Source organism: Phaseolus vulgaris, chromosome 8, assembly GCF_051622355.1.
Source record: "Phaseolus vulgaris cultivar YP4 chromosome 8, ASM5162235v1, whole genome shotgun sequence".
NCBI classification, from domain to species: domain Eukaryota; kingdom Viridiplantae; phylum Streptophyta; class Magnoliopsida; order Fabales; family Fabaceae; genus Phaseolus; species Phaseolus vulgaris.
In genome coordinates, this window is record NC_143505.1 from 60,242,836 (window position 1) to 60,299,443 (window position 56,608).

General features: G+C 29.9%; 3 protein-coding genes and 10 non-coding genes across 13 annotated transcripts; 1 reads left to right on the forward strand and 12 right to left on the reverse strand.

Moving 5' to 3' along the window:
* Window positions 1-10,247: 10,247 nt before the first annotated feature.
* LOC137826411 (mitogen-activated protein kinase kinase kinase 18) lies at window positions 10,248-12,231 on the reverse strand. Its single transcript, XM_068632370.2, has one exon. It carries the CDS (start codon window positions 11,818-11,820, stop codon window positions 10,477-10,479), a length of 1,344 nt encoding a protein of 447 aa, XP_068488471.1. The 5' UTR covers window positions 11,821-12,231; the 3' UTR covers window positions 10,248-10,476.
* A 9,946-nt stretch (window positions 12,232-22,177) lies between these two features.
* On the reverse strand, window positions 22,178-24,554 carry LOC137823822 (putative protein phosphatase 2C 25). The gene is made up of 4 exons (XM_068629107.1): window positions 23,841-24,554; window positions 23,038-23,376; window positions 22,756-22,935; window positions 22,178-22,641 (listed from the first exon to the last, which is right to left on the reverse strand). The coding sequence occupies exons 1-4, from the start codon at window positions 24,318-24,320 to the stop codon at window positions 22,480-22,482; spliced, it is 1,161 nt and encodes a 386-aa protein (XP_068485208.1). The 5' UTR covers window positions 24,321-24,554; the 3' UTR covers window positions 22,178-22,479.
* Window positions 24,555-28,971: 4,417 nt separating this feature from the next.
* Window positions 28,972-29,112, reverse strand: LOC137827341 (small nucleolar RNA snoR135). Its single transcript, XR_011083731.1, has one exon. It is a non-coding gene; the product is annotated as a small nucleolar RNA snoR135 (small nucleolar RNA).
* A 613-nt stretch (window positions 29,113-29,725) lies between these two features.
* LOC137827324 (small nucleolar RNA snoR31/Z110/Z27) lies at window positions 29,726-29,821 on the reverse strand. Its single transcript, XR_011083713.1, has one exon. It is a non-coding gene; the product is annotated as a small nucleolar RNA snoR31/Z110/Z27 (small nucleolar RNA).
* A 236-nt stretch (window positions 29,822-30,057) lies between these two features.
* On the reverse strand, window positions 30,058-30,201 carry LOC137827347 (small nucleolar RNA snoR136). Its single transcript, XR_011083738.1, has one exon. It is a non-coding gene; the product is annotated as a small nucleolar RNA snoR136 (small nucleolar RNA).
* A 65-nt stretch (window positions 30,202-30,266) lies between these two features.
* LOC137827354 (small nucleolar RNA SNORD25) lies at window positions 30,267-30,351 on the reverse strand. Its single transcript, XR_011083742.1, has one exon. It is a non-coding gene; the product is annotated as a small nucleolar RNA SNORD25 (small nucleolar RNA).
* A 631-nt stretch (window positions 30,352-30,982) lies between these two features.
* Window positions 30,983-31,078, reverse strand: LOC137827326 (small nucleolar RNA snoR31/Z110/Z27). The gene has a single exon (XR_011083715.1). It is a non-coding gene; the product is annotated as a small nucleolar RNA snoR31/Z110/Z27 (small nucleolar RNA).
* A 202-nt stretch (window positions 31,079-31,280) lies between these two features.
* Window positions 31,281-31,364, reverse strand: LOC137827353 (small nucleolar RNA SNORD25). Its single transcript, XR_011083741.1, has one exon. It is a non-coding gene; the product is annotated as a small nucleolar RNA SNORD25 (small nucleolar RNA).
* Window positions 31,365-36,433: 5,069 nt separating this feature from the next.
* LOC137827323 (small nucleolar RNA snoR31/Z110/Z27) lies at window positions 36,434-36,529 on the reverse strand. Its single transcript, XR_011083712.1, has one exon. It is a non-coding gene; the product is annotated as a small nucleolar RNA snoR31/Z110/Z27 (small nucleolar RNA).
* A 255-nt stretch (window positions 36,530-36,784) lies between these two features.
* Window positions 36,785-36,874, reverse strand: LOC137827332 (small nucleolar RNA snoR31). The gene has a single exon (XR_011083723.1). It is a non-coding gene; the product is annotated as a small nucleolar RNA snoR31 (small nucleolar RNA).
* A 105-nt stretch (window positions 36,875-36,979) lies between these two features.
* LOC137827348 (small nucleolar RNA snoR136) lies at window positions 36,980-37,121 on the reverse strand. Its single transcript, XR_011083739.1, has one exon. It is a non-coding gene; the product is annotated as a small nucleolar RNA snoR136 (small nucleolar RNA).
* Window positions 37,122-37,251: 130 nt separating this feature from the next.
* Window positions 37,252-37,335, reverse strand: LOC137827352 (small nucleolar RNA SNORD25). Its single transcript, XR_011083740.1, has one exon. It is a non-coding gene; the product is annotated as a small nucleolar RNA SNORD25 (small nucleolar RNA).
* A 13,129-nt stretch (window positions 37,336-50,464) lies between these two features.
* LOC137823716 (asparagine synthetase [glutamine-hydrolyzing] 1) lies at window positions 50,465-55,930 on the forward strand. Its single transcript, XM_068628952.2, has 13 exons — window positions 50,465-50,647; window positions 52,042-52,180; window positions 52,432-52,527; window positions 53,076-53,217; window positions 53,339-53,529; window positions 53,945-54,106; window positions 54,212-54,292; window positions 54,400-54,621; window positions 54,712-54,846; window positions 54,936-55,016; window positions 55,094-55,180; window positions 55,275-55,382; window positions 55,497-55,930. Exons 1-13 carry the CDS (start codon window positions 50,568-50,570, stop codon window positions 55,725-55,727), a joined length of 1,755 nt encoding a protein of 584 aa, XP_068485053.1. The 5' UTR covers window positions 50,465-50,567; the 3' UTR covers window positions 55,728-55,930.
* Window positions 55,931-56,608: the final 678 nt, after the last annotated feature.

A 56,608-nucleotide genomic window follows, 5' to 3' on the forward strand; every position in this document is an offset into this window, starting at 1 on the left:
CACGTGGACCACTCGCAGGGTGACACGTGGACCAGGTGGCAGAGAGGTCGGGGGACGATCGCCAAGAGAGGTGATCGGTGGTCAGTAACCAAGTTACCACCGACAGATCAGGCGGCAGAGAGGTCGGGGGATAGATCACCCAGAATGGTGATCGGTGGTCAGTAGCCAAGTGACCACCAGCAGATCAGTTCCTAGACTCGCGCCTGGAGGCAGAGCGCGATAAGCGAATAAACACTGATCAGTCATCGGGTGTACTGTCGTCGGGGTCTCGTGTTACACGCAGTTAAACGGGGACTAAGGTTCCCAGCGAGAGCGTTACGCATGGACCTCGCATGAGCACACCTCAAGGAATCGTGCACGAGAGTGGCCTGAGGGAACTAGTAAGCCAGTCGGTGATTGGTGATTCCCTCAACCCATTACGTGCGTGGCATCGTGAAGGGTAAGTCGCCTACGCGGAGAGTAACGTTTGGTGAGTGTGCCTAGACCAGCCACACCCGACGTTCTCCTAAGAGTATGCAATTTACCCAGATAAGAGAAGCATCCTAAGTTATTCCGCAAGGGCGTAACTTAGGCAGACAAAGAGAGGCGCTAAAGCCCTTCCAGTAAGTGACACGTGTGTGGTTAGATGTGAGTTGCAGGCCTCCACGTGTCATCATCTGAGAGGGGTGCGGTCCAGACAAAAGAGCACTCCGTACCGCTAAAGGTACAGACAGGCGCAGCCAAGCGCAGACATGCGCAGACTCTCACGCTCCCCATTGCTGATTCTGAAGGTACGCTTTCTCTGAAAAGCATAACAGGGTTCTGACACATGCCAGAAAAGCATAACAGAATTCTGTTATGCCCAGAAGCAGGGAAAGAGAGATAAAAGGGAGAATCAGAGTGAGAGTGGAGGAGGAGAAAAAAGATAGACGAAAAACAGAGTGCAAGTTTTTTCTCACACACACATTACTAGTTTCCAGTTTCTGGTGGTTCTGTTGGACTAACTTGATCGTCGGAGCGCAAACGGCCGCTAGAGGCGCCGTCTGTGTGTTTTGCAGGTCACATTTGAAGACATCTGAGAGAAAGTTCGGGGAGTGATTCCGCAGAAGACGCAGTCGCGTAGACGGGGCAGAGAGTGCCACGAAGCGATTCCTCCACGTTCGAGTTGCCGGCAGGATCAAAAGCAAAGTAAAATAACCTTAAAACATTGTTTATGAATTATTTTATGTTTTGTAACAGGATTTGTTCCCAAAGTTTTTCAGTGAATAGTGAATGCAATGAGAAGTTGTGTACAAGTTGTTGCAGAGGACAATATGCCACTAAAGACATTCAAAAGAAATGTTAAAATTGAGAAGTGAGATCATCTTTATATGTTATCTGTTGACATTTCACATTTTCAGGAGAGTACATTGTTTAATCATGTAATATTTAAGTACAGTTTAAATATGATGCAAAAACTATGTCTTTATTTTTTTATTGTACTGATATGAATCCTTTATGTGGTTTATTGATTACTCTTATATATGAGTTGTTCTGTATTGTATTTTATACCTGTGTAAACCCTAAACAAAATATAGTTCATAGTTGGTTGAAAATTGGGAAAGGATGTAGAAAGAATATCAGTGCTAGGTAAGTAACAGAGATCAACTAGAATGTTCCCATGTAGAGCACCAATCCAATCAATATCCAATTTCTGTCAAGACATTGTTATAAGTTTAAAGAATCTGCAAATGTAATATTGGGAAAAGTGCCTCATGGAATGATTTTGTTGTACTACCAAACATTATCAGTTTTGTTTTCAATCAAATTCTATTTATCCAGTTTATTTTAAATGATTTCAGTATTATTTATTTTATAAATTTGATGGTGTGCTCTCAATGTTACACTGAATCATAGTAAACAGAAGAATAAACATAGAATCTAAAGCAATCAATTGCTTAAACATCTATAATCCATTAGTGGAGTGAAAAACACTGAATCTAAATTAAAAATACAAAAATAAATTTATATGATGATTGTGAACGACTTAATAACCTGTCTAACAGCAGTCCACATTCTGGTACTGTTCTTGGTTTCTGTCACATGGATGCTGCAGTGCATTTCTGTAACCAGTGAATTTTAATTTGAAACAATCATTTAATACACTATAAAATTAAAGTTGAAGGAGAGTATTTGATTTCAGGAAAAATATGACATGTTCATGACAGTATCAGCAATACACTGCCCAAGTATGAATCTGATACAGAGGTATAATCCATTAATCATTGATCAACATTGTATCTTAAGTACAAATACACAAAGTAATTTCAACTCTTATTGTCAATGAATGAATACACTGTCTAAGACCATTCTAGACATTCCTACTGTTATTAAGAGTAATTTAATTCAGTATAAAATAAAAGTGCAAGCATAGTTTTGAATTTGAGGAACCACGTGACACTTTCAATATCCACTTTGGGAGCCTACCAATGTGAAGACAAAATGTTTTATAACTTTGCATAAATGTGCTTTTTAAATCTATTTCACTAATGTTTGTAAGTATCACATGGTTTTATAACTTTGTCAGTTCCATGAGTTACAAACCAATCCGATCACTCCTTCTTCAAAACTCTGAAAGGTGGTCGATGTTTGAACAGTACTCATTAAGTTCATGATGAGAAAACAAAATAAGTTGTATCGGTAGTTTTTCTCTTCTGGGAAATTGTCTTTTGGCAATAAGCATGAGCAAGAGGAAAATGTACCCAAAATATTATCTTTTCCCTTCAAACATAACTCTAGGAGTTATTTCAGTTATTAGTTTAAGAAGATAATCTCACATTCTTATATCAAAATTTTGTCTTTAGTTTGAGATCATAAGCTTTCATTTTTTTAATAATTATATTATAATGTCATTTTTACCTGTACCACTAAACTTTTACCATTACAAGCTAAATAACTTTGTATAAAATTTGGATTTTATTGATTTAACCATTAAATTACAAATTCTTGTCATCTTAATTGTTTCTGTCAATTTTTTTAAAATTAAATAACAATAACAAATTACTCAAATAATTCATATTTCAATTATACAATCAACTCATTAAAATTATTTAAATCTTAATTTCTTAACCAATTAAACCTAAACTGATTTATTATAATATTAATACCTTGACAAATACAATAAGTTAATCAACATCAAAAGTTTCAAAGATACCTAACTATAACTAATATATTTCTAATGTTAATTCCAATTAAGTATTTTTCCCAACATTTTAGATTAAAATCATTTTTTAATATCAAATAAATCTCAAATGAATAAGTATAAGGTGATCAATTTTTGTGCACCATCCATTTTACAATCATTTAAAAGAAAGAAGGTTTTGAAGTCAAAATCAAACAGGATTGCATTATAATTATTAGAAAGCAGTGAATCGAAAGGGTGATGATAAATTGTGTGTTGCAGTTGCATTAATTGATGTGTTTATACAGATGTTTGTGGTACATGGATGAAGATAAGTTTGGCAGCTGAAGTGATGGGTTATGAAGTAGCAGCAGCCTTAATTCATGGCAAAAATATCATGATGCAAGTTGTAGCACTCACTAAGCTCCAAACATGCAAATCCATTTTGTTATCAACCTTCTCCACTCCTTTTTTTCTCTCTCAACATTAACCTCACCAATTGGATTTCCTTATCCATTTCCCACATGCAAGTGTTGTTCCAAAGCAAAAAGTGTTGCTGCATGAGCCATGCTTCAGATCTTGTTCTGACCTTCTTCTGCCTAACATGTGGGTTGCCCAACTGTTGCTAAATTGAAGAAAGAAGAAACACTCAGCACCACTTCCATTTTCCATCTCCTGCTAATACTCCTAATCCTTATCTCTCATATCAGCCGCAATTCAAACACCCTACTTTACATCTCTCTTTCACTCAATAACCATACCACACCAAATCGCCATCTTTCATTTTCATTACTTTTTATATCATGTCTATAATATTGTATTACAAAATAATATTTCTTTTTAAGGAATTTTTAAATATATAGATTATAAGACAAGAAGGTATTTCAAAATTTTATGATTAAGATCCATCACATGTAGCTTTTGTTGTCATATAACATTCAATCACCATAGATTATAAAAATAAACACAATTATGAAAGTAGGGTAAGGTAGTATTTTTAATATAATTTTATAGCAGCTAATCATTCAAGAATTTTCTCAATGTCGTATAATTTACATTACAACATATTACTTAACAATCAAGTGTTTATTCTCAATTCTCATAGAACATTTACTATTCATGTCAGAAATTTACTAATAATAAATAGTTGACTCTACTTTTGGAAGACTCGTGGATTGAAATTAGACTCAGAGATTTGCACTTGTCATATCACTAAGTTGTCCCCACAACAAAGTCTCAATATACTGAAAATTCATCATACAGAGTAAATTCCTTATAACTTATATGATATAGTTCTTTTTCACACTACAGGATAGGTCACAGAAACCTCCTTCAATTCTTAATGCTTGAACATTTTTATTTATGTGATTACAGTGTATCAAGATACTTAAGATTATCTCTTTCATAGAATCTCAAAATCAATACACCCTTCTAACATCTCAACACGGTATTCCCTTCTTGAAAATGATTGGGTCCACATCATAACATATATTATGCACCCGTCAAATTACATAAGTATTTTCATCTCAAACAATGAAATTTCTCATCACAATGTTCATATATATATAAAATCATCAATTTATAAAAGATTCAATCAGTACATGTATCATGACAACACCCAATTACGAGGAAGATCTCTCAAAAGCTTTAAAATTCAATTAAACATAAAAATTTAAAAATGTAGAAGATGCATTTTGTTCTCAATGAGTAACAGGATTGCCTAACGAGGCATTCACAGGATCCCTATCTCACCCATCGAGGTTCTCTTGCCCGACTTCCAAACTCTTGGGTTTTTAGATAAAAAAAGTTCACCCCAAGAGTGACTCACTCAGTGACTAATGCTCTTAGATTTTTAATTCCCCAACTTCAGTGAGAACTTTGCACGCCCATTGGTCAATGCTCTTGAGTTTTCTAATTTACGAATTTCGCCTAATGAGCTTATGGCTTGCCCAACAAGTCTATAATGTAAAACTAGTTCATGTGAATCAAATTGGATTTTTTTTTATCCTTTCTTACTAGTTTAGGAAACTAGAATCTCAACTTAAGTCACTTGATCATATTCATAATTCTACAATTTATCAAGTAACCTTAAAATCAATTTACAAAGTTTAAAACACAAAGTTTAAGAGAGAGCGTGATGAAGAAAGAAAACGCAGAGAACGAAAGCGTAAGTGGCGCGGGCTTCGAATTAGGGTAATAACGAGGGTTTAGACAACGGTTCTAACCCAACAACCATTGTCTATTCCCTATATGATTTAACTAGAAAGCGATTCCTATTACAATCGATATCTATCTACCCGTTTTAATTTAAAAAATGTCACCGCATTTTGATAGACAGTGTTTATCGTAATACACTAGTATAAATAATTGATTTTTCTATTTATATAATTTTTTTTACTTTAATAATAAAATATTCCGATATCATTTTAATTATACTATTTGTTATTTTAAACTTATTTTCAAAGGCATTATATAAACAAACATCTTTCTATTTTATAAGCACATTAAACCTAAATATCCTTATATGATAGTAGACATTAGAATACAAATTTTAAAGCTGGATTGAAATACTACAAGAAAAAGGAATTATTAATATTTCATGCCTTCAAAATAATAATTGTTTTACTGTTATGGAAAGGCAAAAGGAATATATGAAAAATAGAAAGAAAAAATAGAAGAATATTTTAAATATGATTACCTTCTATTTTAAATAGAAGAGTTTTGATCCAAACACTTATTTTCATCCTTTTTCGTCTTTATCGTAACTTATCTCTTCTTTATCATAACTTATGATGTGTCAAATAAGAAGCCTTTTGTTTTTAAAAAGTTTGTTTAGACAACCAGTTTCATGGATGATGCCAGTTGAAGATTGCTTTACACAAACTCTTTATAATTATTTTAGCCAATAAAATAAAATGTTCTTTTAGTTTATAAAAAATAAAATGTTCTTTTAGTTTATAAAAAATAATTTCATTTTAGCACACGGAACAAATAGTATGTTATTGAAATAAGTAGATAATATATTTATTTTTGTTTTAGTTTTTAAAACTTTTTATTAAGTTTTTTAATTCTTAATTACGCCAATATATTTATGTATACTTTTGATCATTTATTTAATTATCTTTAATATATACTGAAACAATTGTATCTTCTTCAAATGATTTTTTTTTAATATTATAAAAATACTAATGAGAAGTGGAATATAATTTTTTTAATATTTTATCGTTAACTTTTTATTTAAAAGTATATTATAAGTATTTTAAAATTGTCTTTAATATTAATTTTTATCTATTTTTTAAACTATATATTATAATATTTTTATGTATTTATGGTGGTATTGTTAAAATAAGTTTATGTTAATAAAATTAATTTAACATAATATAAGACTTTAATTTGAATTTGAATAAAATTTAATTGTTTGAAAACTTGTATCCCAACTATTACACATTTACATTATAATACAAATCCTTAGATTGCAATGTCATGCAAATACACATTTAAAAATAATAAAATATTTTCAGTAATTAAAATAATTTAATTGGACTAAAAAGTAATAAGGGGTTTAAACTTAAAATTTATTCAATAAATGATGTTATTTGCACTCTTTAAAATTTAGAAAACTGCATTACCCAATGAGTGAGAAATAGGGTTTGAATTGAAGAGTTGTTTTTTATGCCCTCAAAGGGGCATTATCAACTTCTTTCACACAGATCTTGTCAAGTGAAACAAATCTCAAATTTATAGTTCTAATAAATATTACAATCAAACTCCAATTTCCTTAGATTTTTTTGGCAAGGAATATATTAAAATATTTTATATTAAAAAAAATTCTTTTAATATAAATTATGAAAAATGTAAAATGACAAAAAGATTTAAAAATATAAATATAAATTTACTAAGTGGATTTACATCAATTGGATAACAAAGAGTAAAATTGTTGTAAATCTTTCTAATCAACTAAGACAAATTAAAATAACATTGGCCATTTTCCCTTTATTCAAATTAACTCTTGCATCTAAAATTGTAACGTATATTTTATTTTATTACAACTTTTTTTTATCTCTTTTTCTCCCTTCATTTTCTACTTCCTCTCTTTGATATCTTGATCTCTTTAATCTCTTACATATAGGGGTTTTAAAACTAATCAAATTCGAAAACCAACAAAATAATCGATAGAAAGCCAAAAATTGATTAAACTTATATATTTTTATTTTTTTTGGATCTATTTTTCTTAATCAATGATTTGGTTAAAAAAAATTAAGAATCAAACCAAAATATATACTGTATTTAAATGTAATTTTATATATTTAAAATTAATTAACAAGTATCTCTTGAAAAATATTTTACAGTTTAATATTTATAAGATATTTATATTACCAAAATATGATATTAAATATAAGATTTGTTTTTTTAAACTATTTGTCCTAATTGATTGCAAGAGAAAGCAACAAAATTGATGAACAAAAATATAGAGTATATGAATAGAAGCTGCAAAAAGACCAAATCTCCATATTTGGTTGTTGTTCAACACCGTCATCGCCATTGACGAGTTTAAGGACCTTGAAACAATCTATTCTCCATATGAATAGATTGATTTTTTTCATAGCCAACTTATTTCAATTTCTTTGTAAAATTATCAAATAATTAATTCTAACAAAATAATTCTCAAAAGCACAACTAATGGTTGAAAATTTTCAAAATTCTTGTTCTTTTTGCAACTTTTCACAACTCTTAAACTTCTCCAACTTTTCCTTGGAATTAAACACAAACTTTTTACAATGTTTGATAAACCTTCTAATAATCTTATAGTTCATAAATTCCTTTCAAATGATACTAAAACACAATCTTCACAATTTTCTACTTAATTGGGCTAGAAAATATCACACAACAAAGGGTAAAATTTATACAAATAAAAATAAAATTTACCTTTTAGTTAAATATACTCATCTTATTTGTTTTTTACTTAATGTCTCATTTAATCCATTTGTCGATAGGACATTAAATCAAGTGAAATTCTAATGGTAAATAAATTTTGTTGTTTAGAGGTTCAAGGATCATAGCAAGAAAGTTGTTGATTTGAAGAAAAATAGTTGCATAGAGGACAATATAATTATTATCATTTAGAAGGAAGAAAATAATTCTAAATTTACTTTGGAACATGAATGGTGACTATAAAAAATATAATAAATGATTTTATCAATAAAAAAATCACTTAAAAAAGAATAAATATTTCTATTAACGATGAATATTTTTAACTGATACAAAGACATCAACTTAGATTTTAGAAAGTGACACCATTATGAATCACAATTTTAACCAGCATTTGACTTGAAAAACATGGAAGCTCTAATCAGGAAAAAAATTTGTGAACAAAAGAAATCTAGCTACAAGAGATAAAAAAAAACTTAATGTCATTGTATGAAATTATGATGAAAGGCACATAATAAATGTGTGAAGATCAAGCAACAATAAACATGAAGTATGTGTAATTACATTATATACAACTTTAATATGTAATTTTATTATATGCAAATTTAGTTGATATTTATTATGTTTTAAGTTGGTTGTAGTAGTCAATGTTAGAGCAGTTATTGCAAATCTTAATGTTGTAAAAATAACAATGGTAAAACTAATTGTTGGTTCTAACGTTTTAATTCCAAAAGACATACACATTTCTACATTTTATCCCCCATTTACTTGTCAAATGGATTTATTGGAATATAATTTCTCAAGAAATACTTGAAGACAACACTTGAGAAAATTTTTTTCTTTTGACATACTTTTTGCTATAAATTATGAAGATGAACACACTCACTTCATTATTATTTCTTTCTAAAAAAAATTAGATGCTCTCAATAATCACAATTCATATTTTTTAATGAGATTTGATGCAATTGGTAGGAGAGGTTTATATTTACTACCAAAATGCACTACATTAATTCGCATGTTATCATATATATTACCTATTGATAACTTCGATGAATATGTTTGAATTGATGAATTGATTCTAACTTGATGCTTAAAGCTTTTGAAAAATGGTGTGAAAAAAATATTTTGGAATAAGTACTCAAGAAGGCCAAAAGATAACAACATCAATTATCTAAAACAAATTAGATAGGATTGTAGGTCTCGAAGCATATTGAGCTCAATGAATTCTACGTATTAAGAATGAAATTTTCTTTTTCCAATTGCATGACATATCGATAAATGTGATTATCCCAAATCTAAAGTTCACGTTTCAAAAAACTTTTGAATTTAGGTTCAATGTGTTAAATCTATTATATGCATTTAATGACAGTTAGCAAAATTCAACTTCTTCTATGCAATTCATAATATATGAAACCTCATATAATGTTAGGACATTATTTAAAGAATTGTATTTATACTGATTGAGGACATTTGTCAAGACCATCTCAATGTCATCAATAAAAAAAGAGAAATTATTTATGGAATATCATGAAAAGACAAAAAAAATATTAAAAAAAATAAAAATAAATAAATATATATATATATATATATTATATGCTAAAATATTAATGTGTACTTATATGTGATGTATGCATAATGACACATAGATAGATATGATGAATAATCATGTTACATTGACAAGTATCATCATTAAAGATAAAAAAGATATATATTAATAATTTTAATATTTTATAATAATATTATGTATCATGTTATGTTCCATTGACTTGTTATTATGTATTGTATGTATTAGGTTGAATATCATAATTCTTAAAGATAAAAGAAATATATTGATAATTTTAATGTTTTATAATAATATTAGTAAAGAAGGGAAGAGATTTCACCTATTCACATATTTAAAAGGTAATCCTACAAACTTTGGTGATTCTACAACCTTCACTAAATACCACTTTTGTCAACAACTTCAAACAAATTCGGTAGTAATCAAAATAACTAATTTCTTTTTATTTTTCAACTAATGATACGAATTAATGTTTGTGATTAAAACAAAAAAAAAACATTGATATTTTAAATGTTAATAATTAAATTTAATCAGTGGATATGTAAAAGTAATTTTTAAGTAAAGATTAGATTGTAGATTCTTCATTGGACTTACAAAATGAAGATCTCTCTCCCCATGTTTTTAAAGAATTAAAGGAATGAATTAATCAAATTTAACCTGATAGTGTGAACATGATTATATGATTATGTAATCACATCATTGTATTTTGGTTTTAGTTAACCCTTTCTTGGTTTTCATTTTGAATTTGTTATCTGAAAACCCCATCCCAGTTCAGATCTCTCCCATATCTTCATCATGTGTTCAACTGCATAATTTCTCTCTTCACAGTTCACACCACCCAACCTAATCAATTTCTTCTACAATCCACCCAATTTATTGGTGCAGTAAAGAGATAAACACCATAAATAACCCAAAACCATAATATATTTAAATAAATTAACAACAACAAATAACACCTCATCAAAGTTTTACAACTGTAAATGCTCAATATTCCCATTACCCAACCCACCTTTTCCAACCCATGCCCATCACAGATCCAATCTCCACCTCTGTTACGCTCCTCATCAAACTTTTCTATTTCCCGATTTACCCCTCCACAGTGCCAACATTCCGAATATCTCCCCACATTGCTAAATTCCCAATTTACCCCATCTTCACTTTCACTTCTTCTTGTTGATGCCCATGATTCTTCGTTTAGCTCAACTTCCCTCACCGCTACCCAACCCTGTGTTTCCCAATTCACCCTCGATACTGTTGCTAATTTACTAATTCTATTTCTAACTGAATTTTCCTCGCGGTTAAATTCTAACCACCCTCTTTCTTGTTCGCGGTCGTTATATTCTGATTCCGCGAACTCCGACTCAACCCAGTCCAGAACGCAACGTGGCGAAGATTCAACTACGGCGTAGGGAACCAAAAATGGATGCTGCAGTAGCTGATCGCAGCTCCACCGTTCACTCCAATTTCTTCTCAGACACTTCTCGAGAAAATCTTTTCCCACCTCCGACAGTTTGCTAGGAAACTCCGGCAACTCGTCCGAGTAACCGATTCGACTCAGCGTGTCGACGCCGCGATCCTCCCACGCCGGTTTCCCGTTGACAATCTCGATCACCGTGCAACCGAGCGACCACACGTCGGACTCCCGCCCCTGCCGCTCCCGGCGCACGACCTCCGGCGCCATCCACATCGGACTCCCGCGGGGCAACAACTCCGGCGAGGCTCCGACTTCCACCGCCGCGCCGAAGTCGGCGAGTTTCGCGGCGGCGCGGTTGCCGGAGAGGAGCACGTTCCTCCCCTTAACGTCGCAGTGCACGAAGCCGCGGGCGTGGACGTCACGCAGGGCGCTCACGAGGCACCACGCGTAGCGCCTCACTGAACGCTCGTCCAAGTCAGCGCGGTCCAAATCAGCGACGGTGCCACCTGGCATGTACTCCAAATGAAGGTTCCTAAACGACGCCGTTCCGCCGAGCTCGCACGTGACGTCGTCGCCAAGATAAGCGACGACGTGCGGCGACGCCACGTTCTTCAGAATCCGAATCTCGTTCTCCAACGCCTCCAGCTGGCGAGGGAGCCCCGCTCCACGATCCACGGACTTCACCGCGAAAACGCGACCATCAGCTTTGGAAACCGCGGCGTTGACAACGCCAAACGCGCCCTTCCCGAGGCACTTGCCTCTCACCCACGAAGTCATAACTAAATTTTCTTCTTTGCGTTCAGTTGGAAGTGTAAAGTGTGGTAATTGACATTTGGGTGTGAGTTCCCTGTGGGGGTATATATAAGCAACGAAGTGGGTAGTGAGGTGGTGTTTGGATGTTTGTTAGTTCTAATAACATAACATAACATTCGGTGTTGGTTTGGTTGTACAGCGTGGCATTTATGAAAGTGGATAATTAAGAAAAAGCGGTGGTGACGTTGAGATGGACATCTGAAAGGTTTGGGCGGTAATGTTTTTGATTGTGGGAATGAAGCACTGGACACTGTTCTTTTCTTATTCTGATGGATTGGTTTTTTAATCCTTATCCACACCACTTCATCATTCATTTTCTTTTCCACTTGTCACTCTAACTCCCCCTTTTTACTTTCTTTATCTGTTCAATTTACACAATAAGCGGTTATTTGATGTGATTTTATAACTTGGGTGAGAAGAGAAGAGAAGAGAAGAGGTGTTCGGTTTTTGTTATTATTATTATTATTACGACATGGCAGGGTTGATTTTGTGGTTGTGTTTTGTCGTGTTGCGTGGGAATATTAATTGGAACATGTGGTTGTGGAGGGGAAGGGAAGGGTTTCTGGTTGAGAAGTAGATGTTAATAGTTGGCAAAGGGGAACAGAACAGAACATAACATAACACGGTGGTGGTGGTGGTAAAATGGAAGTGGATGGAGGAGCCCCCACGTGGCGCAAATGTGTTGGTCCACGGAGTTGTGGAGACAACGCTAGAGACTCGTAAAGAAAATGAATTGGGAAATGTCTGGATGGAGATGCCATGAATGATGCTTGTGTGTGGCTTTAGTCTCTGCAAGGTTTAGTTTAACCACAACACTGTGACGTGCACCATCCCAATTCCATTCGATTTTTTTTTATTTGTTTATTCGCATTTTTATTTGGATGTGCAGTTTTGGAAATTTTGTTTGCATGTGAAGAGTTTGGACTTTGGTAAGGTCCCCAAAACTCTGATACTATCTCTCAGAAGATGTTTGTGGGGTGTTCTTTCTTTTGTAGAGAAATTGATGGAAAAATTGGGCACGCGGTTCCTTATTAAGTATGTGGCACCTGGTGTCATCATATACTTCATTTCTCATCATACAATATCTCAGTTTTTGGTTTGCCTAATTCAGCCTAAATTATAGAGAGAAAACCCACCAAAACCCTACTCAATATCAATGCAATACTTCACCTTAAACAGCAAAATCAGTGCTCTATTCCCCAACTTTTATTAGATGCAAAAAATTAGAATAAGATGTGGTTAGAGGTGTTTGTGGCGCGCCACTTGTGAGCGCGTAATTGCTTGGGAGGGGCTTAGAAATTAGTTGAACTTGACCGAATGAGGTTTTAAAATTGGAGAAAACGTTACGGAAAGGAAATGAATGTAGAATTTGATTGTCCACGTAAACATGACTTTTGTCATTGAAAAAATAAATAGTTTGAAAGGGAAACTAGGGATTGAATTTCAACATCCATTCCTTGATTATTTTAGAACCCTTTTAAAGTAGCTACTAGAATTCTAGAACCTTGCCATTTGGCTTGTGAATGGGTCCATGAATATGTGGCAAGATTGGGAGGAAGGAAAAAGTGACGCGTAGGAACATAGTTTCTTAGGAGTTTCAATTTAGATCCTTTGACACGAAGACACGAAGAAGAAGAAGAAGAAAAAGAGTGAAATATATAAATAATATAATAATAATAATAGTGTGGTTACTGGGTGAAGTACTTGGTTTGGATAAGGTGGTGGTTATGAGGATTAAGCAACGTGGTTCATGACTTGAGTAGCATATTGCCTCAACGCTTCATCTACTTATGTGACACGGTGTGTGCTGTCCACATCTTTTCAAAACTACATTCACCAATACCAACTATATTGCAATTCTTCCATTTCGGATTCAAATATTTATAAGGATTTTAGCTAATAGATATGTTTCTCAACTTACAATATAAAAAATCTTTCTTATTTGGACTTGTATTTATTCTCTTTTTTCAACTTTTATTTCATCATTATTCTATATTTCACGTATCTAGTCAATTATCTTCATTAACGTTCTCACTTCTTTAAGATGAGATAAATAAATGAGATCATTTTTATTAACTTTATAGATCGACATTCAAACTGTTTCCTTCTGTTAACGAGATCGACCCTTAATCTTACAATAACATAAATCATTATACCTCTTACACTACAAGAAAAATCATGAAATAGAAACCAATTTTTAGAGACCAGAATAATTAGTTACAATGTGAACTAAAATACAGACCATTTTAGAAACTAAAAGAAATGGTTTCTAAATTAATTTCTATTATTGTTAAATAGTTTCTAAATTGGTATCTAATTAGCAATTAAGGTTTTAACTACCAATTATTTAGTTTCTAAATTTGGTAGCAAAAACCTTGGTTGTTAATTAAATATCAATTTAGAAACTATTTAACAATAATAAAAAATAATATAAACTAATTTAAAAATCAAATTTCTTTTTAGTTTCTAAAATGGTCTCTAATTTAGTTACTATTGCAACTAATTATTTTGTTTTCTACAAAATGGTTCCTGTGTCATGATTTTCTTGTAGTATTAATAATAAAATCAATTTTGTTTCAATCAAATTCAAAAAAAATTTAATTAACTTGAATTTGTATGATTTAAGTATAACACTTCAAAATCAAACAAAAGTTTAATGATTGCAAAAAGTATATGCAAAAGTAAGTTCAATGTAGAATTAAGTCTTGTCAACTACAAGAACATTGGATTCATGGATAACTTTTTAAAAGGAAAATATGTTTTTTTTTTCTAAAAAAAAGTTTAATTTTAGTTTTAAAAAAGTTATTCGTTTTTCCTTTTGCTAACTTTGAAAAACAACACTTTTGGCCTTTAAAATGATTTAACAGCTACAAACCAAAATTGTTATAAACAAGTAATTTTTTGAAGGTAACTTCTAAGGTGATATTAGTTTGTGTGGTGTATGATGAGCGACAGTTTTGAGCTTATGCAAGAGAATGTGAAAAATTGGTGGTGAAAATGGAAGAGAAGAGAACATTTTGGTAACGTTAGCTGAGGCATTTGCTTTATGCGTCCACTATGAGTCAAATTGAAACTAAAAACAAAGCATTGAATCCTTTTTTCCTTTTTCCTTTTTTGATGTTTAAAAGGAGGAGATAAAAGACAATTAATAATCAGAAGCAAAGACGTGTAATGCATATTGCTTATCTACAAAGGATCAGAAACCCCAATATGGTGCTTTCTAGCATTGGCATGAAAAATACTAGTTCTAAATTTTTGACTTCAAAATTGAGATATGCATAAAAAATGGGTTTGTTGCAAATTGCAATGGGGCGGAAGTTTGTCTGGAAAGAGAGGGACAAAAGAGAGGTCATTCATGGTTTATGATGAACCCATCTTCTGCAAATGCAAACAAAACATTCCATATTTTCTGCTCACCATGCAAACATCACGTTAATCATTCCCTTTTTTTTCTATCTCTCTTATTTAAACACTTAAATTACACCCACGCAAATTATGATTTATTTTTTTTATTATTTTGTTTGTGTCAACTTCGTCGATGTATACTGACTTTTTTTTTGTGTTGATTTGATCGACAATTTTTCATCTTCATTTACATTATCAGGTTGACGATATTCACATTTGTCTCACGTCGGCTTGATCTACACCATTTATGTTATTTTCGTTGACTGACACAAATTAATTTTGTTTCCACATTTTTCTCGTCGACTTTTGGTTGACGCATAGTCAACATTTATTCATCGGTTTTCTTTTATTTGCATCCATTTTTTTATCGAAGTAAAATATTTTTTTTTTAGTATGATCGGTATTTCATAACATAAAAAAAGGTTTTCATATGATAAACAAATAAAATATCTTAAATATCATTAGAGTTTTTCTTGAATATGGAATTTTACTTTTATCACTAATAGAAAATCATTAAATAAAAACTAATTTTAAAAATAAAGAATAATTAGTTAATATATTGATTAAATTATATATTATTTTATAAACTAAAAAGTTATTGGTATATAAAGTAATTTATATTATTAATAAAATTTATAAATTAATTTTTATTTGATATTTAATTAATTACAAAGATTTTAGTTATCAACTACTTTCGATTCTAAAATTGGTAACTAAAATCTTGAATTTAGTTTTAATAATTTTCTTGTAATGTATAATTTGTATTGTATTGCATAAAACATCATCCATGTACATTTTGATATAGTAAGTAAGTTTTTTTTTTCTTTTTTAGAGAGTTATTATTTTGAGGTGATTTTTTTTCTCTTAATAAAGCATTGTAGTTTCCTAACTTTTTTGGGTTCAAATATTTTAGATTAACCTTCTTATAGATAATTGAAAATTTTGACTAAGATTTGCTTAGCTATGTCATGCCTAGCATAATGAACCTTCTAGCATTGGTATTTTCATATCACTCATATACCTACTCTTCTTTAGTCTAAAATTGCTCCACGTTTTATCATGTATCTTAATATGCGTCACATTAGTTAGAAATACTATTAAAAAATTTGTTTATAAGATTTGGGTGATCTTTTTCTTAGATTAGTATATTGATTGAGATAGGGTATAGTATTAAAATATGCCTTGTCTTGTATAAGAGGAACACATTGTTAGCATATGTACACTCTTGTGGTATCCACTATTCTTTCAGAGTTAGTACTCTTAATTTCACATTTTTCTCTAATTATAATATAAAAAAAATAGGGATCTTATGATTTTTTTTTATTTTAAATTGATCTTAGAAACAGTTAGATAATGAAGAGAGTAAAGAGTTTTTAATCGGTTATAAAAGGATCAATGTAAAAAATGTCCTTTTCAATATTGATTTTACAAAAGCTAAAATGAACCATATATGAGAGATGAATTAGATCTAGAACAATGATTATTTATAAATTTGATTTTTATTTAACGATTATTAGATTGAACAATGTAAAATATTATATTTATACAAGTGAAAATGCATTCATCAAGATTTTAATTAATGAATTAAATCAAATTTGATAATGACTCTTGTTTTTAAGACGGATATGCCCTCTAAACAAAACACTAATATGGTCCAAAGTAAATTTGATATAGAATAAAATTACGAAGACTAATGCGTAATTTAGACAAAAAAAATGGAAAAGTAGGCTGATTTTGAAATGCAAAAATGTCTATAATAAAAACAAATTTCAATAATTTGACATTACATAAAGCAGCAAAAAGTAAAGTGGTGAACATTTAAAGTTAAAATAAATTTAAAATGTAAAAATTATTTGAAGTATAAGAACAAGCAAGTAGGAGAAAGAAAAGTATGCAATCAGAATTTCGCGAATCAGGTTTAATTTAATCTTTGAAAATAGAATCACTATTAAAATATTTTTAAAAGTAAAAAATCATCTTAATTAGTTTTATGGTTAAATTCAATATGTTAAAGCTAGCACTTCTATTATATAATATATATTGTTTATTTAGGTGATGATTAACATTTTTAAAAGATTTATTCCCAACCATATAAGAGATATATTTATATATTTGTATCTATTTTAAACTAGCTAAACCATTTAATCAATATATTTTTATCCACTTTATAATACAATGGACCAAAACTTGCATATGATATAATACTGGATCATTTTATAATTACAATATAAATTTTTATCATGTTTTGATAATTATAATTGCATGGTACTTATACAGTATAATTAAATTGTAAAATAATCTTTAAGAGATACATTGGTACATGTTTCTTAATTATTTATTAACTCTATTTCATATAATATTACATTTAAATACAATAATATTACATTTAAAAATATTGAGTTTTGATTGATTTTTTTATTGGTTCCGTTTATTAATCAATTTTTTTACATTGTTGGACTTGTTGCTAAAACCCATGTCATAACTTGGGTCCAGCTAGCTTCACCATGTTCAAGCTAATGCTTCTCATTCAATTTTGTTAAGAAAGTAAACTAATAAAAATACTAAAATACTCATTAAATCATTGTATCAAACTTTCATCTGTTTTATATAAACTTTAATATTTTATTTTAACAAAGGCTATTTATAAAGTTATAGTTGGTTATTTTAAGTTATATTTTATCCTTTTTGAGTTATATGAATATGATGGGTTAAATGGTACATTTTGTTATCTCTACGTAAAAACAACAGGTTTGTATTTAAATTTCAGAACTCAATCGTTATTAATTCATGCAATGAATCGAGTGTATTCATTGAATTGGATTCATTTTTATACCTTTAAATGTGATTAAGATAAATAAAATAAATTCAAATTTAATCTTAGAAGTGTTTTATGAAATTAGAAATACCTTAGATCAAAAAGTGATAAAATATTCATTTATTTAATGACTTAACATTATATTTCCATTTCATGTGATATTTAATTATTTTATCAAGGAGTTGATGTGTTGAAACATGACCTAAGAAACAAGATATTCCAATAAACTACACCTCAAATTTAACCTATCATTTTGAAAGAAAATTACAATGAAATAATGAATATTTTTCATATATTTGTGTGTATTATACATGAAAGACATTTTATCTTCAATATGTTTTTGTGAGGATTGGTACTTTTTGAAGTATATAAATAGGAATTAGGAGTCATATCCTTCCAAATTCGTTTAAAGTAGTATTACGTACGCATTGTTTGTATACAGGTGATTATTGTTCATCCAAAAAGAAAAACAAATAGTTTTCCTATTTGAATCTTCTAATTAGGGAAGAGTGGTTGGCATAGAAAGACAAAGAAATATGTTTTAGGCTTTTTGGGTGAAGAGATACATTCAATCAAAGATTGCTTTTACCATCTTAACCTTTACTTTTTCACTCAAGTACACAAACAAAATCATAAATTAGATATTCTTATACTCAATTTTTTGGAGAATGGATATTTGAGTATACCATAATCGGTTTTACATATTTAATGTGAGGGATAATCAACATGTAAAATCGATTATCCTTATATTTTTAAATAATTATTTATTTATTTTTTTATTTTATTTTGATGTATGTAATTTTGTGATTTGATTTATGTATATATGTAATGTTTTTATTTATTTATTGAGTGAATAATTATTTAATTTGTTTTTATTTTTATTTTTATTTTGATGTACGTATATAAAATATATAGTGATAATTAAATAGAGTTAATTATCAAATTAAAATTTGTTCATATTTAACTTGTAAAATTGATTTTCATAAATATAATATAAATAAGGATATTATTGAAAAAAGTTTATAAATATTATTTTGAATTTATAAAATAATTATAAGTATAAAGAATATTTAAATATTTAAAAATACTACTTTACTGATACTTTACATATAATATTTAATTTTAAAAAATCAAGTAAAAAAACTTTATAAATATTATTTTGAATTTAAAAATAATTATAAGTATAAACAATATTTAAAAATTTAAAAATATTATGTTTTCAGATAATATTTGGAAAATACTACTTTACATATAATATTAAATTTTAAAAAAATAAAGTAAAAATCTACTCCATCATAGTATGAAAAAATAATTGCTCCAACACAAAAAATAATCTTTTAATTACATAAACTATAATTTCATAAATAAATAATCCACAATTACAATTTTTTTTCTAAATAAGATTTTTGAAACATGATTCAAAAAATTTTTTTTTTTTCGAAATTAACTCTAACAGAGTACCGGAAATATTGTTTCAATATCGAAAATAATATTTTAATTTAAAACAATTATAATTCATAAATAATCAAATCAAAATAATTTTTCTATAATTTTTAAATACAGGGACAAATGTGTAAACTTACATTTTTATCAATTAAAAAAATATAATTTTAATCACACCATCCCTTACAACTTTCATAAAAAAATTTGCTACATTTTCTCTTTATTTACCTTAATTAAAACAATCTTATTTTTTTCACACTTTTCTTTTAAATCATCTTAAATTTACTCTCACAAATTCACTACCTAATCCAAATAATCCAATCAAAACCAAGAAAAATTGATAGATTTTGAATTTATAGAAGGAGAAGAGATAAATAATTGACATAAGTACTATACAGAAATAAGAAGCAACATGTAAATTAAGTTGGAATGGTAAGATATCATTACTCATTAATGTAACTTGACTTTATTAAACTGTTTTCTTACAATAATACTTTTACTCTCTCTGGTTTCTGCTCTGAGATTTAATTAAACACTCACAAAATTACTTATATATATATCCTAATCATTGCTTCAGTTCTCTCTCACAGGCTTAACAGGGGAAGGCTTTTCTTCAGACTTCACCCAAAATCTTGTTATGAACGCAAGTTATATTCCAACATGAACATCAAGTTTTTACACGGTTGAATGGGTCACCTTCATATATTAGACTCATATGTGCTTCATTTCACACTAGTTCATATTCCTAATATTTTTTCTTCATTTTACTTTCGCAAACATCTACCTACATATATAGTATAATGAGTCTGCAACACCTAGTTGCTTGCAGTGGTTCATTCATAAAAAAAAAAAAAAAACTTAGTAATCATTTTTCTTACCATCTTCTTATATACCATTTTCTTATAAATAAATGATACACCATGAGCATTATAATAAAGCAGGTTCTTCCAAAACTACTAATAATAATCCAAATAAAACACAACGTGCATGTTTCACAACAATTAATATATGATCATAAGATGACTGATTCTCCTCTGAAACAATCAAAATGATGAAAGGGTTTAGTATTCGCCGTATGACAGGGGATACATACATGCACAGTGTTGGTTGGTGTTGGACTTTGGGGTTTGGTTGCATGCACATTCCCCTTTTCTCAAACCATTCTGACATCTCTAATATACGAGGATCATCGAACAAAAGGTCATTTGTTTTGTTTGGACTTGGAGAGTGCCCAAGATAACAGACACAACACTTCACAAACAAACACGTTGTTGTGCCTTCCGCGAAGGATCCCCCAACAACAACGTGTCATGTGCTGTGCATGTAAGTCAATCTCAAGTCAAGCCACAATAAATTTCTTATTGTCACCATCATCTCTTCATTATTGTCAACATCCCCATATTAATGTGACTCGATTCTCCTATTATTTTTTATGTTGTATGCTTGTAATAGAAAAACACTTAGCCATTGCTGTTACATTACATCAGCTGTCGTTTTTTTTTTCAATTCGGTGGTCGGCACAACGCGTGGTCAGTGGTCGCAATGGACAAGAAACTTGGTCGGTCCACTTCTGCTAACGGTGCTGCTTGTAAGTTGTTACAGATTAATAATAACGTTCACATTAGTTTTCACGAGAAATTTATATAAAATAATTTAATTTTTCTTATGCTAAATTAATTAAGCAACCAAACCAAGCAACCACCGTCCCAAGCTTTTTTACGGAGTCAAACATTTGAGAAACGAAAAACAATCTAGGAAATTGGTGAACAAAACTCTTACTTCAAGTTCGAGATATGTAATAGGGTCGATCACCGTATTTAGAGTATTATTTGTTTTTTACGAACCCGAGAGATAGATTGTTAGATCAATTATTACATCTAAAATATTATTTGTTTTAAATATCAGTGTTCTGTCACGATTTTGTTATTAAAATATGTCTCAACATGTTTGAGAAAGAAAGAGTATATAAACTATATTGATGGTATTATAAAAAAAAAATTGAAAGAATAACGGTTCTGGTAAAGAAAACCCTTATAACAAAAGTGTGTTACTTCCTGAGTGTTTTTTTTTTCAATTTTAAGGGGTTTTTAAACAGTTAATAAACTACTCACGAGTCAAGGTCCAAAAAGTATTAGAAAATTAATCTAACGTGTAGTGATAAGAAAAGTGAACAGGGTTTAATAACAATCATGCTTTTCACATGAATCAAGAGTCTGTTTTATGAATAAAATAATAGAACAGTGAAGGTCTTTCCGTGACTCAAGTATGAGCTTATTAAAGTATCTGTATGCAGAAGTAAGCCTTTTCATTAACTAATTGGACACAGTATGGAAAGAAATCTGTATAATACAAAGCACACGATTCATGAACATCTACCTAACTCAATTTTACCTTATTAACTTCACAAATGAAATAAAATAGTTTGCATGAATCTCAACATAACGATAGCAGTTGTAAATGGAATCATATTCACGTTTTGGAAGCAACATTGGTAACAAATTAAGGCCCAAAACTATTGATAGGAATAACTCTCAAATGCTGAAAAACTCTCAAATTCGCAAGTCAGAAGCTCACTATTCAACATCTAACTAGATTAGGCTGACAAAGTCATAGAAAGAAGACTAATTTGGCCACCTAATAAATTATAAGACAGGTTCATTGATTGAATCATTCCACAATTTGCATTCATGTGATCATCGCAAATTTAGTTTAATAAATGAATTGCCAAAACAATAATGATAATAATAATGTATGGTTATTACATTAATCATTCTATGGTAAAAAAAATTACTAAATGTTGTTGTTAATATCCCTCCCTATTCAGGTACAAAAAATTTCAATAATGTCGTCAGATTTATATGTACAGAAAAAAATTGGTTACTCTATCAGGCACCTCCTCCAACCTCAATGGGTAAAAAACCTGATGCACTACCTCCTTCTTCTGTTGCACAAACGAAACTCTAAACATAGTGTTCTAATTTGATTAGCATAACGCTTGTATCATCCATAGAGCCTCGTGAAACAGACAAATCTACAAGCTTTTTACAAGCCACCAATGGTTGTGATTTGTTGTTGCCCACAAGAAAAGAACGAGCAATGTCCACAGCTTCTTGATTACTAACCTGAAAGGATGAGAAAGATAAACTTGTTCAGTGAGTTAATCACTCAATACATGAGAAACAAAATTGAACAATACTTTTCATGAAGAAACTGTGAACATATATCAAGTTCTATACCTTATCCCATAGTCCATCTGAAGCTAAGATTAACAAGTCATGTTCAGGTTCAATTCTGAGAACTTTGGTCTCAGGTTCTGCTGTCACCCATTGTTTCAGGTGTCTATCTCCAATTCCCCTAGACACTGCAAGAGATCCCTGGATCCTCCAAACTCCGCGGCATAAATCCACATAACCACCCTACAAGAAAAATTCCCATACTTAAGAACCAAACATCCAAATCCAAATTCAAACATTTTGATGTTCATAACAGAGAAATAACTATCACACTCAGAAGCTTACCAGGTTCTCAATTCTGTCCCTTTCATCTTCCCTTGAGGGCCTGTGATCGGATGTTAGGGCTTCCGCAACACCCCCTCTGCTAATGACAGCACGGCAATCACCGGCGTTGGACACAACAAGGTTGCCGTTCCTGATCAATGCTGTCACACAGCAAGAGCCACCATGGAGATCCTTCTTCAGGAAATCTGAGTCTGTGTTGAGGTACCCACGCTTCACTGCCTCCTCAACATCATCTTCATCTCTCACAATCACCTCATCTAAGATATTCTTTTCTAAGTTATTTGCAGCAAATTCCGCAGCCTTTGCACCTCCGTGCCCATCAAATATGCCAAAAAAAGCCTGTCAGGATCACAAAACAAAATCTCTGGTTAGATTTAATTCCACTCACATCAAGTATAATCATCATCATGAGCATATTAATCAATCCTCAATTAACCTCACACTCACTGTAATTTTTTTCCCTGTGAAAGAACTTCTTAACTTCAAAACATCAAATTCTAGGCTTTATCTCTTTATTACCTTTACCAATTTCCAATAGAAGGATCATTAAAAACTGAGTAAGTAAATCACAATTCTCCATTACAAATTCATAAAACCAACAAAAACAAAAAGAAAAGCTCTCGGTCATTCAAATTCTTTAACAAGTCAAGTCAATCAGACCCAGACCAAATTCAGATAAAAAGTTTCAAACTTTCCACAACCCCAGTTCCTGAAAACACCTCATAATCATAACCAGACGATCTCGATCCCAACCCACATACCCCAGCCCCAAAGCTTCTTTGAAAAAAAGAAAAATTTCTTACCAGTTTGTGTTGACCGCGTAGATTATCCCCAGCGGTGTAACGATCCTCCATGTACTCCCTCCTCCCTCTCTTGCAGTAGACCCCAAAGCCATCCTCCTCCGACTCGACGACGTCACGCGCCGCAGCGGAGGGCGTGGGCGGAACCCCGAAGGTGAGAGAGGAAACGGGTATGTCGAGCCTGGCGGGTCGCTTCCTCTTCAAAATGGTGCCGTTGGGGGAGGTGGAGGAGGCAGAGGAGGCAGAGAAGACAGAGGGAGGCTTGGGAAGGCGAAGGCGAAAGGGGGAAGAAGGAGAGGAGGAAGCAGGCGCAGCAGAAGGAGAAGAGCAAGAGGAGGCGGTGTTAGTGTTGGAAGGCTTGAGGTGGGAGAGGGAGAGCGAAAGGGATTCGGGCGAAGAAGAGATGATGGAAGGCTTAGAGCAGAAGAGAGAAGAGGAGGGAGAGAAGACCGGCGAATTGGAAACCGCGACGGAGCAAGACATGGCCGTGTTGAGTCAAAATTCAAACGTTGGAATTGGTCTTTTGTGTGTGTTTGTGTGTTGTGATTTTGTTTGGGTTTTGTGTGTTGTTGTTGTTGTTGATGATGAGAGAGGTTGATAAGGGAGGGTGAGATGTATATATAGGGAAAAGAATAGAATGTTGTTTCTGGGTCAGATTGGAGTCAGTGTGGGACCACCTCTTTTTTGCGTGTTATTTGCGAGTTATATTACACACACAACACAACACAGCTATCACACTCAATTTTAAAACGTTCTTTGACCATCTTCTTTCACTTGTGCAAACTCCATTTTGCCCCTCCCTTTTTTTCTCCCTCACCTTTTTCTTTTTCTTTTATGTTCTTGCCTCTCTTCAAAAAAACTCTAATAGTAATAGGTCAAGACTCTTCAAAAAAATATCATCATCAAAATTCAAAAATAAATCAGTATCTATTTTTAAAATGTGTTTTAGTAATTCAGAAAAAAATAGTATTTTGTAATTTAGATCAATCTATTCAATTAAATGAGAATTGAGATAAATTCATCTAACAATTTGGTTATCTCAAATACTATCTCTTACATTACTTTATTATAAACTAAATTATGTGACAATAATCATTAATTTATATATTGATCCTATTTTGTTATAAATAGAGACACCTTAACTTCTTCTTCATACCTTATAGTTACTTCTGATTAATATTTTATTTTTTATTTTTTTATTTTCATTCACAATAAAAGAAACATCAACCAAAGTAAATAATTTCACTTCAAGAAAAATTCCATTTTTTTTGTTTAAATTTGAATTAGATTATATTGATATTGTAAAACTTTATTCCATAAATTATTAAATACATGTACGAATTTTTACATTGATAATATATACCAACTAATTTACTTTATTTGTTGAGAAACAAGGCGTAATTTTAAGTAAAATAAGTGCGTAATTTTTTTTTCACAACTAATGACGGGATTTTGCAAATAATTATAGAATTGGGTTGAATTGAGTTAAATTTTTTTTTATATGAAGTGCTAAAGTTCAAATATAGTGGAAAAAATATAATCAAGGGAATTTTTTTTATTAAAGTGAGACTAGTAATAAGGTGGTTAAATATTTTGTATAAGTAATAATATAATGATAAAGGAAAATGAAAGTATTGAAATTTAAGATTTTTTAAAGTTATTTAAATTAACTTTTTCTTGATATTTATTGTATGCATTCAACAAAGGAAAAGGTAAATAGAACAAAAGTCTAATTTGAATGTTGACTTTAAGGTGTGTGTATTGAAGACATTTTATCTTTAAGCAAAGAAAAAAAAAGGGTAGGAATGTAATTTGGAGAAGTGGAAGTGGGGTGAACTAGGCAAGTAAAAGGTGGATTCAAAGAATAAAAATGAATTAAAAAAAAAATTGTAATAGGAATGTTGAAAGAGTGTGTTTTGTTTTGATTTGAGGTTTGACTTAACCACTGTTACAACACTGTTTCTAACCCTAATCTCCTTCATTCTCTTTCTTCATTGCATCATTCATTAGGCTTTGTTTGGGGGTGTGGGGCCAGAGAGAGAAGCACGTTCGAAGAAGTTACCGTTGGAGAGAGGACACCACAGAAACAGAATCAGAAACAGACACCATTTATTATTGTTGTTATTTGCTTCTTTGGCTTCATGACCGTTGTCATCTTCATCACTTCTCAACCAACTCATTTCCCAACGTTAACAAGTTTTCTTCACACAGTTTTCTTAAAACGTTTCTTAAGCTTCCAATGGTTGGAACTCCAACATGCAACGTTTTTGTTCTTTTTTTAAGAATTCAACTTGCATTTAATACTAATTATCTCTTATTATATATTAAAATATATATGCTACAAAAATATAACTTTGAAATGATCATTAAGTTTAAGAACTTGTTTGATATCTCATGCTAAACTTCATGGGAGGAGTATTATTAACATATGTCATTTTAACAATTAACTAGTTAATTAACATAAATCACTAGTTAGAGATGAGGAGATATAGCAAGTTTCAATCCTCTTGTTGTTACTCCATATATCCATATAAAAGAAAGTAATGCATTATTAAAATTTATTAGAAATTATAAAACTATAAATACCAAAAGTAATATAAATATACAAGAACAAAATCGATAAATTTTATTATATCTTAATCAACTTTTTATCTTAATTAAGAATAGTTACGAGTCGAAATTATACGTGTTGTAACTTACTATTAGTCAACATAATAGAACTCAATTTGTTTATTAAGAACATGATATAATTTTCTCTATTAGAAGAACCAATATAAAAATCACTAAGTATTTTTCTCTTTCCTTATCTTCCTTATCTTGTTAAAATTACATGTTATTATCTTTGTACTAACTTAAGAAAGAGGAGCTTTTGACCCTAATTTTTTGAGAAGTTTTTTAATTGATTATCCATCAAGTATAACATTATGACCCGCACACATATTATTAGACTATATTTGTGAAAAATGCAGAAAAAAAAATTTAAAACATAATTCAACCATTTCTTCTTAAATTTTACAAGTTTTTCACCCATTTGAAAAAACCTTTTATTGTAAAAAAAAATCTTCATTATTTTTCTCAATTGTTTGACTCATTCAATATCCATTAAGTTCATGGTATTTTATCTCTCAACATAACCAAAATTACACATTTTTTTTTGTACAAGTTGTTTAAAGATGGCAATAAGGCATGACAAGTGTGGGTTTCACTATCCTTAGCCCCAAAATAAAAATTCATCATCATTAAGTAACATGTATATCTACTCACTAATCTTTAATCTCCATAGGTATTATCTGAATTTGTCCTCATTTTGAAGAAAAATCTCCAACTAATTGGGTGGACATTACCCAAAAAAATTTAAATTAGGTATGAGGATGACAATGAGTATGTGCATATTCGCTTCATCCCCGTCCTCGTCCTCATACTAGTCCTCATTTTAAATCACTAAAATACATTTAATTTATTAGATAACCTAAAAACTTTATATTAATTTTTATTTTGTCCTTAGTAGTTTATTTTTATACATTTGATAATTTTCACTCTTTTCTATAATTATTTGACATTTACTCCATTATCATTTGATACTTTGATTTGAAATTTATGCAATTATAATTTCTTTGTTGATATTTAAGTAAAGAAAAAGTGTATTGTTTTGAAATTGAGTATTTGATAATATCATGTTTCCTCTTATATTTGAGTATTTCATCTTTTTTATTAACAAATTTTAAATATAAAATTTTACTTAAAACTAAATTTAATGTCCCTCTTAAAAATAAAAGAAAATAAAGATCATATTACAATAATGGATAAGTGGGGTATGATTATTTTTTGCAGAAAAAATAAAATAATTATTTTTCATTCAGTATCCCGCTCTATGAGATGGAACTAAGCGGTTAGATTACTGAGTCCGTCCCGCACATTTTGGTAGCAGAGCATTTTGGTAACAGACACGCATGACCCATCTTGCATTGTCATCCCTAAGCATACTTGAGGGTGGGGATTAGAAAGAAAAGCATGTATCAACCTCACTTTATTGTCATTCCTAATCCACATTCCTACAAGTCCCCTTATTATTCCAATTATTAATTAAATATTTATAAAAAGAATAAAATTTATAACAAAGAAAACATATTATTATTGATTCAATGTTAAAATGAAACATTTTCTTTTCTTTAAAGTAAAATATCAATATAGGAAATTTTTTATATTGAAACAAATGTTCTTCAAATGAAATTAAATTAAAAGTAAAAGAGAGTAAATATAAGTAAGAGTTTATGGAGAAACAAATATTCACATGTAAAAAAATAAATAATGAAATGTTTATCTATTAAACTATTTCAATCAATAAAATTGGATTTTTGTTTCGTGAAAAGCAATATATTATTCGAACAAGATCACGCAAAAAAAATGTGTAATAAAGGATGGGACAAAGGGGAAAAGTATCATATATTTGAGTGAAATTTGTGGATAAAAAACAAGTTAAATAGTTAAGAAAGAGAATGAAAAATTATCTAGATAAAAAAAGAGGGATTTTGAAACAAAAATTGAAGACTAAAGAAAAAACTAAACATAAATTTTTTAGTTTACAAAATAAGTTATTAGTATCTTAATAATTTAAAATAAAGATAGGTATGAGGACTAGAATGAGTACAAAACATTGTATAATTTTGTTAAAATTTATCTAGTTATAATTTTGTTCTTACAATTTGATAATGTGTATCATAGATAATATCTTATTTTTTATTTTCACTTAATTTTTCATTAGAAAAATATTTAAATAACATTTGAGATTATGATTGTTATGAACATCTTGGCAGATTGGTAATTTGTGAACTTTTTCCCCTAAATGTCATTATACGGAAAATGTCATCTAATCATGTTGATAAGGGATATTTTTTAACTTGATATTTTCTTCTGAAGTTGAAAAGAGAAATAGAAACTCTTTTTCAATACTTTTACTCTAGCTTTTTCATCTTCTCGATTAAATACAGAAGTAGATCTTTATTTTATCTTTTTATTTTATTTTTTTAGGGAAAATGATTGTGGTGATTTTCAATTTAAAAATAAAACAAAGATCTAAAGAAAAACATAATAAGATTTTGAGTAAAATTTATGAAAAAGAAAAGTAGAGATGGGAAGATGTAGGGAAAATGATTGTTGTGATTTTCAATAAAGGATGAAATACAACTGCCCACTTTGTCAAAACCATGTTGCAGAGAACTCTTTCGGAAGAGTGCATTAAACATAGCACAACACCGATACACACTATCCCTGCTGTTTAGAAAACATATAAACAAACTCTGTTCTTCAAAGGGTTACACAAAAACAAAAACAAAAAACAATCATTAGTTTATATTTTCAAATTAGAAATACGAGAAGAAAATTTGACTTAAAACTATGAAATTTCATCAATAAATCATTATTTTCTGTCCAGACCCTGATTTCATATAACATCAATTTCAACATGTAATGGAAACATTTTTGTGAAGTACAGGTTCAAATAAACGTGTTGCAATAAGAATATACCAAAGGTTCTATCAGATGAATTAGTCAAAAAAGTTCCTTATGAATGTCGTTGTTACGTAGTCACATAGTAACAGAAGGAAAGGACCGAAAGAAAGGAATAGACAAAAAGAAGATACCTTGTTGACCTAGTTTACAAATAAAGTTCAGACCAAATTAAATTACTAGGAATAAACTAAAAGTAAATTAAAGCACTCCTTTAAAATTAACTTACATCCAAACACCCTCCAACAAATTATGTTGAACAAAACTCTATAACTGGTATCAAATTCTCGAGAATAATTTTACAAATTATGTATCTAACTTCATATTTAGAATTCTTTATCAACGGACTAAAATAGTGATATTTTGCTCTAACAGAAAGCAGGTACATCATCAGCACGGAAAATTCATTCTCATCCACAGCAGTTTTCTGCTGTGTAGGAAGGTGTCCTAAGATTCTTCCAATTTCATCACATGATGTAACAAACACACAAAGAGATCTTCAAAGCCACAAACAAATTCTTAAGCATTTATGCATTGCCTATGTCAAATAACATATGAAAATAAGTGCACAAACGAAAATCAATTCGCATCAATGATTATGAAATTATATGAAGACTCAGATAAAGTGTAGGATTATATATTTTGCTTCATCCAAATCTAACAAAGTTCAAACCACGATACACATCAAAGTGAAGGTTTTCTGAACGCAAATCTCTAATTTTGTTTCCCGACGTCCAATTGCAGCATCAAAATTGCCACATTGGATAGCGAGGGGAACGCACATCTCGGCTTCAGTTTAAGATTGCCAAACACATACAAAAACGTGCAAGCAAAAATCTCATAAGAAAACAGAAGCCTTTCAAATGAACAAAAAAAATAATGCACAAAACAAAATTATCAAATGGAAATCTAGGAGAAACACAAGATAACTCAGTCCCTTAGATGTTCAAATAATGTTTACGATCATACCCGCAAATCATTACAGGTCTGTAGGCTCATCACAGTTAAAAATAGCATAAACCCAATTACAGAACCGACCAGAAAACAAAAACTAAAATAACAGGGAAAATATAATTTCAGAATGAAATTTAATTTAGTTGATCCAATGTCCTCCCACAACCAAGGGATTATGGAACAGATAAAAAAGAACAACACATACACTATTGCTTCTAGGGAACGAGTCCAAAGGGAATTGAATTAATCCACATTGACCAGATAAAGAAGCTATTTTGAAATGCTAACTCCAAAGTGAAAACCAACTAAATGATGAAAATGCTAAATAATTGATAATTGTACGAGAAGTATCTCTACCTGGCTACCTGTATAGTATTCTCAGTCCCAAAGTCAAAAAAAAAATAAAAAATCATCATTACTAACTTAACATCATCATTTAACCTTTTCAACATTTTAGAAATAAATAATTGTTTGCTTTGAAAGTACTGCCCAATGTATACCAAATAACAAAATAAAAGCATTAATTTCGAAAAAACTTCAACCCACGGACTCAAATAAGAATGAAGTGTTAACAAGAAAAAATTATTCAAATTCTACCATAAATCCTAAATTTCTGCATTCAAACATCCGTAATTATTTCTAATTTTAATGGCTAAAAAAAATCTTCTATTCACATAAGAACTGAGTACATCATCAGTATGGAAAATGCATTCTCATCCACAGCAGTTATTTGCTGTGTAGGAAGGTGTCCTAAGATTTATCCAATTTCATCACATGATGTCACCAACACAAATAAAGAGATCTGTAAGGCCACAAACAATAGAGAAATTTTCGCATATGAATACAAAAGGATCCAATCTGTTTGTAACAAAAACAAAAAATCAATAACAAAATTGCAACAATGCATAGCGAAGGTAACACAGATCTCGATATCAAATAAACAACACAAAAAATTTAAAACAAGTGCAAAATCGAACGAAAATTGACAACTCAGTCCCTTAGATGTTCAATTGTGTTTGCGATCATAGCCGCAAATCATTACAGGTCTGTAGGCTCATCACAGTTGAAAATAGCACTGCCAAAGTTATCCAATCGACGAAAAACAGACAACACAAACCAAAATTTTAGTAGAAAAATGAATTTAGCTGCTCCAGTATGCTCCCAAAACCAAAGTATTGTGGAAAAGATATTAAAGAACAACACAAATGACTATTGCTTCAAGGGAACGAGTCGAATGGGAATGGAAGTAATCCGCACCGACCAGATAGAGAAGCGTACGGTGAATTGAAAATAGAAAAGTGGAAGAGAGGCAGAGAAATTAGAAACCCTAATTTCATAGGCAGAGGCTACGAAGAAGAGATGGAACACAGTGCAAGGAAAAAGTGAGGTTTATATAGTGTGGATTGAAGTGGGAGGCGCCCTCTTATTCAGGTGTGATTTGCGATGACCCAGCCAATTTTAAGGCAATAAATTAGAATTTAACTTTAATTTAATATTATATAACTGGTTTGGTAATATCAGATAACTGATTTTAGTGAGATAAGGTTTTATTTATTTATATATCATAATTTATTTTTATATTGATTTAATACTATTTTTAAAAATGTACAAGCTTTTAATATTATTTTATTTTATTTTTAATTAATGTGTGATTTTCAATATATACATTAATTCAAATACATATAATATAAGAATAAAGAGAAACTCTACTATGGATGACATAATAAATTCTATATGCTTAGAAGGATTTTGATATCATATCTAAATTGTAAAATTTAATTAATTTTAACATCACAATGTCTAAAATAGATTTTTTATATATCACAATATAACTTTATTTTTAATTGATATTAAATCTTCAATCCAACATATTACATTTTAAGACATAAACAAAACTTATATTAGCATGTAGAACACTTTTTCATTTTCTTTGTAAGAAAGTTATTGTTCAGATTCTTAGATGAATCTCTACGTTCAAACTTTTAATTAACGAATATAATAACTTTGAATTGAACCTATTATTTAAATTTGCAATTAATGAATATAACTTTGAATTCATTGTTCAAATTCAAGAGGGAAAAAATACAAACAAATCAAAAAAAATTGCAGCTTTAAATCAATGGAGAAATGTTATAATCGAAAGCAATAAACTAAAGTAAATTAGTTAGCATAATATGGATTTGTTTTGCATTTTTCTATTCAAATCTTATCATTTGTTTTATATCTTTTTTCATTCAATATGGTAGTTGTTTTGAAATTTAATATTCACAGTTTTTGTTTTTATTCTTCTGAAGATAGTGAATTATTGATTGTGTATCTCTCTTTCATACATATTCTATTTTTTTCCTTGGATGTTAGTATTTTATCAACTAAGAACAGTGTAATAAAAATAAAAAATAAAAAATAAAAGTTGCTCATTATTTTCAATATGACTCAATAGTATAAATAGTATACTACTAAAATGTTGTTTGTATCTTAAATGGTTTGTTGTAATGTCAACACTAATTGCCATTAGAATTTTATTCACTCTAGTTTCGTATAGTAAAATAGTATGTAAAGATGCATTTCACTATATAAAAAAAAAGAGTAAGATGAATAATATTTATGATTTTTTTTTTAAATCATGAAATCCTTCACACTGTGTTTGGATGATGAATTTTAAAAACAACTTTTTTTATAGAAAAGTTTAAATGTTTTATGAAAAAATAATTGGTTTGAATATACAGTCTTAAAAAATTAAACAAAAATTGTAGGATTTTTTAAAAAAGTAACCCAATTATTTAAAATTAGACATTTTTAAATTCCACTTAAAAATTAAGAAGTTAAAATTCACCATTTCTCAAATTTGTCCCTTTTTTATATTTTCTCTTTTATTATGTTATGATTAATATATATGATCACTATTTTGAACATGTACATAATATCTATAGTTATAGAGCAATGAATTGTATTTATAATGAAACTAATATCATTAGTGTTTTCACATATAGGAGGAATGTTGTCCAAATTCAAATCATATTTCACTTAGTTGTTTTTTATTTAACAAATTTCACTATAACAACTTTTATTTGTTAAGTATTCTACTAAATGCAAATATTGATACCAATTAAGAGGTTGGGTTTTCACGAAACACCTAAGGTAAGATTTTAATCATTGATTAAGCACTTCTGTTTGGCCATCCATTTGGGAATGATATGACGAACTGAACTTGAATGTAGTGCCTTGTGTTATGAACATGTGTCTCCAAAAAGTTTTGACGAACAAAGGGTCATATTAGATACAATTTTTTTTGGTACGCCATGGAGGTAATCCATGAGGTTTTTGGAAGATCTTATGGTAGTGTTGGAGAAGAGATGAGATGGGTGCGAGAAGAATGTATAGTAGGGATGATGGGTTATGTTTTTCGGTCTCTACGGATGGAGGTGACATGGGATGGGGTTCCATAGATAAAAGGTGTAAGGAAGCAATAAAGTTGGTGGGTAGGTATTGGCAAAATTGGTAATACGTAGTAGCTGATGGTGGGATGAAGTGTGGGCTTGTAATTTGATTTGGTGGTTGTTGTGAGTAAAAGCGATACTCGTTACTGAGAAATCTACCTTAAAGGAAATTTCCAAAATAACATTTGCACCTTCAATGGGGAGAAGGTAGAAGGAAATAGTAATTATGGATATTGATGTCCACTTGTGGGTAAATTCCTTGCCATTTAATGAAAGTGCCATTTCCAATCATTACAGATAGGGGTGGACTAGGTGAGATGGGTAGGTTTAAATGGTGAGCAATGCGAGGCTGGAGAAAGTTGTGAGAGCTGCTTGAGTCAATCAAAACTGTAACTGGAAGGTTCTGAATTAAGCCTGTGAATTTGAGAGTTTTAGGTGAAATGGTTAATGTGAGGGCTTGAGGAGAAAGGTGAAAGTGGATAGTGTTAATGTAATTAGTAGAGGAGGGGATATCATCTGTGGGTTTAGTTGTGGTTTCAGGGTCATCCAATAGCAGAAAAAACGAGTTGTAATGTATTTGTGTCCCGAAATAAATTTTTTATCACAATTGTAGCATAATCTCAAGGGCCTTCTTTCTTGCATTTGAGATGTGGGTAAGCGTTAGATGGGTATAATACCTGTTGGTGGGGGAACAAGATGGGGTTTAGATATGTTGGTTGTGGAAGTGCTATTGGAAGGATGTGTGTGGTAAAGTAAGGGAAAACAATTATGTTTAGGTTTTGAATCCCTAATTTTGTCTTCAATTAGCTTGGCTATATAGAATATGAGTTCAAGATGGTTAGCTTTATGCATATCTCAATATGCAAACTGGAAATGAGACCCACAATACAATTGCATAACTGTTCAAAATAACATTGATATTCAGTAACTGATGTTGTTGTGTATGTTGATGGGTCAAAACGAAGCTCCAAGGATCGTGTGAATGATTGTCAAACAGGTTGTTATTGTGCAACCATTTGAACCAGGAAAGAGCTTCTCCATGCATGTGAAACGCAACCATGGATACACGTGTTCTGGTGGTATGGTATCTGATAGAAGGAGAAATACTGGTCTACTTGAAAGAGCCAATTCAATGGGTTGTTGCGATCAAAGAAGAGTAGGTTGAGTATGGTTTGAGTGTAGGGGGTGGAGGGTGTTGATGCTAGAAGTGGGATTGATTTGAATGAGTGTTGGTTTGGTGGTTGACGGGTGGTAGCTTATTCTCATAATGTGAAAGAGACACAACCTGATTAAGGAGAGATGTGAAATTAGAATGAAGATAATCATTCCTCGCCTCTAGTGGAAATTGCCGATTGTTGTTTTCATCAAGTTGGATTTGAATCACTATGAGGTGTTCTTGGATGTTGTGCAAGACCTCTTACAAATTTCTAGAAGGTGGTTTGGGAGGCATGGAAAACAATGAAAGCACAAAATCAATTAGGTTTTTGCTATAGTTACTAATAAAACTATGGTTTACCAAATCCTTCTTTGTCTTTCTCATATCTAATAATACCCTTTAAAAGAGTGTATGTGGGCTATGAGTTTTACAAACTTAAAAGATACATTAAAGACTTCTTCCTGCACCCTAAGTTTCTCTTCCTGCACTCTCACAATTTTCTAAATCCCACAATTTTCTAAATCCAAAACCTGACCTTGACCTTTTATTTGAAAAAGGACACCATGGTTATCATAAATTGGGATTTAGGATTTAGGAGTGTGCTACGGATTTAGAGGTATTCTAAAAACAAATTTTGCATTGCGGAATTCAATAGCCTAATTCGATTACAGATTGGTGAATCTGAAATGTTTTTTTTTTAATTATGGATTTCTGAATGCTTCCAATTTCATAATAGAGAACGCAAACAAATAAATACAGTTGATGCGCATTTTATGATTTTTAAAAAAATAATAGGAATAATTTGGTTTTTGATATAATTTTTGGGATTGCAGGAAAAAAAAATAGAGATTTATGAAGAAATTGCCTCCATTAAAATGTCTTTGGACTATCCCAAAAAAAACTCCTTTATCCATTTAGGTTGTGACAGACATCTAGTGCATCCCACGTTTGTTTAATGCATTTGAAGGCTTGTAATTTTGCATTCTAAACCTTAGAGATGGCACACATGAAAGCATCGAGTTCTTTAACATACACAGTTATAAATATCTATTGGGCTCTTTTTAGCAAGAATGGTGATTTCTTGACAAGATACACAAAAATAAACATGTCCTTGACAACTAAATAAATTAATTTTAATTATATTTAATTTATTTTTTAATCTAAAATATTATTATATTAGTATAATGATTTGTTAATTATATGTATTTTACGTTTTGTGTCAACAGAATGTTTTCCTATCGCCAAAAACTTCATTAGATATGTTTCTATTCTTCAGTCCAGGAATGAAGACTAATTTGATTTCATTTTTTTAATAGATATTTTTAATTTGAGTTCATTTTAAATAATGATAATATTCTCAAATTTACTTCAATATTCTATTAGTCAAATATAAAATATTAAAAATTAAATTATTTCATTAAAAATTAAAGATTTAATAAATAATGAATATTAAATTTGAATTAAAAATGTGAACAAAATACCGTGAATTTAACTTCCTAGGGTTAATTCAATCTTGGTGATTAAAAAAAGATCCTCAGTTTCGATATATCATCAGTATGGAAAAGTCATTCTCATCCACAGCAGTGTTCTGCTGTGTAGGAAGGTGTCCTAAGATTATTCCAATTTCATCACATGATATAACTAAAACCACAGAACAGAGTTTAAAAGTCAATAATTATAATGCCATTAACGGCACTACAAGGGATCTTACGAACCATCGCATACTATGCCAATTATCAAAATGTAGCAATAAAAATGTGTTGAAACACGGGCATAAAACATAATGAAACCTAGTTCTAAAACGTAATGAAAACTTATTCATGGTCAGAATAAAAAAGAAGGAAAAGGTTGTAAAACCTATGCAATTTACCAGCTTGATTGCTTCAAAAAAATACCGAGATTCAGAAGCATAGAATCATTTTTACCATCACTAGTAATAACTCAGATCAAGTGTTGGATTATATATTTAGCTTCATCCCAATCTGCAAACATTCAAACCTTAAACCAAAAAACAAAAGATCTCAAAAAAACTAAAACAAAAAAAAAAGTACAAAAAATAATAAATCTCACGTTCTGAATACCAAAATGGGGGATTTTGTTCCCCGACGTCCAATTGCAGCATCAAATTGCAACAACGGATAGCGAGGGGAACACACATTTCGGCTTCAATTAAACAACACTAAACACCTTCGAACAAGTGCAAGCGAAGATCTAAAAGAAAATTGAGGCCTTTAAAAAATGAACACGTAATTGAAGAACAAAAACAGAGCAATAAAAATAAACAACTAAACACAATGACTTCACATGCCATAAACTTTAACAAAACAAAAAATCACTAAATGAAAAACGGGGAGCAATAATAAACAACTCAGTCCCTTAGATGTTCAATTATGTTTGCGATCATAGCCGCAAATCATTACAGGTCTGTAGACTCATCACAGTTGAAAATAGCAATTCCCAAATTATGCAATCGATGAAAAAACTAAAACCTAAACCAGAAAAACAAAACTTTGGTAGAAAATTGGATTTAGTTGCTCCATTATGTTCCCAAAACCAAGGGATTGTGGAAAAGATACTACAGAACAACACAAAAGACTATAGCTTCAAGGGAACGAGTCGAATGGGAATGGAAGTAATCCGCACCGACCAGATAAAGAAGCAACAAGTTGATCGGGATTAGAGAGTAGAATAGAGACAAAAGGAGAAAACAAGAAACCCTAATTTCGAAAGCAGAGACTAAGAAGAAGAGAAACCCTAATTTCGTAGGCAGAGGCTGAGAAGAAGAGATACGGCACAAAAGCAATGGTAAGTGTCGTTTATATAGTGAGGATTAGAGTGAGTGAGGGACACTTAACACTCTTAAAAAAAAATAATTGCATTTATATATTTTTTTAAATCTTTCCCTAACTATTATTTTCATTTTAAAATATATTATAATAATATCATTTTACTGAAATCGATTAAAACCTTAGAACGAAAAATATTATTTTAATATAAATTTCACAAAATTGAGTTGTTTAAAATTTTAAAAAAATATTTGAAAAATAAAAACAATTACTTAGGTAAACAAATTTTAAAATTTAAACAACTAAAATTCACATTAAATAGTGTTTTTATTTTTAAATAACTATGGTACGTATCTACATTATATACAATTGTCTTCTTCAACGTTCCATTTAGGGTTTACACTCTTCTAAGAGTTATCACAGTTATAGTAAAGTATAAATATTACTATAATTTTCTCATCTAAAATGTGTGACCACGTTAGCACTTGTTCCTGACAGTATTAAGAAAAATTATTTCAAATTAAATTAATTTGTTAGAAACTTTAAAATAATATTATTCATGAATTTATTTTTTTATAATATTTTTTTGTTAAATCTAACACTCAATTTTATAGTATTTTAAACGTCTTGATAGTGTAATATGATTGTTTACTCAAACATATTATCAACCTGGCCCAGGGTGTATTGGGCCCATCTCAGACCAACTGTTTTTGTGGCCCATGGTGCTCCGTACAGAAAGGAGAAACCCAATTTTTGTGGCCCAGTGTAGAAGCCTGTGTTTAGCAATACGAGTTATTGGGCTCCTGCTATTTAGTATCTGTTTTTCTCTAAATATACTCCCTAGTTTTTTCATTTTTATTTAAATACACATTCATCTTTATTTTCTTATTCTTTTTCAAAACAACTCATATCCTTCAATTCCCTGAAACGTAAATGGTACCATAAAGGTTTACTGTTGTTAAGATAGCTTTTACTAATGTCTTACATGTATATTATTAATATACATTTATCTAATTATTGTTTATGACTTCAAAATTAAATTTCAAAAACTTAACATGAAAACCATGAACATATTAGCTTCCTTGAAAAGGTTAAACGTTCAAGTTACTTTAGCTTGGTTTTATAATCAGTCACTGATATATTAAATACTAACAAATAACAAATTATTGATAATTATGAATTAGAGCCAAACACAGCTTATTCAAGAACTCTATAAAGTCTTTATTCAAAAGTTGATTATAGCAACATTGTTATACTTAATCACGCAACTTCATCGTGTTGCCGCACGCTAGGCATCTTCTGCTTTCGTTTTCAAGGCCAACGTGATTCCATTGGCGCTTACTCACCCCACCAAAACAACTTTTCTTCTTCCCTTCTCATTATTCATCATAATCACTATGTGAAGGACTTTTTTTTATAATAATTTTAAAACAATATACAAAATAAAATGAATTATAATTTTTATACCGGTCAGTATCGAACAAGTCAGTCTCGACCAAGGTGACCGACCGCCCGAGCCAAATGACACCTTAAGACACGCAATAAATAATAGTAACGATAGTTACAATAACACTTAATGAATCACATTCATATCCTGAATAATAGGGACCTCGATACATGTAAGTTAATAACTGATATCCGACCCATTACCATAAGGGCCCATAACTAACACTATAAATAAAACCTTATGCGGAGGTGTAAGGTACGTTTTTCATATTGTACCATAATACACTTAAATCATAACACTGATTTGAGCGTCGGAGTGCAATCGCATGTATCCTCGACTGACGGAACATCAATAAAGGAAGCTTGAAGAAACTCAAGGATTACCGACACGTCAGCGATTATACAACAAGTTTCAAATCGGTACTATCCGAACTCTTCTTTGTCCATACAGGCACAATTTTCTTATAAGTTAATTTAAAAAACTAAGAAAAGTTTGTTTTAGAGATATAGTCTATTATGAATAGGTGTATGAAGTCTGTTATTTTGGTCACTAGTTAATGTATCTTAAAGCAGTGACGAAAGATATAAGATATGATGAAGAAAGTACAATTATTTTGATGGATATATGGGTAAAAAATCGTATCTCATTCTTGTTATTTTCTTGTTGCTGAATGCTGATGAAGTAAGATGGAACATTATTAATGTTGTCTGTAACAACTACATCGTTATCGCATTCCCCACTTTCTGTCCCCCTATGCTCAAATCATTCCACAAAATGAATACATGAAATGATTGCATAAATTTTACAATACCTCGTCACTTCAAGTTTAGGGTTAATAGTTTTAATGATACATCATCACACTAATTAATGAACTTACTTTTAATAATAAATATCTATAAATTAACTCAATACTGTTGCTGTAAAACTTAATATATCATAGTTAAAAATTAAAAAGAACTTTGTAAAATAATATTTTAGTTGAATACAATATCAATATATTTTTGTACGCTGTCAGTTAATTAAAAATCACCATATTTATGATTTTTATAATATTTATTATAAAATTATTTTTTTAATGTATATGAAAAATTCATAATAAAAAGATAATGCTTTTTTTAATAAAAAGAATGTATTTTTTACACTACCAACGCATTTAAATTAAATCCTTTAAGTAATTAAAAACAAGGGATGTGTGATATCATAACTTTTTTATATACATCAATAAGTGTTTTTTTTTTAAACCATGTACAAATTAAATCCGTTGTTATTGGTATTGGTGGGGCTTAGAATAATCCTGAAAAATAAATCACAGAGTGATTCATGATAATGGTTTATTATTTGAACTATTTCTTTATGCTACATGTCAATGTGACGTTTGAATTTACTTAGTGTGAATTATGCAGTATGCTTGAGTATAAAATAAAAAATCCTTTACATAAATAAATTCTTACCATACAGCAACATTAATAATTACATTCGTAATAATAATAAATGATTACAAATAATAAATATAGACAAAAATAATTGATCACCTTTTTGAGTAGTTGTTTTAAAAAAATATTACCATACCTATCATTTTTCCCCTTGTAGGGTTTGATTCTGATTCACATGGTTGGGGCCAAATAAGCTCATACAGTATCAAAAATTCACTTAACAAAAAGTTCATAGTGTCACACCATGAACAAAAGCTTTATGGTCTCAACCATGAACATTTTTAAAGTAGAAAATCTCATTTTAAAATAAAAAATATTTACTTAAAAAAATCTTTATGCACATGAAAAATATTTTCTCAATGAAAATAGGTTAGTATGATAAAGTTGGGTCAAATTTGGCTTAAATTAGGTTACTGAAACTATACTGAAACTATCTCAAACTGGTCAAAAGATATGTCGATGTTAAATTGAATTAGGTTAAATACAAGTTAATTCAAAACGGTCAGGTTTATGTTAAGTTAAGTTAGACCTGACCCAAGTGTCGAGTTGGATTGTGCATGGATTGGGATAAATTAGGTCAAGTTAGTCTAGTTTCGATCAAGAATAGCCAGGTCAAACTAAGACTAACTCAACACTCACATTGTGCCAAGTCGAGTTAAACCCACTTTGGACCAAGTCAGTTTTAGCCCATATTAGGTCACATCGGATTGGACCAACATTGGGCCGAGTTGGACAAAGATCGATATTTTAGAGGTGGGCCCAAGTCAATATGAGAATGGTTGGATTAGGTCCAAGTCGAATTAGGTTGGGTTAGGACCATGTAGTTGGTAGGATTGGATCCAAGTTTAACCAAGGTTGATCGAGCTCATGTCATGATGAGTTGAATCAAACCCACATTGAGATGAGTCGATTCGAGTCCATGTAGGACGAGGTTCAGATCAAACCATGTTAGGTTAAGCTGAGATGAGACCAACCAAGGTTAGACACACACTAAGTAATGTCAGGTGATCCAAGGTCAAGTCAAGTTGAATCGAGTCAGGTTGCAGCAAGGTCATGCTTAGTTAACTCTTGCTCAGGTCAGATTGGACGGGTTAGACTCAGGTCAGGTTGGGCCTCAATTAGGAAAAGTAGGTCAGGTTGGATCCAATCATGCACTTGGTCGGATTTAGCCCAAGTCAGGCTAGGCAAGCTAGACCCAAAGAGGTGCTCAAAAGTTTGAGTTTGGTTGTGCCGAAATTAGGTAGGTTGAATCTAGCCCCATTCAAGATGAGTTGGACCAGGTCGAGTTTAAGTCAGGCTTTGTAGGATCGGGTTGATTGAGTCAAAATGAGATCAAGTTGACCTAGGTTGATGTCAAGTCACTTTGTGTCAGGCCCATTTCACGTTTGATCTAAGTAAAGACAAAACTAGTCAAGTTAAACCCAAAATTAATTGGGTACAGCTAGGCTTAAACAAGTTGGATTAGATCCCAATAATATAATTAAGTTATAAACAATAAAATTTAATTAAAAATAGTTATAATTAACGTAAATAGGCATAACTACTAAGACAAGAATGGTTGAAGAAATGCAAAATAGAATTAAATTAAACATTGAACTTACTGCAAAGGAAGCTTAGGAAAAAAAAAACATTGAAGAAATATAGGAGAACATGATGAATGAATGTAATATATGTTACAACCTATATTGAGTCTTTAATATCAATATCTACTCCACCTAATATTATTGCAAATGATCTTTAATGTAAATGATATTGACTAAAGTGACGATGATGTTTATGACGATTATGTTATTGAGATAGCATAAGGATATATAATTATCCCGAGTCCTATTTAACTCTTGTTAATTGTTTGTGAGTTCACATTTTAATGATGTAACTATGACATTTAGTTTTTATTATACATTATATATTTCCGTAAAAAAATATTGTGAATATCATTAAAGTTTTTTTTTTCTTCAATAGATTGTGTTATGAGTATCACGTTAATTTTATAATTATCAAGCCTAAAATAATTCTTAACAATAGTAACGAAACCGAAATAATCGGTAATAGTTTGGAGAAACAGACTGCTACTGAATTAACATCAAAATTTATATTATTTTTTTAATATTGTGACAGAATATACCCCCAATTTTTATATTATATTTAAAAAAATAAAAATTATGAATGAAATTTCAATCATATTTTTGTATTGTAAATATAGGTCATTTAACCTAACAATGAAATTCTAGTGACCAATAATTTAAGGATTGCGAGCAAAAAGTACAAGAACTAAACAAGAACTACTCTGAAATTAATCACTAATTAAATCAACACCTAAAATTTTAACAACAGAATGAATTTAATCAATGATTTCTAAATAGCAACCACTCCTAAGAATCGTTTTATACCATATTTTTTTAGTACTCAACACATATTTTTCTAAATTTTATTCATTTATAGTGTCTAAAAACTAATAAAGATATTTAGTCTCACGACAAAAACTAAAATCACGTTTTTATGTTAAATTTAACTCCTGAAAATAAGTAAAACTTTTGCAAAATCTATAAATAATATATATCATGAGCCTTAAATTAAACCACTAAGCCTCTTTAAACTCTCATTACACTTCAAAATCGTCTTAGCATAGCTTCTTTAAACCATTGTCTAAGTTACAAAGTTTTGATTATTAGGGTTATACCGTCATATCTTTTATATAAAAGAGAGCAACATGTCGTGATTAATTTTAACTTTCTTTTCGTGGTCCCAGAAAACCCATCAACACGTCACATCTCAACTTCATCAATTCTAATTGCTGGTTTTTTGGGAGGTGGGGTTTACAGATACAAGAAAATTGTACTTAGAAATAGAGTTCTTAGTTTAAGAAAAAAAATGTAAGAATAATTAAGAGTCTCGAGTTTATGTTTTGTGTATTAATGCTGAGAAGTTTCAATTAAATATATAATTATTCCTAGTAAATCTAGTTTTTTATTTTATTTAGTTTTAGCTTTCCAAAAAAATTATTAAATAAAAATTAATTTTAGAAATCAAAATAATTAATTACTATTTGATTAAATTGGAGACTATTTTATAAATTAAAGAAATTATTAATATCTAAAATAGTTTTTATTAATAATAAAAATTTATAAAATGGTTTCTAATTTGGTATCTAACAATTAACTACCAAAATTTTAGCTAATTATTACTTTATATTCTAAATTAATTTTTTTAGAAATCAATTTAAAATCTAAAATATTAGTCACTAAAACTTAGATAATTAATTTAAGATTTTTTATTAGTAATAAAAATTACTTTATATATAAATAATTTTTTAATCTCTAAATTATTATTTAACTTATATATTAATACATAGACTAATATTTTTATCTCTAAATTTAGTTATTATTTAATATTTTTTTACAATAACTATAATAACAAGTTTTAATTTTAATTCCTCAGTTAATGTCACCTCAATATCCGTTCAATCCATTAAGGATTTTTACCATGATGTAGAGTTTCTAACAAGGATATTGGAAAACAATAAAATTAGTTATTTGTAAAATTTAAATTAATATATTACCAAAACTTAAAAGAAACTCAATCTTAATTTTCAGAGAAAAATTCTTCTACATAAAAGGAGAAAGAAAAACTTTCATAATAATATATAAGTGATTTCAAAACTCAAATGTTATAAGATTGAGTTCATTAAAATATTATTAAAAGTTTATTAAACTTATCAAATAATCCATATCAAAATACTACCGAACCATCATAAATATATTACCAAATCACTCATAAATATTTAGTATTAGTATCTGTAGACACTCTAAAATGCTAATAAAATTCTTATTGATTGAGGTGAACTTCAATTAAAGAGTCAACCAAAACAATATAAAGAAGGAAAAAAATGGAGTAGGAGGTCCTTATCAATCAAACGCTTGAGTCAAGTGGATAAACGCAAATTATAGAAATAAAAGGGAAAAACAAAGAGCGACCTAACGTAGATACCAAAAGTCATAAACCAAACTTGGAAGGTGTAAACCACAACATCACGTTCAAAAAGAACTCTCTGTAACCTCTAAAAGTCACCAAGAAAATGGATGCAAAAGAACGACATTGTATGTGAAACGATGTTGCATCTGTACCATATATAGATAGATAGAGACGACTTCTTTCTATGGACAAGGACTTCACAGAGTTTTGGAAGCACAAGCACAAAGCTTTCTCATCACCATGAAAACTCAACACAAAATATATATATATGTCAATCAATTATGGCCTTCCTAGTAACCCAAAAGTCACTATAAATTAGGGCCTCAAAAAACTTGCATGCATTAACTGCACTTTCAGAAAGATGAGCCCTAAGAGCTTTCTAAAAGCCGCAAAAACAAAGGTTTTACGTAAACTCATTCCATTATTCACAAATTCTTCTTGCACATGGTAGATGTCTTGCATAGATTCCACACTTTTTTATCAGCGAGAAAAAAACAAAATAAATAAATATGAACCAAGACTGAAAGTTCATAAGAGTCCAAACAACATCAGAGTCCCTCACAAACAGCAGAAAGAATCACCAACATAGACCCCACATACATAAAATAAAGGGTAGTGATGAATTTGTGTAGCTATAGTACTCCTTCTTTCTTCTAGCAGCATGAAAAAAAGGATGGAAAGTGTATACATGATTTAACTAAGCATATAGAACTGGTTTTGCGTCATAAAAGAGCAGTTAATTGTTACAATCATATTGCACATGATTGTCATTAAATTAAATTAATGAATTCCAATAGTATTAATAATGTTATGGCCAAACCTATGTAACAGTTAGTGAAGTGGTGAGATTCTGTCTGGTTTATATATCTTTTCTGCATTATTTTTATTTGAAAGAGAAGAATGAAAGCACATTAGTTAAGATTATTATCCTTTTGGACATGGAAACGCGGCAAATATACAATGAATTGCAGAGAGGTGAAGATTGGATAAGATCTCACAGAATGTGTCTGCATGCATGTGGTGCATGTTATATTTTGATAAGCTTGTGGAAGAGGATGATCTGTAAATAGCCACTTTTGCATATGCAGTTTTCAGATGGGTGGCAATTGATTGGCTTCATATATTAAGCTATACAATGTATTCTCTGTCATAGATCTCTCACGATTATTTGTCTGACAAGATAAAGAAAAACTATTAAAAAACAGAAGAATAAACGTTGCCTTTTAATCTTTTTTGTGACAGATACATGTGTGGATTTCATAAAGGTGGTATATTGTATTTTATTTATTTGCTGTAATATATCTTAGTATTGGGTCATGTGTGACACTCCTTTATCTTACAAATTATTAAAGAAAAAGAGAACAAGGTTTTCCTTTTATTTGTTTCTAAAGAGATGGAGTAATTTTTAAATTAGATTGTGATACATCAAAGTCATAAATTAACACATTTTAGTGTATAATTATCAAATTAACATTTTCCTTTCAGAAAATATGTCCCATTATCATATTACAATATTTGTTGTAATAGTAGGATTCTATATGATGTGATGTATCTTAAATTAAAAAACCCATTAATTAATAATGGATATTTTTCATACCAGTACTATCCACTTGTTGAATGTTTTTTACATTGAAAAATCTTTATTAATTCATTGTATATAACAAATTACAATGAGTGTTACCTTCTATTCATTGTGTGGATTTCATAAATAGTAGTATTATACTTTTTATCCTGTTGCATTTGACATATATTAGTATTGGATTACGAGCTAATAGATCTTTTCAGGTGAAATTTCTCTCTAAATTATAATAATTTGCACGACTTTTAGTTGTTATTTTTTGACCAAAGATTTTTTAAAATTTATTGGTTTTTTTTATAAAATTTAGAAAAATTTCACATAAATTTATTTGTAAATCCCTAAATGGATTGATTGTGTCACATACTAATGTCCAAACTTCGTAAATATATATATATATATATATATATATATTAATAACTCTCTTCATGTGATATAACCTAATGTAGGACATATACAACCTTACATGTGATGTGTTTCATGTGAGTATTGAAGATGAGATGATTAAACAATTTTGGACAAAGAACATACATCTGATAAAAGTATCATAGAGTTAAAAAGAAGAAAGTGATACAACTTGGGAATTAGAAAATAATATGCAAGAAGTGTATCCCTATATCTTTACAACTAAGTGAATTTTGGGGAGAAATTTTCTAAAAAAAGTTGAGTAATGTAACATTCATACTTCCAAATAATTATATTATTTATTTGATCCTTACTTTAGAAGTAAAGTTAGAAAATCTTATACTTTAATTTAATTCTTGTGATTAAATTTAATTTAAAAAAATTATATTCTATTTAGATAGAATTTGAACATTATAAAACAAATTAAGTAATTTTTAAGAAACATTATGGCTAAGTAAAATAAAAATAATAATAAAAATTAAAAATAATAAGAAAACAAAAAGAAAATAAAAATTAAAAAAGTAAAAAAAATATTAAAAAAAATATTAATTATAAAAATATCAATTAATTATAAAAATATAAATTAATTATTAAAAACTATATCAATTGTAAAAATATATTTAGAAGTACCTTATAATGAAAAAAGAAAAGAGTATAATAAGAAGAGATAATGATTATCTTATTTCCTCCTTAAATGAAAAGTAATCATGATTTTAAAAAGAAAAAATATAAATAAAATAATGAAAAATACTCAACTATTGAATCACTTTTCAAGTAATTTTTTTATGCTTGTAGTGGGTCATCATAAGTGGAGCATGAAACCATATGTTTGGTAAAGTGAAAATAGACTCAGGAGGAAGGTGGTTTTCTACTTTACTATTGTTTGAATGAAAATTTCGTTGCTAAAGTGAAAATTCCATCGTTAGAATAAAAAATTGTTGCTAGAGTAAAAATACTTTACTACTTTTGCTTGAGAGAAAATTTCCACTATCATAACTTTTGCTTGAGCAAAAAAGACTTCACTTGTGGAAAAATGGCACCACTTTGGATCAAATCAATACCGCAACACTTTTAATGGAAGGAAAAGGCTTTACTTGAGCGAAAATTGACCAGTGACAAACCTTCCCATAGGAAACCTCCATTTCCATCCCCAACAAGCAAAAATTTCACCTCTTAAATCATCAATAAACAACCAAACAATAACTTAAACATACAAAATACTACAAAAACAAGGTTTCAAACAAACATAACATATTGCCATAACTATGACAATTACATATGATGAATCTTATTTTATTATTTTTGAATGTTAACTTCCCTAACCTAAATTCTATTGGTTCATCTTTTCAAATAAGAATGCTCTAACCACCCATATTTTAGCTCCCTTTTATCTTACGATCCTTGACAACATTACCCTATATTCAAAATCCATTAGGAAAATCCTTAAAATCTATAAGCATTTCCATAAAAACTTATTACACTACAATAAATTACTTTAATAAAAAATAATTTTTTTACAAAATATAATTAGTTACTATATTAATTAAATTAGATATTATATTAGAGACTAAAAAAATTTATTGATATTTAATTTAATCAATATAATAATTAATTATTTCAATTTATTTAATAGTAATAATTTTTTTTTCTAAATTTTTTTTTATTAATAAACTTTTTATAATGTTAAGAATAATTAGAATTACTCATTTAGGTTCCTAGTTTTTTTTATCAATTTTGTACTACTTTCTTTCAAATCTAAAAACTGACAGACTGCTATTTGCCTTAGAAAGAAAGAAGTTAAAGAGATAGAAATTTTAAAAATCAACTACCTAACTATTCTATTTATAAATTTAAAAAAACAGTTTAATAATAATATAATATTCCATATTATATTATTTTCAAAACGTACAGTTCTACGTCATGGATTTTGATATATTTTTTTTAGTATTCTTTTAATGAACATGTTTTCAATGTTATCTGGTTTATATAAGAACTAGTTATTTCCATTTTTTTGGAGTTTCAATCTCCTGATGAAAAGTATAGTTAAGAACTCCAATAATAATTTTGTTTCCTCAAATTTAAATTTGTTTAAAAAATAGTTTAATAGACATATATGATGGAAATCATATATGTAATAGTTCTTTTAATTTTATTATTATAATTGATTAATATATTCTCTTTTATTAAATTGATGATAATAATACTAAAACAGTGATATATAATATAAATAATGAATGACATATTGTGAATATAATAATACGCAACATTGACCACACCATTATCATAATTTAACGAAAAAAAAGTTATTTTAAAAAAATGATGTCAAATTGAAAAAGTATAAAGTATAGTATGATTTCGAGGAAATTGTTTTTTATTGTGTAATTTTTTTGACATGACCTAAATTTTATTTAGAAAATGAGGTCATCATTTACATAACTTTTTAAATGATTGGTGTGTAATAATTAAATGAATAATTTTAATTATTTTTATATTAATGTACGGTTGTTCTTTTTTGGTTCTCTTGAATGTGTTATGTTTGAGTGACATTGAAGTCACTAATCCACGTCAGAGAAGCATTAAACCGACAGTGTAATTTAAATATATTCATCACAAAGGTAATAATTCCAGAGATTAGTCTTAGTAGGTCCATTTCTTATTTATTAACTAGTATTTAAATTTAATTAATTGCGTATATATAACTGTACACCCACTTCTATTTTTTTTATTAGAGAATATTAGTACGGCATTATTTATGCCTTGAATAATTAATTAATAAATTAATGCTTAGTTTGTAATATTATTAATTTTTTTTGTTTAAAACGACATGAAAGTACAACATAAAGAACATATTTACATCAAATTCACGTCAAAAATAATTTTCTTACTCTTTACCATAATTCCGCGGTTCTTATTCTTGTCACTAAAATATATTAATATGTTTTTTCTGTTAAAGTTAAATACATAATTACTCAACTCATGAAAAAAATAATTATTAATTAACTACTTATGTATGTATCCATGTGTTGTGTTATTTTATTTTATTTAATTAAAATTTAATTGTTATAATATTTTTTATTATTTTACATAATTTTAAGAAAACCTATATAAATTACATGTTTAAGAGAAACTCCCGTAGATAATGTATTGACTAATAATATGGTACATTTTCTGTTTAAAAATCAGAATTCTCCATAAAAACAAATTAATATTATATATGTTGCACGCTACAAATAATTTTTATGTTTAAAACCTCTAGTTGAGATTAGTTTAAATACAATCTACAATTTCCTTCAACAATTTAAAAAGAATTCCATCATAATCGGTTTACTTTAATTAAAACAAATGGACTCTAATTATACAACAATTAGAGTGATTAGAGGAAGAAGCTTCCAATATATAATTCTAATTTTAAATAGACTTCAATTTTAATCAGTATATTTACACTACTATTTATTTAAAACAACCTTTTACAATATTACCACACAAGAAAAATTATAATTGAAACTCTTTTAAATATTATTTGAAATATACCATTTAATAAAACTCTTCGATTCATAACTGAAATTATTTTCATTATTTCAGAAATTCAAAACCCAGAAGATATTTGTTGCAGACGAAGCAAGTTCCAAAACAAGAGAAATCTGTACTTCACAAAAACAAACAAAAAATATGCACATGACATCCAAAAATAAAATTAAAATGAAAAATTAAAAAAAATGGATCCCAATAATGAACAACGTTCAACCACGTGTCGAAAGATAAGAGGAAGGAACTATAGGTGAGTGTTTAGTGTGGAGTGTCCGGTAGCAGCCAGTGGACGGTAACAGTGCACTGAATCAAAGGAAAACGACGGCGTTTCATGGAGCCACTTGGTGGAGTCATATCATTCATATTTCATTTTTGACGCTATTCACGTTATTATGCATATAAATACGTGTCTCTGGGAACCGTTATGTATACCAAAATTTCTAACTCTTCCTTCAACTTCACCCATTATACCGCGTCGTTTTCTTCTTCTTCTTCTTCCTCTTCTCTTTTCTCTGCCATTAACACATCACAATGTGTGGTATTCTTGCTGTTCTTGGTTGTTCTGATCACTCTCGAGCCAAAAGGGTTCGCGTTCTAGAGCTCTCTCGCAGGCAATCATTTTTTTTATTATTCTACATAATTTAAATTCATAATTCAGTTTAATTTACATGCATGATCCGCATAAACTTTTTACGTGTTTACTCATTCAGAAACCATGATTTTTAGAATAATTATCTACAAAATGATCAAGATTAATGTTAAGTAACATTTCCTACACTATTATCCCCTCACAGTTTTATTCTGGAAAATGTATTTTGATGAAATGAAAGAGTTTATACCCTGTGTTTATTTATTGAAAAATGAAGTATTTGGACGAACATAAAAAACATGGTGACAAAATGCTTTTCCATGTCGGAACTTTGAATGGTGGAGCTTCAAATTATACTTTATCTCTATGTAATCTATATTTTATATATAAATTAAATGATAAAAATGAAAAATACTGATAAATTTAGATAGACAAGGTAAGTGTGCAACTATGATTAAATATATTCTAAAATAAATCACACCTTTTGTTGTGTTTATGAGTAAGATGTGTTTAAATTTTAAATTCATCTGTAATCATTATTCAATATTATTGTCTAAATATGTTTCATATTTGAAAATAAAATAAAAAATTTAAGAGAAGTGAATAAATTAGAATTTTAAGTAGATTTAAAAGTTAAAATAAATTATTTTTTTCAATTTTAATTTAATTTAATTTCGTATCTGAAATCCAGATAGAGAAGTGAGATGTGGAATGTGATTGAAATGCAATTATTGGTTATATTTGGCGGGAACCTTACAAAAAGTGGATGACGATTGAAATCAAATAATTGAAAGGGATTAGTTGCTCGTCGAATTATGCTCTTTAATTTTAGTTTTATGAAATGATCTAACTTTACATTTTTTAATTTTTAAAACATACTTATTTTGATATATATTTTTTTAATATATTTTAAAATATTAAAATCAGTCTAGCAGAAATATAACATCAAAAATTGACTAAAGAATCCAAATTTATTTATTTTGTTTTCAATTTCAGTTATTTTTATATAAAATAAGTTAATATAAACTAAATTTTTCAAAACACTATTTTTATAAATCTAAAAGTTAAATTATTTTTTAATGTTTTGTTCCTCTCAAATTTGTACAAACTTTTCTGTATAGAAATATAATTTTTCTCAATTCACACGAAATTAAATATTTTAAAAGTAAATTTACCCAAATAAAAAACTTATATTGATTATAATAATTTATAACAATAATTAATTATAGAAAGAATCTAGCTTTTGTAGCGGTCTCAAATACATTGACCATGTAGAAGAAATAAATTATGTATTACAATATAAAATTTAAATTAAGTTTGAAGTTTAATAATCATATATTATTAGAATAAAGAATTTTGCATCATGAAATATATTATTGAAGTTTGTTTTGTTGTTGTTGCTGAGGTCACACACAGATTGAAGCACCGTGGGCCTGATTGGAGTGGGCTCCATCAACATGGTGACTGCTTTTTGGCACATCAACGTTTAGCCATTGTAGATCCAGCTTCTGGGGATCAACCTCTCTTCAACGAGGACAAATCCGTCATTGTCACGGTAGGCCACAACCTCAGGAATAATACTTCTACACGAAACTCTTCTCATCTCTTTCGTCTTATTTTGTAACTACCCAAAATCGAATCTTAGATACCATTATATAATTGATGAAAATTTAAATACACATTCATTTCTTAATTCATCGAGATATTCTGATAAAATCGTAGGCTTGTTTGCAAAAAAAAATTCTTTCCTTTTCAGTTATTATTAGTTTTCTACCTTATTCTACTAAATCATGACTTGAAACACAGGTAAATGGAGAGATTTACAACCATGAAGAACTCAGGAAACAGCTTCCTGGTCACAAGTTCCGAACTGGAAGTGACTGTGATGTTATTGCACACTTGGTTTGTCATCTTTTATATATTTCTTTCCACTCATCTAAGATAATATTATTACATGCTTTAGAATCTTAATTTTAAAATTATTTCCATAAACTAAAACGCTTTTTAAAAACAAAACCATTAAGAATTATATAAAATAAGATTCACTTTGGTTAAAAGTGAAGATTAGTTTATAAATTAAAACGCTTTTTAAAAACAAAACCATTAAGAATTATATAAAACAAGATTCACTTTGATTAAAAGTGAAGATTAGTTCATGTCACGTCATGATATGTGAACTAAGAGGAGTGTTTTGGTATGAAGATGACATACGCAAAATTCAACGTTGGTTTCTTAAGATAATTATGTGGTCAAAATTTAATGTTAATGGAGCACTTGTGCATGAATCAGTAAGATTATTTTACTTGAATATTATATGATTTGGTTTGGTTATCTATTAATCAAAAGAGGTTTTTGATGAATGATTGTAATTTTTTTCTTAGTCTAGCTAGAAATCGAAGTGATCATGATTGAATATGTAGTTCTTAACAAGTTCTTGTGTTTTGGAATAGTACGAGGAACACGGAGAAGGCTTTGTGGACATGCTGGATGGTATCTTCTCGTTTGTTCTTCTGGATACCCGTGACAACAGTTTTATAGTGGCTCGAGATGCTATAGGGGTCACTTCCTTGTACATTGGTTGGGGATTAGATGGTAACAGTGTTATATTACGTCCCACTTTTGAATTCAACTCGTGCATTTTCTACTTTGTGCTTGAATTTCGAATTGAATACATGGAGAAAATGTGACAAGTTTGGCACCGTTCTGTATTCAGGCTCTGTTTGGATTTCATCTGAAATGAAAGGCCTGAATGATGATTGTGAACATTTTGAGTGTTTTCCACCTGGTCACTTGTACTCTAGCAAAGACAGAGGGTTTCGCAGATGGTACAACCCTCCTTGGTTCTCTGAAGCTATTCCATCTGCCCCTTATGACCCTCTAGTTTTGAGACGTGCCTTTGAGCAGGTAAGCTTCACAAAAGTCTAAAATCATGCTTGAATAAACTTCTCCACCAGAAAATGGGAAAAGAAAACGTAGTAAAAGTTTATCTGAAAAAGGTCTAAAAAGTGGAATCATGTTCCTTTCTTATATTGATACATTGAATCAAATGCTCTTTGAAATCCTACATCAACTAGAGATTAGAGCATTTCATAGTATATAAAAAGGTGCAATTAAAGTATCACAATAATCTAATCTTAATATGGTATCACAATCATTTCGAATCTAATCTATTATAAAGATTGTTTGATGGACTTTTCTGTATTATTTTAGTACATCTTGAGCATTTGATTTGTTAGGTCCACAGCAACTGTGGTGATGCAAGAATTATTGTTTGATAACTTTTTCATGAGTACAGCTAACACAGTGAATGTGATTGCAGGCAGTGATAAAAAGGTTGATGACTGATGTGCCTTTCGGTGTTCTACTTTCTGGAGGTTTGGACTCTTCACTGGTGGCATCCATCACTTCTCGCTACTTGGCCAACACAAAGGCTGCAGAGCAGTGGGGATCAAAGTTACATTCGTTCTGTGTAGGACTTGAGGTGTACCATCTAATCAAAACTATGGACCAAATTGCAAATTCAATGGTTTGTTTTTATGAAAACATTCCACGTTGCATTAATACTTTGTCATCTCATGTTGAGTAGGGCTCACCAGATTTAAAGGCTGCAAAAGAAGTTGCTGACTATCTAGGCACTGTCCACCACGAGTTTCACTTCACTGTTCAGGTAGCTAAGTACATGAAGAACAATAAGTACTTTTCACCTCACAATTTGAGGGCCCTTCAATTTATAGATATCATGATTGGTAAATAATTTACATGTGGTGTGAGCAGGATGGAATAGATGCCATTGAGGATGTTATATACCATGTTGAAACTTATGATGTGACCACAATTAGAGCAAGCACGCCCATGTTTCTTATGTCTCGGAAGATTAAATCACTAGGTGTCAAATGGGTTATCTCAGGAGAAGGATCAGATGAGATCTTTGGAGGGTATCTGTACTTCCACAAGGCACCCAACAAGGAGGAGTTTCACACAGAAACATGCCGCAAGGTCATAGATTTATCATGCTCATTGACACAACAATATAAGGGGTTAAAGTACAAGTTTTAACAGAATAATAGTAATATTTTTGTTATGCAGATCAAAGCACTCCACCAATATGACTGCTTGCGAGCGAATAAATCAACATTTGCTTGGGGTCTAGAAGCCCGAGTACCATTTTTGGACAAGGAGTTTATCAATGCTGCAATGAACATTGACCCCGAGCATAAAATGGTACAGCTTAAAAATGTGACTAGGTTTCTTCAGCACTTGGAAAATCTAAGACAATTTTATTAAGCTGGTTTACTATTTCAATGCTTCAGATAAAAAGAGATGAAGGACGAATTGAGAAGTGGATTCTGAGGAGAGCCTTTGATGATGAAGACCAGCCTTATCTGCCAAAGGTACTATGTGTATATATATGTGTGTGTTTGCAAAATTAATTGGTCAAACTAACATCTACACATTTATTTTCATGCAGCACATTTTATACAGGCAGAAAGAACAATTCAGTGATGGAGTTGGCTATAGTTGGATTGATGGCCTTAAGGCTCATGCTGCAAAACATGTATTGAATCCAACTTGTTTTATGACTGTGTGATGGAGTTTGCTGTTGTCATGATTATACTTATAACTGGTTCTTGACATTTTTTGCCTCCTAGGTGACTGACAAAATGATGCTTAATGCTGGTAACATCTATCCCCACAACACCCCAGTAACCAAGGAAGCATACTACTATAGAATGATCTTTGAGAGGTTCTTCCCTCAGGCAAGTTAATCAACCAATTCTTAATTTAATTAATTTCATAGAATTTAGATGTAGGCCTAACAGAACCCCAGAAAGAGGTGATTCAAATATGTATTGGTTGATTTGGTTTTGCAGAACTCAGCTAGGCTCACTGTTCCTGGAGGAGCAAGTGTTGCATGCAGCACAGCCAAAGCTGTTGAATGGGATGCTGCTTGGTCTAACAACCTTGACCCTTCTGGTAGAGCAGCACTTGGAGTGCACATTTCAGCTTATGAGAACCAGAACAATTTAGCCAACAAAGGTGTAGAAATAGAGAAGATTATACCTATGGATGCTGCTCCTCTTGGTGTTGCCATCCAGAGCTAATATGAAGCTGCGACTCAGAATAATTGGGCGAGAATGAAGATGATTAAGCTAAACACTGATGAAAAAACCCCCTGCTGTGTAATTTCACTTGGCTAAGCTTGATATACAAGGCTTTCCAAAGAGTGTTAAGTGTAGTATTACCTTGAGTTATGTGATTTGAACTCTTAATAAGAGTGTTTATTTTCTCAGTTATGCACCCAAAATCCATTATCTCAGTAGTATAGTGGTTACCGTATTTGATTGCGATTTGAATTAGCTCAAGCATAATCTTATATTGGAAATTTCACATCGACTAAAGATCAGAACATTTCATTTCATAGTATATATGTGATTGCAAATCTCACTGTATAAGTCGATTTCATGAGATTGGGTTATGCTTAAAGTCCAATTCTCAATATAGTATCAGAGACATTTCGAGTCTATATTAACGAATGTTTGTTGGACTTATTAGATCACCGACGTGTACGACTATAAATTAGTTTTATAACTTTTGTAAAAGGTAATTTGAATTTATCTATCTAGTCATTTTAATTTATGAAAAATTTATATTATTTTTTCTTTTCAAAATGTTTATAGAGAAGTTTATTCATACATATCTTTTATATGAAAGAAAACATAAGTAAAAAAATTTCTTTTTGCACCTTCACAACTTTTCCTTCTACCACCCATAGGTCAGGCAAAAATACTATTTAGTTTTACACATCTTCGGTTGTAAAATTCAGAAAATATTATTTTTGGACTCTACAATCAAAAATAATTATTTTTCTTAAAAAAAGAGACATTTCAGATTATAGAATTTGGAAGATATTTTTGATATAATTTTTTTTTTTCAAATTCTATAATCTAAACTTTTTCTAGATGGTTCATTCCGTAATAAAAAC

Bases quoted from the DNA above. Each gene is read 5' to 3' on its own strand.
- LOC137823716 (XM_068628952.2), top strand. From the start codon at position 50,568: ATGTGTGGTATTCTTGCTGTTCTTGGTTGTTCTGATCACTCTCGAGCC. The intron at 52,528-53,075 runs GTTTGTCATCTT...GTTTTGGAATAG, and splicing joins GTGATGTTATTGCACACTTG to TACGAGGAACACGGAGAAGG. The intron at 55,017-55,093 runs GTACTATGTGTA...ATTTTCATGCAG, and splicing joins ACCAGCCTTATCTGCCAAAG to CACATTTTATACAGGCAGAA.
- LOC137823822 (XM_068629107.1), bottom strand. From the start codon at position 24,320: ATGTCTTGCTCCGTCGCGGTTTCCAATTCGCCGGTCTTCTCTCCCTCC. The intron at 23,377-23,840 runs GTAAGAAATTTT...TGATCCTGACAG, and splicing joins TACGCGGTCAACACAAACTG to GCTTTTTTTGGCATATTTGA. The intron at 22,936-23,037 runs GTAAGCTTCTGA...TTTTTCTTGTAG, and splicing joins GGGACAGAATTGAGAACCTG to GGTGGTTATGTGGATTTATG.
- LOC137826411 (XM_068632370.2), bottom strand. From the start codon at position 11,820: ATGACTTCGTGGGTGAGAGGCAAGTGCCTCGGGAAGGGCGCGTTTGGC.